The sequence below is a fragment of the Dendrobates tinctorius genome, unplaced genomic scaffold (assembly GCF_039654945.1).
Source record: "Dendrobates tinctorius isolate UK_male_01 unplaced genomic scaffold, ASM3965494v1 ptg000021l, whole genome shotgun sequence".
NCBI classification, from domain to species: Eukaryota; Metazoa; Chordata; class Amphibia; order Anura; family Dendrobatidae; genus Dendrobates; species Dendrobates tinctorius.
The window spans coordinates 33,927,921-34,000,009 of record NW_027361689.1 but is presented as its reverse complement, the minus strand read 5'-3'; positions in this window follow the sequence as shown (position 1 = coordinate 34,000,009).

Sequence of the window (72,089 nt, the reverse complement as noted above, 5' to 3'; positions counted from 1 at the left end):
CACCACATGATATATATAGCGCCCAGCACCACATGGTATATATAGCACCCAGCACCACCTGGCATATATAGCGCCCAGCACCACATGATATATATAGCACCCAGCACCACATGGTATATAGCGCTCAGCACAGGGTATATAGCCCCCCGCAGAGAATGGCCCCACAGTCCAGCACACACACAATATATTAATTAAAAAAACAAACATTATCCTCACCTCCTCCTCGTGCCTTTGCCTCTTCCGCGGGGAATGATGGGAGAGGGAGCGTCAGCTGACGCTCTCTCCTCCATCATTGCGACGGCAGTGGCAGGCGGCGCTGGGAGGGCAGGCGGAGGGGGGAGTCGGAGCTGGGGGCCGGCGGGCCCCCTAGACACCATTGGCCACAGCACCTGCCGGAGCGCCGCTGTACTTCATTGCACTACCGGGTAGCGCCGATCGGAGCCGGGGACCCGGGCCCCTATATGGGCCGGGCCCCAAAGCAACTGCTTCGGCTGCTACCCCGGTAGTTACGCCACTGAGCGTTACTATAACTCTCCATATATTTTGCAGAAGAGTGTAGTGATGCTGCAGTTTAATCTGTATTGTAATGGCCATTTGTGCTAAGTATTCAGCATGACACAAGGCCTGGGTATTTTACCTGACACAGTTGTATTATCTCCACCATCGCTGTTAATTGAACACACTGTAGAGATTATAAAGGTAATACAACTTGTGTGTGTATGTCACCTACTCAGGAGTATTAGTGAATTCATGATGCACAAAACACAGCATCGTAAATTTACTGCGACACCTGGCTACTTGCTAATGGTATTGGGAGTGTAAAATCATAGAATCATAGAATCGTAGAGTTGGAAGGGACCTCCTGGGCCATCTGGTCCAACCCCCTGCTAAAAGCAGGATTCGCTAAATCATCCAAGTCAGATGTCTGTCCAGCCTCGGTTGAAGACTTCAATTGAAGGAGAACTCACCACTTCTCGTGGCAGCTTGTTCCACTCATTGATCACTCTGTCAAAAAGTTTTTTCTAATATCTAATCTGTGTCTCCTCCCATTCAGTTTCATCCCATTGCTTCTAGTCTTTCCTTGTGCAAATGAGAATAAAGTTGATCCTTCTACAATGTGACAGCCCTTTAGATATTTGTAGACAGCTATTAAGTCTCCTCTCAGTATTCTCTTTTGCAAACTAAACAATCCCAAATTATGCAACCTTTTCTCATAAGACAGGATTTGCAGACCGGTCACCATTCTGGTTGCTCTTTTCTGAACTTGCTCCAGTTTGTTGATGTCTTTTTTAAAATGTGGCTCCCAAAACTGGACACAATATCCAGATGAGGTCTGACCAAAGAGGAGTAGAGGGAAATAATGACTTCACGTGATCTAGACTGTATGCTTCTGTTAATACATCCTAGAATTGCATTTGCCATTTTTGCTGCTGCATCACACTGTTGACTCATATTCAGTCTGTGATCTATTAGTATACCCAAGTCTTTTTCACATGTGCTGTTGCTTAGGTCTATTCCTCCCATTCTGTATATGCTTTTTTCATTTTTATTGCCCAGATGTAGTACTTTGCATTTTTCCCTGTTAAAAACCATTTTGTTAGTTGCTGCCCACTTCTCCAGTTTATTTATATCTTTTTGAATCCTCTCTCTCTCTTCTCTAGTATTAGCTATCCCACCTAGCTTTGTGTCATCAGCAAATTTAATCAGTTTACCCTCAATTCCTTCATCTAAATCGTTGATAAAAATGTTGAACAATACAGGGCCCAGGACAGAGCCCTGTGGTACCCCACTTGAGACATTCTTCCAACTGGATGTGCAGCCATTTACGACCACTCTTTGGGTCCGATCACTAAGCCAGTTATGAATCCACCTAACAGTTGCCTTGTCCATTCCATACTTAGTCATTTTTTCAATAAGGATTGTATGAGATACTTTGTCAAATGCTTTGCTGAAGTCAAGATATACTATATCTACAACATTTCCTTGATCCACCCAATCAGTGATTCCATCATAGAAAGAAATTAAGTTAGGCTGACATGACTTATTAGTTACAAACCCATGCTGACTCTGTTTAATCACTTCATTTTTATCCAGGTACTGACATACATGTTGTTTAATAATTTGTTCAAAGATCTTTCCTGGTATAGAAGTCAGACTCACCGGGCTATAGTTGCCTGGGTCCACCTTCTTCCCCTTTTTGAAGATAGGAACAATATTTGCTCTTCTCCAGTCTTCTGGGACTTCTCCTGTTCTCCAAGAATTTTCAAAGATTATGGAGAGGGGTTCAAAAATTTCTTCTGCTATCTCCTTCAGTACTCAGGGGTGTAATTCATCTGGACCTGGAGACTTGAATTCATTTAGGTTAGCTAAGTGTTTCCTCACTATCTTTCTGTTTATAGATATCCTGGATTCTTCTATTCCCTTAATAGAACAGTGAAGAACAGTTGATGTTACACTTCCTTTCTGAGAGAAAACAGATGCAAAATAGGAATTTAAAAGTTCGGCCTTCTCAACATCCTGTCTTACCATTTCATCATTTTCATCCTTGAAAAACCTCCAATAATGAGAACAGCAATAGAACAACAAGGTTTACCCGTATAGGCCTCCAAACAAATGCACTATCAGGGTGCAGTGGACCCATATAAAGATGGCAACACAGGTGCAAAAATACCAATCAAGCAACTGCTCCAGCCTACCAATACATGAAGGGGGCGATTGCCTGGTATGTTGATGCAAAAAAACAACTTGTATGCGGCGCTGTTCACACTGAGGCCATGCACAGCGTCCAGGCCAGCCTAGTACCAACACCCTTCTATTAGTTCAGGCGGGCTGCCCAGCGCTAACAAATGCATGCCGTGTGGAAAACAGACACCGCAGTTTACAAGACCAAATGGGCCCAACTGCACCCTGAATAAAAAGTGCAAAAAACACATTTTAAAAATATTTTTTTAAAAATGTGGAGTATTAGTTAATATTTTGGCCAAAATACGTGAGCCCGTAACCTTCGTCAAAGATCTCCACACTTAAAGGTACCTAACACTAAATAATAATACAGCACAGTACAGAAAGAGGACTTGAAAAACCTCCAATAATGAGAACAGCAATAGAACAACAAGGTTTACCCGTATAGGCCTCCAAACAAATGCACTATCATGGTGCAGTGGACCCATATAAAGATGGCAACACAGGTGCAAAAATACCAATCAAGCAACTGCTCCAGCCTACCAATACATGGAGGGGGCGATTGCCTGGTATGTTGATGCACAAAAACAACTTGTATGCGGCGCTGTTCACACTGAGGCCATTTTTAAAATGTGTTTTTTGCACTTTTTATTCAGGGTGCAGTTGGGCCCATTTGGTCTTGTAAACTGCGGTGTCTGTTTTCCACACGGCATGCATTTGTTAGCGCTGGGCAGCCCGCCTGAACTAATAGAAGGGTGTTGGTACTAGGCTGGCCTGGACGCTGTGCATGGCCTCAGTGTGAACAGCACCGCATACAAGTTGTTTTTGTACATCAACATACCAGGCAATCGCCCCCTCCATGTATTGGTAGGCTGGAGCAGTTGCTTGATTGGTATTTTTGCACCTGTGTTGCCATCTTTATATGGGTCCACTGCACCCTGATAGTGCATTTGTTTGGAGGCCTATACGGGTAAACCTTGTTGTTCTATTGCTGTTCTCATCATTTTCATCCTGTAAAAATCCTATAGCATCTTTGACTTTTCTTTTACTTTTGACATATCCCCAAAATCCTTTATTATTGCTTTTGACATCTCTTGCAAGCCTCAATTCATTGTCAGCTTTAGCTAATCTGGATTTGTGCCCTGCAGGTTCTGCAGACAGCATTATATTCTTCTTTAGATATGCCTCCCTCTTTCCATTTTATAAACTTTTTTTCTTCCTTTTTAGCATGTGCTTAAGTTCTGTGTTCATCCATCCTGGCTTCCTTAAATGCTTCCTATTCTTCCCTCTTTTTTGGAATTGTTAACAATTGTGCTTTGAGAATTTCATTTTTCAAGATTTCCCATCCTTCCTGGACAATTTTGTCTTTAAGGATATCCAGCCATTGGATCCCTCCAATTCTCTTTATGAATCCCTTAAAATCTGCCTTTCTGAAATCTAACCTTGCCGTCTGAGTCTTCACAGGTCTTCCTCCTCTAGTTATCCAAAATTCTAAAATAGCATGGTCACTACCTCCTAGGGTCCCAGCCACTTTTACCTCCTCAACTATTTCCTCCCTGTTTATAAGGATTAGATCCAAGGTAGCAGTTCCCCTTGTTTTCTCCCCTACCTTTTGGAAGATAAAGTTGTCAGCAAGAGAGGATAAGAATTTCCTTGACCTGTTAGTTTTGCCTGAGAGAGATTCCCAACAAATGTCTGGATAGTTGAAATCTCCCATGACAACTATGTCATGCACTCAGTACAGGTATCAAAACAGTTTTTTTTTATTAACATACCAACAACATGTATTAAAACCTTTTATTTTTTTTATACCATTTGCTCTTGCCATTCCACCCGTCCTACATCTGAGTTGAAGTAGGCCGCAAATTGGTCCCTCATTTGGCCAACTTTGACGGATGACCTGAGAGGGTGCTGTGTAAATTCAGACAATGGATAAGGAGCAACATCATCAAGATCAAAGTTTGAATGCTCTCGAGAAATTACAAAATTATGTAGAACAACTCAGGCCTTGACCACCTCATCCACGGTTTCCAGTTTCAGATTAATAACTGTGCCAAGAATGCACCATCTAGATACCAGTATACCAAATGCACACTCTACTGTTCTCCTGGCCCTGGTGAGCCTGTAATTAAAAAAATTATTTTGTTGAGGTCCAAATCACGGCTGAAGTAGGGTTTGAGCAGGTTTTGGCACATCTGGAATGCTTCATCACCAACCATTACAAATGGCTGTGGCGGACCTTAGGTGTTGGGAAGAGGCCGTGGCATAGGGAAATTGAAGTTGTTGCCATACAACCTCATGCCCATGTCTGAGTTCTTAAAAGCCTGGGAGTCACTCCCACGGCCAAATGCCCCAAAGTCCACTGCAATAAACATACAGTCTGCATCCGCAATGGCCATCAGTACAGTAGAAAAGTACTTTTTGTAGTTATAGAACTCAGAGCCTGTTCTTTTGGGCTTGATAATCCGGATGTATTTCCCATCCACCGCTCCCAAACAGTTAGGGAAATTGCATACAGTCCAGAATCTTTTGGCAATTTCCAACCACTTGTCTGCGCCTGGCATGGGCATGAATTCGGGACAAAGAACGTTCCAAAAAGCCCGGCAGGTGGCCGCTACAATTCCAGACAACGTGGAGATTCCAATCCGGTACTGGAAGTGCAGTGACGAGAGGGTCTCTCCAGTAGCCAGGAATATGTGACACAAAGAAAACAACAAAAATTAATATTTGTGTATACGTAATTTTTTATTACACGTTTAAATAAAAAACAAGCAAAAAAAATATATCTGCAGCCTTTGGTTCAATACATGCTATCAAAAAATTACCGCAGCCTTTAGTTAACTACATGGCAGAACTATAATTCTGCCAGATTTGGAAGAGTACATGTCACAACCAAGAAAAATCAGCAGGCATTGGTTTAGCAAAACTACGTACCTCAATGTGACCAGGAGCCATTCCTCAGGAGTAATCGCACACCGGAGCTGCGTGTCCTGTCTCTGGATGACTTCTTTTACCAGACCAAGCAAATAGTTAAAGGTTTCTTGGGTCATCCGGGTATAATCCGTAAATTTCTCCTGGTTTGCCTGGAGCTCACTGTAGAGGGTGTGGTACGCTCCACGGCTCTCCCGGACTTCAATGATGGGATGTATCCGCAAACGCCGCTGCTGCCATCTTCGCTGCCTCTCTCTCTCCCTCTGTTCATGGCAAGCAACGGCATAAGCCTGAGCCGTCCTCATGTCCAGATCCAAGTCAAAGTCAAAACTCTTCCAGCGCAGCTCCATGTTTCTCAAGTCAAATGCAAGCAAATGTGAAGAATTCAGCTGTAAACAGGGGCTATATAAAGAATTTCAATAAGACACGCCCACTGGTGTCCCATTGGTGGAGTGTTTTGCAAGAATTTTTCAAGGATTTTTTCTTCAGTTTATTGCACATAAAAAATGCAAACGCATGAAAAACGCTACAAACGCATAAAAACGCTGCGATTTTTTTGTCATTATGCGTTCAATAATGCTGCAAAAAAATGTAGCGTTTACAAGCATTTGCATGCGCCTTTGACATGCGTTTCATGTGCACTCCAAACGCAGCGCAAAAAAAACGCTAGTGTGAAACTAGCCAAAAAGGGCCATTATTAATCAGTGGGTCTCCTAAACTGTTATTGCCTATGCAGTGAGTGGATGGGCTGCCAAGAATTACAACGCACCACAATATCCCTTTCACGAGAGGTACAGGAGGGCTTCCTGAAAAAATGTTGCATTGAATGCAAGGCCTGGCCTGCCCCAAAGTTACATGCACCCCAATAAGTTTTTCAAGCCACGTACAGGATGTTCACTTCACATTATTCTTTTCGTAATCCCAGACTATTTTCTTATGCATTGTCTCCAAGGCCTGCCCTGCTACCAAGTCATATACACCCCAATAAGCCTTTGAACCCACATACTGGATGAGCACATTATTCATTTTGTACTCCCATTCTGTTTTTTTATTCATAGTCTGCAAGGCCTGCCCTGCTACCAAGTCATATGCACCCCGATATCCCCCAATCCCCCAATCATCCCACGACGATCTCCTGCAGTGCATCACTGAGAGGTTACTATAGTTCACTGGTCTCACTTTAAGGCAAAATCTGCGTGTGAACTTTCTCACACAGCAATGCCAAAAGTGAGACTAGGGACTATTTTTTTACAGTGGCGGAGGAATACAGTGCAGAAGGATACCTACCTTCCGTCATTGTATTCCTGGGGCCCCTAGAGAGCGGTGGCATCAGCTGATGCTGCTGTTTTCACGGGAGATCGTCGTGGGACACTCATGGATTTCTGCGGATCAGGGAGTATATCGGTTGTTTGTTATTTTAATATTTTTTACAGGTGACACTGCCTTCGGGGATCAAAGAGACAAGTGATGGTGAGTATGTACTCTATGTTATATGTACTGTATGTCTATATGTATGTATTGTATGAATGTATTGTATGTAGTATGTATGTAGTATGTATGTTGTGTGTCTGCAGCATATTTTCTGTATGTTGTATGTATGTAGTTTGTATGTAGTATGTAGTATGTATGTATGCTGTATGAATGCAGCATGTATGTATGATGTATGACTGTAGTATATATGTAGTACAGTTGTGGCCAAAAGTATTGACACCCTGCAATTTTGTCAGATAATACTCAGTTTCTTCCTGAAAATGATTGCAATCACAAATTCTTTGGTATTATTATCTTCATCTAATTTGTCTTAAAGAAAAAGCACAAAAGAGAATGAAGCAAAAAGCAAAAAATTGATCATTTCACACAAAACTCCAAAAATGGGCCAGACAAAAGTATTGGCACCCTCAGCCTAATACTTGGTTGCACAACCTTTAGCCAAAATAACTGCAACCAACCGCTTCCAGTAACCATCAATGAGTTTCTTACAATGCTCTGCTGGAATTTTAGACCATTCTTCTTTGGCAAACTGCTTCAGGTCCCTGATATTTGAAGGGTGCCTTCTCCAAACTGCCATTTTTAGATCTCTCCACAGGTGTTCTATAATATTCAGGTCTGGACTCATTGCTGACCACCTTAGAAGTCTCCAGTGCTTTCTCTCAAACCATTTTCTAGTGCTTTTTGAAGTGTGTTTTGGGTCATTGTCCTGCTGGAAGACCCATGACCTCTGAGGGAGACCCAGCTTTCTCACACTGGGCCCTACATTATGCTGCAAAATTTGATGGTAGTCTTCAGACTTCATAATGCCATGCACACGGTCAAGCAGTCCAGTGCTAGAGGCAACAAAGCAACCCCAAAACATCAGGGAACCTCCGCCATGTTTGACTGCAGGGACCGTGTTTTTTTCTTTGAATGCCTCTTTTTTTCTCCTGTAAACTCTATGTTGATGCCTTTGCCCAAAAAACTCTACTTTTATCTCATCTGACCAGAGAACATTCTTCCAAAATGTTTTAGGTTTTTTCAGGTAAGTTTTGGCAAACTCCAGCCTGGCTTTTTTATGTCTCGGGATAAGAAGTGGGGTCTTCCTGGGTCTCCTACCATACAGTCCCTTTTCATTCAGACGCCGACGGATAGTATGGGTTGACACTGTTGTACCCTCGGACTGCAGGGCAGCTTGAACTTGTTTGGATGTTAGTCGAGGTTCTTTATCCAACATCCGCACAATCTTGCGTTGAAATCTCTTGTCAATTTTTCTTTTCTGTCCACATCTAGGGAGGTTAGCCACAGTGCCATGGGCTTCAAACTTCTTGATGACACTGCGCACGGTAGACACAGGAACATTCAGGTCTTTGGAGATGGACTTGTAGCCTTGAGATTGCTCATGCTTCCTCACAATTTGGTTTCTCAAGTCCTCAGACAGTTCTTTGGTCTTCTTTCTTTTCTCCATGCTCAATGTGGTACACACAAGGACACAGGACAGAGGTTGAGTCAACTTTAATCCATGTCAACTGGCTGCAAGTATGATTTAGTTATTGCCAACACCTGTTAGGTGCCACAGGTAAGTTACAGGTGCTGTTAATTACACAAATTAGAGAAGCATCACATGATTTTTCGAACAGTGCCAACACTTTTGTCCACCCTCTTTTTATGTTTGGTGTGGAATTATATCCAATTTGGCTTTAGGACAATTCTTTGTGTTTTTTCACTTAAGACAAATTAAATGAAGATAGTAATACCAAAGAATTTGTGTTTGCAATCTTTTCAGGAAGAAACAGAGTATTATCTGACAAAATTGCAGTGGTGTCAATACTTTTGACCACAACTGTATGTATTTAGTATGTATGTATGTTGTATAAATGTAGTATATATGTAGTATGTATGTAGTATGGATGTATGTTGTATGAATGTAGTATGTATGTATGTACGTATGTTGTATGAATGTAGTATATATGTATTATGTATGTAGTATGTATGTATGTTGCATGAATGTAGCATATATGTAGTATGTATGTATTATGTAGTATGTATGTATGTTGTATGAATGTAGTATATAAGTATTGTGTATGTAGTATGTATGTATGTTGTATATATGTAGTATGTATGTATGTTGTATGAATGTAGTATATATGTAGTATGTATGTATGTAGTATGTATGCAGTATGTATGTTGTATGTATGTAGCATATATGTAGTATGTATGTTGTATGAATGTAGTATCTATGTATTGTGTAGTATGCATGTATGTTGTATGAATGTAGTATATATGTAGTATGCATGTAGTATGTATGTATGTTGTATGAATGTAGTATATATGTAGTATGTATGTAGTATGTATGTATGTTGTATGAATGTAGTATATATGAAGTATGTATGTTGTATGAATGTTGCATATATGTAGCATGTATGTAGTATGTATGTTTTTTTTTTTTACATTGAACACATTAGCCGGATGATGGGACTGCTACTGTCCCATAATTGGCTAATGTGTCAATTAATGTTATTGTAGCAGGCATAGCCCGATGGGACTTGTAGTCCCATCGGACGATGCCTGCACACATACACACAACCCCCGGCTGCCCGCACAGACAACCGGCAGCCCGCACAGACCTCCGGCAGGCCCACACAGACCCCCGGCAGGCCCACACAGACCCCCAGCAGGCCCACACAGACCCCCGGCAGGCCCGTACAGACCCCCGGCAGCCTGCACAGACCCCCGGCAGGCCCGCACAGACCCCCGGCTGCCCGCACAGACCCCCGGCAGGCCTGCACAGACCCCTGGCAGCCTGCACAGACCCCCGGCAGGCCCGCACAGACCCCCGGCAGGCCCGCACAGACCCCCGGCAGGCCCGCACAGACCCCTGGCAGGCCCGCACAGATCCAAGAGAGGCCCGTACAGACCCTGCCCACACACACACGCTCAGTCTCCTGTTGTGAGTTCATTCTCTGGTTCACCAGTTGTGAGTTCTCCTTCCAGACACCCTCTGGTGGTAACGGGAGGTAGTGAGGCTGATTTGATCGGTGGAGATCTGCCACCTGAGAATGAGGATGACGATTGGATCTCAGGAGTCTCAGATTGGATTTAAGACAGCTGACGCCCTATTCAGTTGCTGGTGATTCCTTCTGCTTGTCAGGTCTTGGTTCTCAGCTCTGTTCCAGTCAGCTTAAGCTAAGTTTCTCTGTTAATGTTCACACTTGATTTTGTTGTTCTATTCAGGTTTTTGTGTGGTCAGCCAGCCCCAGCTTGGGCTGTGCTGAATTTCCACTCTTATTTATCTGTGTTTGCCTATTTGCTTTTTGTCCCTTATTAGATTGGCCTCTTTTTGCTCTGCCTCAGAATATTTCAGAGTGCTGATATAGTGGGAGAAGTCTAGTGACTTCAGGGTTAATTTTGTTATCAGAAGTGTTAGACATTATTTTGTAGGGTTTTGGGCAGATTGCAGACAGTGTCTGTCCTTTCCTCTCCTTTCTAGTTAGTTTGGGCCCCATCGTTTGCTCAGCCTATTTTCCTACCTGTGTTTGTGTTTTCATCTTGTTTCATCGTCAATACATGTGTGGGGGCTGTCTATTCCTTTGGGGTCTGCTCTGGGGCAGTTAGTTTTCCCTTTTCTTGCTTTAGGCTTAACTAGTCCTCCGGCCGTGACGAGGCGTCTAGGTTCATCGTAGGCACGCTCCACGGCTGCTGCTAGTTGTGTGGTAAGATCAGGGATCTGCAATCTGCATAGTTACCAACCTCTCTGGTTTTTCTGGGCTTAGCATGTTTAGGGTTTTTCCTCCTTGGTGACCCATTCATAACAGTCTCCGCCCACACTCTTCCCCCCTCCCGAACTGGATGTGCAAGTAAAGAAAGGTTTTATTTTCATTCCGATATTTGTGCCCCATTGACTTGCATGGGTTTCCGGTATCGGAATCGGCGATACCTGATATTTTTGGGGTATCGGTCCGACCCGATTCGATATTTCCCGATATCGGAAGGTATCGCTCAACACTACTAACAGGATGTGCCCACACTTCTGAGGATTCCTCATTGGCTGAATCAAATCAAACTGGCTCATAGCATTATGGGAACTTCCGATTCCGGTATTCGATATGCAAAAAGTATCGGAACTCAGTATCGGAATTCCGATACCGTGAATATCGGCCGATACCCGAAATTTGCGGTATCGGAATGCTCAACACTACTGGTGAAATGAACTGTCTGTTGCTGTGATGGTTTATGCTGCATAATAAACCGCATGGACTGCTATGTTTTGTTGGAAAACCTGTGCCGGATGTGATCTGTTCGCTGCCTAGCGAGAATCAGCTAACTAAATGACAGCGCTACCTCACATAATATATATATATGGTAATGGTTATCTTGGAGGTTATGCATTGGGGGAAGGGGCCAGATGTTATACACTGGGACGAGGGGCCAGATGTTATACACTGGGGTAGAGGGCCTGGAGGTAATACACCAGGGGAGGGGGCTGGAGGTTATACATCAGGGGTGAAGGGCCAGATATTATACACTGGGGGAGAGGGGCTGGAGGTTATATACCAGGGAAGGGGGTGAGAGGTTATACACTGGGACGAGGGGCCAGATGTTATACACTGGAGAGAGGGGCCACATGTTATACATCGCGGAAGAGAGGCCAGAGCTTATACAGACAGTGCCAGACGTTATTCACCGGGGCAATAGGACTTCATGAAAACACAAAGTAACTACCCCTGTTGTGAACATTCTGTCGATGTTTACAGTTGAAGCAGGTAATGAGCTTCAGGGATGGATTTACAGCTGACGTATATGGCCTTCAAGATCAGAAGAACTTTTGGATGAAGGACACTGAGTGGTTCTTTCATACACACTTCTAGATTTCAACGCTTCTTGTTTTTCTTTTAATCAAGTCCTTGCATTTGACATGTTGAGTAATGGACTCTCATATAATGGTGCTGCAATTCACGCAGGTCCATAAAGTCAAGTTTATTTAGGGCTGTACTCAATGTGGGTACGAACCACTCTTCCATTACCAATGAGAATTACTCAGGATACTGGATAATAGCCCAGTAATGGTTGCTGTTGTATAGAGCCTTATTTTAATTTTCAACAATTTCGAGGGACTGGTTAAGTGTCTTTCCCACAATGTAAGTGTGCGGTGAGTGTCGTGTTTACGCTAATGTTAGATTAATGACCTGCTAAGTTACAGCATCCATCGAATCACAGTGAACATTCTTGTCTCACATTTCTTAAGTCTCCGTACCGAGAAACTTTAGGCCATTTGTAGAGTTTCTTAACTGGCTGGTGGCAGATGCTGAAAAAACATCCTGATATATCGAACTTAATGAGTTTTTATATCTTAAATCAATCTATGCCTATTGACGTCCCATGTACAGATGCATTCAACGACAAAAAAGACTAACAATAGTGATTCATGGCTACACGCGAGACGCAAAGAGACTTCAAAGTATTCAACTAATGTCAGACTTATTTGCTGTATGTTGGCCTAATGTCATTCTATGGCCTGTAAACCCCAGAGAATCACTTTAGAGATAAAGTCTTAGATACATTGAGATAAATATGCAGAATTCATTAAGATAGAGCTGTGTAACAAATGAGAGGCATTCATGTTTAATGGCATCAATTAGTTATCGTTGATGGGTAACATTATCGGAGGCAATTTGTCTATAGGCCTTGCTTAATCTGAGGCACGCAACCACATTTCCTGATGCAAAGATGGTAGGTTTATGTATAGTATGTGGAACAGCAAAAATTAAATTATGAGAAAATATTCTGTGTATACCGGTTGAACGCAATGCTTTTACACACAAAATTTTATGTTAATTATATATACGGTAATTTTTTTATGTGTTGTCTTTTGGCTTTTGATGTGTAAACTGGAAGCAGGATCAAACATCATTTTGTAATGGAGCACAAAATCTAGAAATATATGCTTAAATCAAAGGTTAAAGGGGTATTCCCATCTCAAAGATCCTATCCCAATATGTACCATATTTTTTGGACTATAAGATGTACTTTTTTTGCCAAAAATTTTTTGGGAAAAGATGGGTGAGTCTTATAGTCCGGATGTACAGTACTTACCAGGAGTGTGGGTGATTCTGCCGGAGCTGGGAAGAGGGGGTGTTTGGTGGTCTGACGCTGCAAGGCTGACTCCCATCCCAGGCTGGTGTGGCAGGTTTGGCGGTGCGAGGGCTCAGCCGACATTTTGTGAAAGCTCGGAGCCCCCCACACTTCCATTGCTGTAATGTGATGGCCTCCGGGAAAATGGCTTCGGAGGCGGCGCATGTGCAGGTTGGGATCTCGGCAATACTAGCAAATATCTCTAATTTGAAATGTAGTATAGTTCTAATTCGCTTACCCCGTGGATGCTTTTCTTGTCCTGATGAAGAAACTTGTAATACTTCGAAACGCGTTGATTTAATAAAGAAAAAAACGCATGTATTTTCCATCTGGATTTGGATTTATTATATAAGATACCAAAAGCACAGATAATCTGCAAATCCGTTTTATCTGCATTTCCCGGTCTGATGACCTACTGGACCTGTATCAACTGGATTTATAAGTGATTGAAATGTTGTGTATACACAACTAAATCAGGTTAGTGTCATTGTTAAACTACAGCACCGAACAGGAGTGTGGATGTGAATTAAGCTCTAGAGTGAGGTAAAAAAGTGGATGACAAGTTCAGAAGGCAGGGGGGAAGAAGCGAAGAAGTGTCTCATAAGTGGGTAAGGAAGCAAATTTCTCTGATACAGTGTATATATATATATATATATACTGTGTGTGTGTGTATATATATATATATAGTAGGATTGATTTATGCAAGGTTAGTTGATAGTACTGTTCACATTTAACCCACCGATGACCCAGGATTTTTTGTCTATGCTCCCTCTTTTTTTCTTCTGTTCTTTCAAAAGCTATAGTTTTGTTATCTTTCCATCGACGTAGCCATATGAGGACTTGTGTTTGCAAGACAAATTGTAGTTTTGAATGACACCATTCATTATACCTTTATAATGAACAAAAAAACAGGAAAAAAGTGCTGTGAAGTTGTGACTCTCCCCCTCTGTTCTGCCATTTTTGTGGGAGTTGGAGGGTGAGGGGCAAAATGATTATTCATATTAGTTCGATTACCATGGCACCAAACTTTCCCGATTTTTTTTTTTTTTTTTTTTTTTTTTTTGCAATTTTAGTGGGGGGGAAAAAATCTGATATTTCTGAGAATAATTGTTTCTGCCACCATATTTTGAGACCCATACAAGCTAAACATTCCTAGATCCTGTATCAGTTTATTGTAGGACATACTTTGCAGTCTGCTCACCATCCTGTTTTCTTAAAAATGCTGTGCCCAGAACTGGAAAGTTTAACCTATAACCTAACGTGTTGATTCAGAAAAAGACAAAGGGATTGCCCTATATCAGGGGGAAAAGTCCTTCCCACTCCATATATTGCAAATCAGTCTAGCTGCCTTTATCCACCCCCATCACAGAATCTAGTGCCCATAAGCTTAGTTCTTTTTATCATGGCAGGGAGTGATTGGGGGAGTAAAGTTTGATTATATGGAAAATAGTGGATGGTTGGGTGTGAGAGTTTGAAAGATTCTGTACCTCCCAAGTGGACTCAATTAACTTGTGGTGGGAAGGGAACTCCAGCATTGAGGGTTGAGGGGCAAAGAAGCACACGGTAAAGGGGAATATGGTAGTGGCTTAATAACTAAATACCAGTTTGGTTAACCCATGCTTCTGAGTATTGGTGGCGCAAAATGGCTAGATGCAATACGACCTGATATTTCACGTTAGAGGTGAGGGTATTTGAAGACAGTGTCCTTTCATTTCAAAGTGTATTCTTCTGGTACAGTTGTGGCCAAAAGTATTGACAACCCTGCAATTCTGTCAGATAATATTCAGTTTCTTACTGAAAATGATTGCAAACACAAATTCTTTGTTATTATTATCTTCATTTAATTTGTCTTAAATGAAAAAACACAAAAAGAATTGTCCTAAAGCCAAATTGGATATAATTCCACACCAAACATAAAAAAGAGGGTGGACAAAAGAATTGGCACTGTTCGAAAAATCATGTGATGCTTCTCTAATTTGTGTAATTAACAGCACGTGTAACTTACCTGTGGCACCTAACAGGTGTTGGCAATAACTAAATCACACTTGCAGCCAGTTGACATGGATTAAAGTTGACTCAACCTCTGTCCTTGTGTGTACCACATTGAGCATGGAGAAAAGAAAGAAGACCAAAGAACTGTCTGAGGACTTGAGAAACCAAATTGTGAGGAAGCATGAGCAATCTCAAGGCTACAAGTCCATCTCCAAAGACCTGAATGTTCCTGTGTCTACCGTGCGCAGTGTCATCAAGAAGTTTAAAGCCCATGGCACTGTGGCTAACCTCCCTAGTTGTGGACGGAAAAGAAAAATTGACAAGAGATTTCAAAGCAAGATTGTGCGGATGTTGGATAAAGAACCTTGACTAACATCCAAACAAGTTCAAGCTGCCCTGCAGTCCCAGGGTACAACAGTGTCAAACCATACTATCCGTCGGCGTCTGAATGAAAAGGGACTGTATGGTAGGAGACCCAGGAAGACCCCACTTCTTACCCCAAGACATAAAAAAGCCAGGATGGAGTTTGCCAAAATTTACCTGAAAAAGCCTAAAACGTTTTGGAAGAATGTTCTCTGGTCAGATGAGACAAAAGTAGAGCTTTTTGGGCAAAGGCATCAACATAGAGTTTACAGGAGAAAAAAAGAGACATTCAAAGAAAAGAACACGGTCCCTACAGTCAAACATGGCGGAGGTTCCCTGATGTTTTGGGGTTGCTTTGCTGCCTCTGGCACTGGACTGCTTGACCATGTGCATGGCATTATGAAGTCTGAAGACTACCAACAAATTTTTCAGCATAATGTAGGGCCCAGTGTGAGAAAGCTGGGTCTCCCTCAGAGGTCATGGGTCTTCCAGCAGGACAATGACCCAAAACACACTTCAAAAAGCACTAGAAAATGGTTTGAGAGAAAGCACTGGAGACTTCTAAGGTGGCCAGCAATGAGTCCAGACCTGAATCCCATAGAACACCTGTGGAGAGATCTAAAAATGGCAGTTTGGAGAAGGCACCCTTCAAATATCAGGGACCTGGAGCAGTTTGCCAAAGAAGAATAGTCTAAGATTCCAGCAGAGCATTGTAAGAAACTCATTGATGGTTACCGGAAGCGGTTGGTTGCAGTTATTTTGGCTAAAGGTTGTGTAACCAAGTATTAGGCTGAGGGTGCTAATACTTTTGTCTGGCCCATTTTTGGAGTTTTGTGTGAAATGATCAATGTTTTGCTTTTTGCTTCATTCTCTTTTGTGTTTTTTTTCATTTAAGACAAATTAAATGAAGATAATGATACCAAATAATTTGCGATTGCAATCATTTTCAGGAAGAAACTGAGTATTATATGACAGAATTGCAGGGGTGTCAATACTTTTGGCCAAAACTGTATTTATTTGATCATTTAGATATGGGGTTATTTGTATATTATCATTGTCTATGTTGTATATTTAACAAAAAAGCTGGTGCAAATTTAATCCATCTTAGTGTTTGGTCTCTTTATTTTAGGATGGATCACAGGAGGGAACATGTAGTGAATTGTTAATACCATTTGTCATGGGACCTGTCTCAAATAGTAAACCTTGGCGCTCTGGTGTAGTTTGATGCTTAAAATTGTACTGGTCACTTACAGGTCTAGACAGTACAGGACCAGTTATACCTTTGCCTCCAGCAGAAGTATTCACTTGGGTTAATCACTTGTGTGAAAACAGAGACTACTATGAAGCTTTCTACTTTGAGTCTCACTAGCACGACTCCTTCCTATCCAGACTAATGGGTGTTAGAAAACAATAAAAGAAGCACATGAGAAATAACCAATGAACAATGTTATGGGGACTATGTACTTCCAGACTAGGACATTTTATCTGAAATACCATGAGGGTTCCCAAAGGACATGACGTAGACACCATGATTATGAATTTCTACCGATAGTTGCAGGGCTTTCCTTTTACAAACTTACCAATGAAGCTCAATAGTAGCTTTAAATGGGTTGTTCACTACCGACAATGCGTTCTAGATCATCTAAATGTTTGGCGACAATAAAAAAAAAAAAGCTTATACTCACCTCCCATGCTGGTGTCGTTCCAGTGGTGTCGGCATTTGCGGTCCTGGGGCTCTCGTGTGATTGCTTTGATACGTAAGCCTGGCGCCCAATCAATGCCGGCATAACTGTCTCCGCCTTCAAACAAATCGAACATAATAAGGATGTGAGAGAGCAGCCACAACCCTGACTTACTCTTGAGATTTGATTTGTCCGAAGGCGGGGCAAGTGATGTCAGTGTTGATTGGGCTCAGGGCTCACGTGTAATAAAAACCACACAAGACCTCCAGGAACACGAGTGTGGACACCACTGGAATGACCCTGGCACGAGAGGTGATTATAAGCTTTTTTGTTTTATCAGGGCCAATCTTGGGGTATGAGAAGGGGTTTTCCTAGTAGGGGACAAATTCTTTAAGTTATACTTATGGGATCCTGACAAGTTGTAGAATAAGAACCAACATTAGTTCCATGGAACAGTTTGAGCTACGAAGTCAATAAAAGAAAAAAAAAAGAAAATAAAAAGAGAGAGGCTGAGGTGTGATATGTAAAGATAGCATCCACTTTATAAAACACACAAGTCTACCCATGTTGAACAGTTTTCAATCTGGGCTTAGGTTAGCTACTTCTCACTCGCATTGATGGCTGTCATGTTTTTCCAAGGGTGTATGTGCAAATATGTAAAACAACTATTGTAGTCACATGCAGTATGACCTGGAAAAAGTGAGTGCTGAAAATTGCTCCAGAGTTTCCAAGTTTTGATGTGGACTTGAATGAAACATGATTCATATAGTTTATGATAGGCGCTGCAGCTGCAGAAATAAAACGACGGCTTGATTCATGCGAGATAAATATTTATGTGACAGATCCTTCCTCGTGAATAATACTGTTATTTGGACTGGGCCTTGCTGTAACAATAACACAGCTCCGTACTATTGTGCGAGAGGGGGAAATATAATAGATGTTCAATGGTGGGGCATTTACTATGGTGGGGTCTGCGGGAAGAAGTAATTCAACTATTTATCAACTGTGTCCTTGACTGGGTAAAATATAGAATTACATAGAATAAGAAGCGTCCAACTACTATTCTGGATTGCCTTGAAATCTACAATTGTTTAAGCCAACAAATAAAGCAGGTATCAGCTGAACAAGTTCACATTGTATTACAAGACCTGAAATCCGTGGTCAATATTGGATTAGTTAAGAACAATCGGTTAACTGTGCGTTAAAATTACAGGTCACCATGACGCTCATTGATGGGAATTTAAAGATGTTGATCAATATCAGGATCCAGTACAATGCTAAAGAGTAGCCAGGAGGATAGACATATGCAGGCATCTAATGTTGTTTTAGCATGTTTTTTGCTCTGGTCTGGGGTGTCTGCATTGATGTAACTAGAGTTCGATGGGCCCCTGCAAGATGTGACCCTCCCCATCCTGCTATATATGGTAGTAAATTGAGAAAAAAAGTTGCAATTCAATGTCATTGTTTTGGGGAGTTTTATTTTTAAGGTGTTCATGATGTAATTAAAGGGAACTTGTCATGTCAAAATATGCTATTTACCTGCATATATGTGGTTAATCTGCAGGCTTAGGGTAGGTTCAGAGTGCAGTATAAAATAACGTTCAGAGTTTCATCCTGTAAAGTTAGATGATTTTGCTTCTCACTTGTCATCCATATATTATACAGTTTACTATACTATATTATATAGTATATACAGTTTTATAAAAATCAGCTTCTCTACATGTCTGACAGCCATTCCAGTATCTGTTGAATTCCAACCAGAATACACCTCATTCTACTTAATGTGCTTCTGCTTAGGTGATCACCTCCTTCTTATTTAACGAAGGAAAGTATAAAAAACCCTGCTGTGGTGGTCACAATCCTCTTGCAATAAGACAAGCTGGATGGCAAAACAAGTGCTAGTAATATCCCAAAAGTAATAGGAATGAAAAAATAACTTTTAACCATGCCAAAAGGAGTTGAAAAGAAAAGTCTTGAGTGAGGAAAGGAAGGGCTCAATTCTGGCTTTACTAGCAGAGGGATACAGTGAGTGACGTGTTGCCTCTGTCCTTATAATTTCTAAGACGGCAGTCCATTACAGCAATGTCAAGCAGCAGACATTGGGGACAACAAAGCTACAGACCGACAGAGGGCGAAAACGATTCTCCACTGACCGGGAAGACCGTCATCTTATTCGAATGTCACTCAGCAACGGCAAGATAACATTAAGTGATGTACAAAAGGAATGGCAAATGGCAGCTGGGGTGAAGTTCATGGCAAGAACAGTTTTTAATAGGCTCCTTGAGGCAGAGCTCAAGTGAGGTAAAGCTAGAAAAAAACCTTTCATCAATGAGAAGCAAAGGAGAGCCAGGCTGAAGTTTGCCAAAGGCCATAAGGATTGGACCATAGAGGACTGGAGTAAGGTAATCTTCTCTGATGAGACTAATTTTCAGCTTTGCCCAACACCTGGTCATCCAATGGTTAGGTGGAGATCTGGAGAGGCATACCAGCCACAGTGTCTTGCACCCATTGTTAGGCACCAGGATGGATTCCAAGCCTTATCTTCTCCTGCGGTCTCCCATTTAGTCTTGACCGCAGTAGATGCTGCTCAGCAAAGATGTCGGTCTCAGCATCTTGCTCAGACTTGGGCTGTGCACTTTGTTACTGGTGCCTCTCTAGGTCCAGCCATGGTATCTTGCAATAGACAGTGGTGAGCAGTCATTCCTGAGGCTAAGTCCAGGATTCGCTCTACTGAGCCTGCTCGTGAGGTGGTGACTGGCGACCTCTCATTGGTGGTCGGTCGTCAGCTGCTCAGGTCCTGTGTCAGCTTCGGATTGGTCCACGAGCAAGGTCCTGTCTGATTGGCACAGTCTATAAAAGGATCTTTGGCGTGCCCGTCGGTGCACTAATATCATTCATATTTGCTGTGTGTGTGTGTGTTGGTGTTGGTAGGTCAGTTACCACCCTGTATGCACGTGTGTCACTAATAGCACTTCGAGTGTGTTTTCTAGACAGGCAGTGTAGGGTGAGAACTCCCACTTGAACTTAGCGTCTGCACTGGGCGTCCTCAGGTGCTGGCTCAAAAGCCACCGTGTGTCAGAGCAGGATCAATCACCAGCGTAGTGGGGGGGTGAGTTATAGGGACCCCACTAGTGTCATTTCCACTATGCTCCTGTGATGTCTACCAGGGCATAGCTTAGAGTGCTCTCAGTTCTCATACTGCTCTGTGGAGTAACAGAGTCAGGCGCTTTTGACGTTTAACTCTGTTTACGGTGCTTACTCGCGGCTACACTCCACCATTGTTCTCTAGCTGCGGTTTCTCCATCACCACACGGTGGACCCCAGGTTGCGATCGCACCTTCTTATAATTTACATTTGGTGTGATCTGCAAACCCTAACACCCACTCTGAAATTTAGTGGAGGATCAGTGATGATCTGGGGATGCTTCAGCAAGGCTGGAATTGGGCAGGTTAATATTTGCGAAGGATGCATGAATGAAGCCGCATGCAAGGTTATCCTGGAAAGCCAGTTGATTCCTTCTGCTCAGGGAATGTTCCCCGACTCTGAGGACTGGTTTTTCCAGTGGGACAATGCGCCATGCCACACAGCTAGGTCAATCAATGTGTGGATGAAGGACCACCACATCAAATCCCTGTCATGGCTAGCCCAATCTCCAGACCTGAACCCCATTGAAAACCTCTGGAATGTAATCAAGACGAGCATGGATAGTCACAAGCCATCAAACAAAGAAGATCTGCTTAAATTTTTGCACCAGGAGTGGCATAAGGTCAGTCAAAAGCAGTGTGAAAGGCTGTTGGAAAGTAGCCAAGACACATGAAAGCTGTGATTAAAAATCATGGTTATTTCACAAAATATTGATTTCTGAACTCTTCCTGAGTTAAAACATTAGTATTGTTGTTTCTAAATGATTATGAACTTGTTTTCTTAGCATTAATTGAGGTCTGCAAGCACTGCATTTTTTTGGTTCTTGTGACCATTTCTCATTTTCTGAAAATAAATGCAAAATTTAGTGCATGGAAAAATTCGGAGACATGTCAGTAGTTTATAGAATAAAAGAGCAACTTACATTTTACTCAAAAATATACCTATAAAGAGAAAAATCAGACAAACTGAAAATTTTGCAGTGGTCACTTAATTTTTACCAGAGCAGTATATCCATATATTTTTTTCATAGAGAAGAAAGTGGATAGCCACTGTAAGTCATATACAAGACCACTTACAGTTTCTTATGTTACAGAATTACAATGTATATCTAAAAATTGGAACCTATTCGGTGTCTTTGTATAGTAATCTCATCCGATTTTTCGGAGGAAAATGGTGCATGCTGCCATTTTTTTAACACGCCTATTGAATCAGTGAAAAACATTGTTCATTTGCACTGCCCCATGAAATAACATTAGTCCCTTTTATATCCATTTTGTTTAATGAAGATCACTCGGACAGAATATGCTATTGTGTAACCCAAGCCTCATGGTGTTACAAAGCTGTGTGGCTGTCGCACTGAAAGCTCGGTAGTGCCTCAGTGCTGAGCCAGCTGTCAGTCAGTGCTGGGGCGTATTTACAGCCACTGCTCACTCTGTACTGACCAGTGACTGAAGCTGCACTGGCCGCGCCTCTATGATTGATAGCTGGAGGCTGCTGAGAAGAATTTAGTTCATTTTCTCCCAGAAGCCAGACTTTCCATAAATATTGGATGCTTCACTGTGCCTCCCTATTTTCGGAGTGAAATCTTAGCATGTTGCGATTTTTTTCACAGACAGATTCTACCAGTGAAAAAAAAGAATCAGTCATCATCAGCACTGCCCCATAGAATTACATCTTTCCAAGTGCAATCCGATAAACTCAGACAGCACTCATCCGATTTATACGGTGGTGTGAGCGAGCCCTTAAAGTTTCTTCAGATCAGTGCAATTATGGTGATACCGATTTTCTAAGATTTTTTTATTTTAATGGTCTGAGACCTGTAATATTCTCTATTTTTCCAGCAATTGAATAGTGTGAGGGCTTGTATTTTGCAAGGCAGGCTGACATTTTAACCCCTTCATCACCTTGGGTTTTTCCACTTTTTGCTCCCCTTCTTCCCAGAGACATAACTTTTTACATTTGGCCATGTGAAACCTTGTTTTTTGCAGGATGAATTGGACTTTTGAATGACACCATTGGTTTTGCCATATAGTGAACTGGAAAACGAGAAAAAAATTCAAAATTCAAAAAAGGTCAATTCTACAATTGTTTTTTTTTTCTCTTTTACCATGTTCACTAAATGCTAAGCCTGACCTGCCATTATGATTCTACAGGTCCTTACGAGTTTGCAGATACAAAACATGTATAGGTTCATTTTTATTTAAGTTGTAAAAACCCATAAGTTTGTAAAAAAAAAAATAAAAAGTCGCCATTTTCCGAGACTTGTAGCGTCTCAGTTTTTCGTGATCTGGGGCTGGGTGAGGACTGATGTTTTGTGTTCTGAGCTGTCATTTTTATTAATACCATTTTGGTGCAGATACGATCTTTGGATCGTCTGTTATTGCATTTTAATTCTGGTGTTTTGATATTATTTCTCGTTACGCCGTTCACTAATTGGATTGATTCTTTTTATATTTTGATAGATCGGGCAACTGTGAATATGAAATATGTGTATTTTTTTAAATTGCTTTATTATGAATGGGGCAAAAAGGGGGTTACTTAAACTTTTACATTTTTTTATTTTTGTAATATTTTTTAAAACATTTTTTGTACTTCTCACTTGCTTCAATAGTCTCCATGGGAGACTGCAAGCTGTGATCATATGACTGCCTGTGCTACATAGAACAGGGCTGCAGCCTACGGTGTGTAGCTAAAATGATCACCTGTATGAGCGCCTACCCCTGGGCGGCGCTCATAGCATTCTGACAATAACAACAACAGGGGTCTCCTGCAGACCTCGGGTTGTCATGCCAACCCATCGGCGACCCGCGGTCATGTGACATGGGTGCTGATGGACGGGGTTTGTGATGCGCTTCTCGCGCGATCATGTTAAATGCTGCTTTCAGAGATTGACAGCGGCATTTAACATGTTAACAGCCATAGGTGGATTGCGATTCCACTAGTGGCTGTTAGGGGCCCATGTCAGCTGTTCAAATAATAATAATAATAATAATAATAATAATAAATTTTATTTTTATAGCGCCGACATATTCCGCAGCACTTTACATTTCAGAGGGGATTTGTACAGACAATAGACATTACAGCATAACAATAATCACATAGATTATAACAAATACCAAGAGGAATGAGGGCCCTGCTCGCAAGCTTACAGTCTATGAGGAAAGAGGTAGACACGAAAGGTGGGTGGTAACAGTTGCCCTGATTGTATGGACCAGCCATAATGTTAGGTGTGTGACAGTACGGACACAGAGGGCTAATGGAGGCATAAAGCATGTGGGAGAATGATGCGGGGAACCTGGTTATGGTAAAACTTTTGGCTGTGCCACACAGGGATAGATTAGGTTAATGTGTTGAGGTGGTAGGCCAGTCTGAATAAATGCGTTTTCAGGACACGCTTAAAATTGTGGGGATTGGGGACTAATCGTATTGACCTGGGAAGTGCATTCCAAAGAATTGGCGCGGCACGTGTTAAGTCTTGGAGACGGGAGTGGGAGGTTCTGACTATTGAGGATGCTAACCTCAGATCATCAGCAGAACGGAGGGCGTGGGTAGGGTGGTATACTGAAACAAGGGAGGAGATGTAGGGTGGTGCTGAGCCATGGAGGGTTTTGTGAGTGAGGGTAATAAGTTTATACTGAATTCTGGAGTGGACGGGTAGCCAGTGTAATGACTGGCACAAGGTAGAGGCATCGGTGTAACGACTGGTGAGGAATATGATCCTGGCTGCAGCATTCAAGACAGATTGGAGAGGGGAGAGTTTGGTAAGAGGGAGACCGATTAGAAGAGAGTTACAATAGTCGAGACGAGAATGAATAAGAGAAACAGTAAGAGTTTTTGCAGAGTCAAAGGTAAGAAAAGGTCGAATTCTAGAAATGTTTTTGAGGTGCAGATGACAAGAGCGAGCCAGTGATCGAATGTGGGGGGCAAAGGAAAGCTCGGAATCAAGTATGACCCCAAGACAGCGGGCCTGTTGCTGGGGAGTAATAGTGGAAACACACACAGAAATGGCAATGTCGGGTATAGGTACATTAGTAGCGGGAGGAAAACCAGGAGTTCAGTCTTTGACAGGTTCAGTTTCAGATATAGTAAGGACATGATATTAGACACAGCGTTTAGACAATCGCCGGTGTTTTCTAGAAAGGCTGGCGTGATGTCAGGAGAAGAAGCGTATAATTGGGTGTCATCAGCATAGAGATGGTACTGGAAACCAAATCTACTGATTGTTTGACCAATAGGGGCAGTGTACAAGGAGAAGAGGAGGGGGCCTAGAACCGATCCTTGGGGGACCCCAACAGTAAGGGGAAGATGAGAGGAGGAGGAACTGGCAAAAGATAATAATAATAATAATAATCTTTATATAGCGCCAACATATTCCGCAGCGCTTTACAGTTGAACAGTTTCAAACACAACAGTCATAAGTAACAACGTTAACAATACAATAATTAAAGCGAAATAAGACGACCCTGCTTGTGGAGCTTACAATCTACAATGAGGTGGGGGGGATACAAAGCACAGGTTTGTATTTACAATGATGTATTTACAATGACGGTCCAGCCATCTTCAGGGGGTGGGGGTTAGATGGAGATAGTGAATGGGCTACACACACACAAACATAACATGACTTTGATTACTGAATGTGATAGGCCGCTCTGAACAAATGCGTTTTGAGCGAGCGCCTAAAACTATGCAAATTGTGGATGATCCTAATATCTTGGGGTAGAGCATTCCAGAGGATTGGCGCAGCACGGGAGAAGTCTTGGAGTCGGGAGTGGGAGGTACGGATTAGGGCAGAGGTTAGTCGAAAGTCATTTGCAGAGCGCAGCGGTCGGTTAGGCCGATAGACAGAAATGAGGGAGGAGATGTAAGGGGGTGCCGCACTGTGGAGAGCTTTGTGGGTGAGAACAAGTACTTTGAATTGTACCCTGTAATGAATTGGCAGCCAGTGTAACGACTGGCGAAGAGCGGACGCGTCTGAGTAACGATTAGCCAGATGGACAACCCTGGCTGCTGCATTAAGGATAGACTGGAGAGGAGAGAGTCGAGTGAGAGGGAGGCCAATTAATAGAGCATTACAGTAGTCCAGGCGGGAGTGGATCAGGGCGACAGTGAGAGTTTTTGTTGTTTCCATGGTGAGAAAAGGGCGGATTCTAGAGATGTTCTTTAGGTGTAAGCGGCATGAGCGGGCAAGAGATTGTATATGGGAGGTGAAGGAGAGATCGGAGTCGAACATAACACCCAGACAGCGTGCCTGCTGTCGGGGTGTTATTATGGTGCCACCCACAGAGAGGGAAATGTCAGATTTAGGGAGGTTAGTAGATGGTGGGAGCAGAAGAAGTTCAGTTTTGGAGAGATTGAGTTTCAGATAGAGAGCAGACATGATGTTGGAGACTGCAGACAGTCAGTGGCGTTCTGTAGTACAGCGGAGGTAAGGTCAGGGGATGATGTGTACAGTTGTGTGTCATCAGCATAAAGATGGTACTGAAAGCCAAATCTGCTGATGGTCTGTCCAATTGGGGCCGTATAGAGAGAGAAGAGAAGGGGGCCAAGGACTGAGCCCTGAGGTACCCCAACAGTGAGAGGAAGAGGAGATGAAGTGGAGCCAGAAAACAGAACACTGAAGGAGCGGTTGGAAAGATAGGAGGAGAACCAGGAAAGAGCAGTGTCCTTAATGCCTAGTGACTGGAGCCTAGAGAGTAGGAGAGGATGGTCAACAGTGTCGAAAGCTGCAGAAAGGTCGAGAAGAATGAGCAGAGAGTGGTCACCATTACGTTTTGCTGTCAGAAGGTCATTGGTCACTTTGATGAGTGTAGTTTCTGTTGAATGTAGGGGGCGGAAACCGGACTGTGAAGGGTCTAGGAGGGAGTGAGTGGAGAGGTAACGGGTAAGGCGTGAGTATATCAGGCGCTCCAAGAGTTTAGAGATGAAGGGGAGATTGGAGACTGGTCTGTAGTTGTTTGTGCAGGATGGGTCGAGGGTGGGTTTCTTTAGTAATGGAGTAATGATAGAGTGTTTGAAGGAGGAGGGGAAAATGCCAGAGGAGAGGGAGAGATTAAAGATTGTAGTTAGGTGAGTTGTGACGACTGGGGAGAGAGACTGGAGGAGATGTGAGGGAATGGGGTCGGTTGTGCATGTAGTCGGACGAGAAGAGGAGAGGAGCCTGGAGACTTCTTCTTCTGTGATGGGATCGAATGTGGAGAGTGAGCCAGGGGGAATGCGGGGAGGGATGGGAGTCACTGAATTTGGTGATTGGGAGCGGATTTCCTGACGGATATTGTCTATTTTCTCTATAAAGTGGGAGGCAAGGTCATCAGCGCAAATGTCTGTGATAGGGGCTTGTGCTTTTGGCCTGAGGAGGGAGTGAAAGGTGTCAAAAAGTTTCTTGGGGTTGTTGGATAGTGAGGAGATCAGGGTGGTGAAGTAGGTCTGTTTGGCGAGGTGAAGGGCAGAGTTATACTGTATGTCCTTAACATAAATTTGAAGTGTATGAAGTCTTCTGGTGTGCGTGTTTTCCTCCATAAGCGTTCAGCACACCTAGAGCATCGCTGGAGAAATCGGGTTTGCGATGTGAGCCAGGGCTGTTTCACTCTGTGTTTGGAGGTTCTGAGGGTGAGGGGAGCTACTTGGTCAAGGGTGCTTCTAAGAGTGTCATTGAAGTGATGTACAGCCAGATCAGGACAGGACAAAGAAGAGATTGGGGACAGTGATGAGTGTAGGGAGTCTGAAAGTGTATGAGGGTTAATGGCTTGTAAATTTCTGACTGAATGGTAGGTAGGAGGGTGCTGGGGTGAGCGAGGATTTGTGAGTGTAAAGGAGAGAATGTTGTGGTCAGAGAGGGGAAGCGGTGAGTTATCTATGTAGGAGATTGAGCAGAGCTGGGCGAAAACCAGGTCCAGGGTGTTACCGTCTTTGTGTGTTTCAGAGGTTGAGAGCTGAGAGAGGTCTAGAGAAGTGGTTAGTGATAGAAGCTGGGATGCAGATGTGGAAGTGGGGCTGTTAATGGGGATGTTGAAGTCTCCCAGGATAAGGGTTGGTAGTTCTGAGGACATGAAGTGCGGCAGCCAGGCAGAGAAATGGTCCAGGAAGTGGGTGGGTGAGCCTGGGGGCCGGTATATGACCGCTACTCTGAGGGAGAGGGGACGAAAGAGCCTGATGGTGTGGACTTCAAAAGAAGGGAATGAGAGTGATGGAACTGGGGGGATGACCTGGAAAGTGCATTGTGGGGACAGGAGTATGGCGACTCCACCACCAGGTCTGTTTGTCGGTCTCGGGGAATGGGAGAATTGTAAGCCACCATGGGAAATGGCAGCAGGAGAGACAGTGTCAGAATCCTGAATCCAGGTTTCCATGAGGGCCAACAGATTCAGAGAGTTTTTCAGAAAGTAATTGTGTAGGAAAGGAAGCTTGTTGCATACAGACCGTGGATTCCAAAGGGCACAATTGAAAGAAGGAGATGAAGGAGTGCAAATAATATTAGTAAGATTATTAAGGTTTCGATGTGAGGTAGGGTAGGGGTTGAGGTTGGGGGATGGTGGACCGGGGTTGGGGGAGATGTCCCCTGAAATCAGTAGGAGCAGGAAGATAAAGAGCAAGTAGTTTTTGGAATTGTATGAAGATTTTTTGTGCAGTGTGTTTGGGCAAGATGGGCTGAGGTTTTTTAAGAAGGTGAGAAGTGCATGGGAGCTGTACATGGGAGAAGGAAAGAGAGAGGAGCTGATGTATATGAGTTGTGATGGAGGGGGGATTGGTCGGTGAAAGTGGATTGCAAGAGAACATAGGAGGTTAGGAATAAAGCACATGGTTAAAAGGGACAGCAGAGTGAGGGTTACCTGACTCCTGCCCTGACTAACTGCCATGTAATAACTGCTGTATCCCGACGCTTATCTTCGTGACGCTTTGCTTCTGTGATGCGTGCACCCCCACATGCGTGCACCCCTAAGAATGGTTCACATTTATAGTCCAGACTGCTGGGTCAGAAGAGATGGATTGTGGGAACTGGTTGAGGATAATTTGGCAGCTGGGCTCAGCACACCAGGGTTGTTGTTTTGTTTTTTTGGGATGATCAAAGACATTCAGCCAGGCAACATCTATTTTAACACCTCCACCAGATAAGATCTACACTGATCCCAGTCATGGAAATGCAACAGTGAGTTTTAAGTACAATGCACCAAATGATTTATAACAATGAATTAGCAGACACATTAAAATATGTTTCTAGATGGTAAAGCAGCAGATGACAGCAGACAGCAAGCAGAGGGAATTTTTACCATTAGAGTCTATTGCAGCAGATGAGACTGCAATCAGAGGTGGGAAGTTGTACCATTTGAATATGTTGTAGAAGACAGCAAGCAGAGGGAATTTTTACCATTAGAGTCTCAGCTGACATATGCGGGAAAAGTTGCGGGCTTATCGCCGATGCCCACAGCAATCATGGGGAGGTGACCTTCAATGTACTTATGCATCTAAGGTTGGAAACAGGTTAATTACATAAATTTTGCTAAGCTTTAATTGCATTTTATTGTGAAGGTGTGACTTTTGAAAAAAGGCAATGTTAGCGTTTTGCATTGCAATGTTTAGCACCTAGGTTAAATAAATTTATATTGTGATAAATTGTACTTTAACAGATGCAGTGATACTAAATGTGTTTACTTTTTTAATGGGAAGAAAGGGAGTGTACTTCATTTTTTTTCATTTTACATTTTTTATTTTTTTTATTTTTTCTTTAGTCTGAAACTGCAATACAGACCATGCTCAGACCTGAGTAAGGCAAAACGCTGGGTTTCCTGTAGTGATTCACTGTGGTTTTTCCGACATGTTGGACTTTTAACCCCTTTACCCCTAAAGGTGGTTTGCACCAGGCCAGGCCAATTTTTACAATTCTGACCACTGTCCCTTTATGATGTCATAACTCTGGAACGCTTCCATGGATCTTATTTTACCAAGGGTTACAGGAGAAATTGGACTGCAAATGTTATTGTACAATTTGTCCTGAGTACGCTGATACCTGATATGTGGGGGGGGGACCACTGTTTCGGTGCATGGCAGAGCTCAGAAGGGAAGGAGTGCCGTTTGACTTTTTCAATGCAAAATTGGCTGGAATTGAGATTGGATGCCATGTCACATTTGGAGAGCACCAGATGGCCTAAACAGTGGAAACCCCCACAAGTGACCCCATTTTGGAAAGTAGACCCCCCCAAGGAACTTTATAACGTACAGCCATACAATTAAAAAATCATAATTTTTGCACAAAAATGATCTTTTCACCCCCAATTTTTATTTTCCCAAGGGTAACAGGACCCCAAAAGTTATTGTGCAATTTGTCCTGAGTACGCTGATACCCCATATGTGGGGGTAAACGACTATTTGGGCGCATGGCAGAGCTCGGAAGGGAAGCAGCCCATTTGACTTTTTTGGCTGGAATTGGGATCGGACGCCATGTCGCGTTTGGAAAGCCCCTGATGTGCCAAAACAGTGGTAACCCCCACAAATGACACCATTTTGGAAACTAGATCCCCAAAGGAACTAATCTAGATGTGTGGTGAGAACTTTGAACCCCCAAGGACTTCACAGAAGTTTATAACGTACAGGTGTAAAATTAGAAAATCATATTTTTTCCACAAACATAGTCTTTTCACCCCCAATTTTTACTTTCTCAAGAGTAACAGGACCCCAAAAGTTATTGTGCAATTTGTCTTGCATATGCTGATACCCCACATGTGGGGGTAAACCACTATTTGGGCACATGGCAGAGCTCGGAAGGGAAGCAGCGCCACTTGACTTTTTTGGCTGGAATTGAGATCAGACGCCATGCTGCGTTTGGAAAGCCCTTGATGTGCCTAAAGAGTGGAAACCCCCCACAAATGACACCATTTTGGAAACTAGACCCCCAAAAGAACTAATCTAGATGTGTGGTGAGCATTTTGAACCCTCGAGGGCTTCACAGAAGTTTATAACGCCCAGGCGTGAAAATAAAAAAATCATATTTTTTCCACAAACATGATCTTTTAGTCCACAATTTTTTTATTTTCCCAAGGGTAACAGCAGAAATTGGACCCCAAAAATTGTTATCCTATTTGTCCTGAGTACAATGATATCCCATATGTGGGAGAAAACTACTGTATGGGCACACGTCGGGGCTCACAAGGGAAGTAGTGACGTTTTGGAATGCAGACTTTGATGGAATGGTCTGCAGGTGTCATGTTGCCTTTGTAGAGCCCCTGAGGTGCCTAAACTGTGGAAACCCACCACTAGTGACCCTATTTTGGAAACTAGATCCCACAAGGAATTTATCAAGATGTGTGGTGAGCAGTTTGATCCCCCAAGTACTTCACAGAAGTTTATAACACCCGGGCGTGAAAATTAAAAAATCATATTTTTTCCACAAACATGGTCTTTTAGTCCCCAATTGTTTTATTTTCCCAAGGGTAACAGGAGAAATTAGACCCCAAAAGTTGTTGTCCAATTTGTCCTGAGTACGCTGATATCCCATATGTGGGAGAAAACTACTGTATCGGCACATGTCGGGGCTTGGAAGGGAAGTAGTGATGTTTTGGAATGCAGACTTTGATGAAATGGTCTGCAGGTGTCATGTTGCCTTTGGAGAGCCCCTGACTTGCCTAAACTGTGGAAACCCCCACAAGTGACCCCATTTTGGAAACTAAACCCCCCAAGGAACTTATCTAGATATGTGGGAGCACTTTGAACTCCCAAGTGCATCACATAAGTTTATAACGTAGAGCCATAAAAAATCATATTTTTCCACAAAAAGGATATTTTTGCCCCCAATTTTTTATTTTTCCAAGTCTAACAGGAGAAATTAGACCCCAAAAGTTGTTGTGCAATTTCTCCTGAGTTGGATGACACCCCATATGTGGGGGTAAACCACTGTTTGGGCGCATGGCAGAGCTTGGAAGGGAAGGAGCACCATTTGACTTTTTCAATGCAGAATTGGCTGGAATTGAGATCAGACGCCATGTTGCATTTGGAGAGCCCCTGATATGCCCAAACAGTGGAAACCCCCAATTCTAACTCCAACCCTAACCCCAACACACCCCTAACCCAAATCTCAGCCCTAACCCTAGCCCTAACCATAACCCTAATGGGAAAAGGGAAATAAATACATTTTTTAAATTTTATTATATTTCCCTTACTAAGGGGGTGATAACGGGGGGTTTGATTTGCTATTTTTAGTGGGTTTTTATGTTTGGCAGCTGTCATACGCTAAAAGACGCTTTTTATTGTAAAAATAGTTTTTGCATCACCACATTTTGAGAGCTATAATTTTTCCATATTTTGACAAAGCGAGTCATGTGAGTTCTTATTTTTTGTGGGACAATTTGATGTTTTTATTGGTACTATTTTTGGGCATGTGACATTTTTTGATCACTTTTTATTCTGATTTTTGGGAAGCAGAATGAACAAAAAACATCATTTCATGAATTTCTTTTGGGGGGTGCGTGTGGTAAAATTGATAAAGTGGTTTTATTCTTCGGGTCAGTATGATTACAGCGATACCTCATTTATGTCTTTTTTATGTTTGGCGCTTTTATGCAATGAAAACATTTTTATATAAAAAATAATTATTTTGCATCGCTTTATTCTGCGAGCTATAATTTTCTTAATTTTTTCACTGATGATGCTGTATGGTGGCTCATTTTTTGTGGGACAAGATGACGTTTTCAGCGGTACCATGTTTATTTATATACGTCTTTTTGACCGCGTGTTATTGCACTTTTTCTTTGGCGGTATGATGATAAAGCGTTGTTTTTTGCTTTGTTTTTTTACTTTTATTTTTGTAAGGGGTTCACTAAAGGGGTTAAGTAGTGGGACATTTTTATAGGGCGGGTCGTTACGGACGCGGCAATACTAAATATGTGTACTTTTATTGGTTTTTTTTATTTCCAAAAAATGAATTTATTACGGAATATATATATATTTTTTTAATTAATTTAGGGATTTTTTATAAATTATTTTTATACTTCTTTTGTTTTACTTTATTTTATTGTCCCAGGGGGGACATCACTGACATCACTTTGCAAAGCGCTGTGTCAGGGGAAGGAGACCCTCGGAGCAGCGCAGCACATCGTGCTGCTCCGGAGGTTTCAGGGAACACGCAGGGAGCGTGATACCCGGCCGCGATCAGCGGCACTCCCCCCCCGGGGGCACCATTGATCGCCATGACGTACTATCCCGTCCATGGGGATTAAGTCCCAGGTCATATGGATGGGATAGTACGTCAGATGGCAGAAAGGGGTTAAATGTTATAATAAATGTGAAGTTTTATGAGTCGCCCCTCACACCCAGGGCAGTGGGATACTCGGTACCAGGCCGGTGTCAGGGGGAATGGGTGTCACAGCAGCGGTGACCCGGTCCGTGGCCCTGGGCGCCCAATATCAATGGCGGTGATGTTAATGGTGTAATAGTTTATTTGGATAGTTCGTGACGCCACCCGTGGTGTTTGGCAAGTGAGATGTTGAGTGAACGCTGCGTGCAGATCCACTGGGACTGATGGTGTGGTGCAGCAAAGATGGTGTAGCTCCCCACAGGTGGAGCTGTAATCCCAGGGCAGTGTAGGTGCAATGGACGAGGAGAGGCGCAGAATGGTATACACTGCGTTCCAAATTATTATGCCAATTGGATTTAAGTGTCATAAAGATGTAATTTTTTGTTTTTCAAATAAACTCATAGATGGTATTGTGTATCAGGGCTCTTTGGATCACTGAAATCAATCTCAAATTCCTGTGATAATTAGTTTACCAGGTGAGCCCAATTAAAGGAAAACTACTTAAGAATGATGTTCCACATTATTAAGCAGGGCACAGGTTTCAAGGAATTTAGGAAAGAAAAAGGACCTCTCTGCTGCTGAAAAGCATCAAATAGTGCAATGCCTTGGTCAAGAGTTGTAAACATTAGATATTTCCCAAAAATTTAAAAGTGACCATCGTACTGTTAAGAGATTTGTGGTTGATTCTGAGCACAGACATGTTTGTGCTGATAAAGGCAGAATGAGGAAGGTTTCTGCCAGGCAAGTTCATCGGATTAAGAGAGCAGCTGCTAAAAAGCCATTACAAACCAGCACACAGATATTTAAAGCTGCTGGTGCCTCTGGAGTCCCTCGAACCTCATGGTGTAGGATCCTTCAAAGGCTTGCTGTGGTGCATAAACCTACTATTCGGCCACCCCTAAAAAGTGTTCACAAGCAGAAATTGTAGCAGTGGGTCCAGACATACATGAAAACTATTTTTCATACAGTCTTGTTTACTGATGAGTGTCGAGCAACCCTGGATGGTCCAGATGGATGGTTGGTGGATGGCCACTATGTCCCAACAAGGCTGCGACTTCAGCAAGGAGGAGGAGGAGTCATGTTTTGGGCCGGAATCATGGGGAAATAGCTGGTAGGGCTCTTTAAGGTTCCTGAAGGTGTGAAAATGACCTCTGCAAAGTACTGTATATAGAGTTTCTGACTGACAGCTGTCTTCCATGGTATAAAAAGCAGAAATGTGCCTTCAGGAGCAAAATCCTCTTCATGCATGACAATGCACCATCTCATGCTGCAAAGAATACCTCTGAGTCATTGACTGCTATAGGCATAAAAGGAGATAAACTCATGGTGTGGCCACCATCTTCCCCTGACCTCAACCTTGTAGAGAACCTTTGGAGTATCATCAAACAAAAGATCTATGAGGGAGGCAGTTCACATCAAAACAGCAACTCTGGGAGGCTATTCCTACTTCATGCAAAGAAATCCAAGCAGAAACTCTCCAAAAACTCCCAAGTTCAATGGATGCAAGAATTGTGAAGGTGATGTCACAGAAGGGTTCCTATGATAGCATGTAACTTGGCCTGTTAGGATGTTTTGGAGTTAAATAGCTTTTTTGTTCAGTGAATGTGACCTCCTAATGCTGCAAATTCCACAAATAAACATTTTCAGTTCTTTAAAACAGATCAAATGTTTAGAAATTCTACTGTGCCTAATAATTTGGAACAGTGCAATTTGAGTTTTTATTCATTTTGGAGATTATACTGTTATCATTGGGAGGTTTCTTTAATAAAATTTGATGTATACTCTAACGGGTGATGACTTTTATTAGACTGACTGTCATTTGTGCTGACTATTTAGGAAAATCATAGAAAAATATCATTTGCATAATAATTTGGAACACAGTGTAGATGTTGCTACCCAGATGTAGCGGTGCTGGAATAACTGGAGGACACCAGAGTATGCGGTTCCAAAGCTTTACTCACTGTTTGCAGTTCACACAACTGCCTGCCTCCACACTGTGTTCTTCAGGTCAGGGCCCCAGCCAACCTCCAGGCAGGATAGGATTCTCCCCTCCACACTCCGCCAATATGTACCTTACTGAACGACTCCTCCAATGCGCCTTCAGGTGCGAAGCACTCCAGTACTTAGTTACCCTGGAATGCCTCTCTCTAGGTGTTCCTAGTCTCTACTTGTATGATAGACAGCTGTAGCCTGCTTCGGGGACTCCTCTCTGCGTCCCGGCTCTCTATTCAGTTGCTGTTGTGTCCCAAGTCTATGATGGGAGTAAGGCGTTAGTGGCTCACTACTCCTCCGGTGTCTGTTGCCGGACATAAAGATCCAATCAACCTCGGGGACCGGGCCCCGGCCTTTGCGCTCTGGACAGGAAGGGTTCTCTCTCTTTCTCAACCTGCTTCTCACCGTCCTTCTATTCTCCTTCGTTCCGATCTGTTCTATCTCTCTTATGGAATCTGTAGTCTCCAGTCTACATCTCTTTCTGTTCCTTTCCCGTGCCAGCTGGCTCAGGTCACTGAGGCAGCTGCAGCACTCCTTCCTCCATCCCTCTTCCAGGGATCCTCACTCCTGTCTGAGTGACCTCCTTCTCTGGGACTCACCCCAGACTGACCCCAGACTGATCTGAAATCCTACACCTTCACTCTCTTTTATAGCTAACTCCACCCGCCTCCCCAGCACCTCTCGTGTTACGAAGCCAGGTACCACAAAAGGCTCCCTATGACCTTTCCAGCATAAAGCATGGATGGGTCCCTGCTGAACTATCCTGTGTGTGGGGTGCAGGTGTTGGAATGCGGAAGGGAGTTCCCAGTCTACCTGGATGGTGGGGTACCACACCTTAGGAGAAGATGCAGTACCTCTGTGGCGACTGAAGCCTCAGGGGCGCCACATTTACACTTAGGCCGGGGTCACACTAACCGACGCAAAATACGGTCTGCAGTTTACTTGCGTAATACGGATGAATGACCCCTAAATTGTGCTCCATATGTCATCCGTAAACAAGGTGTGGTCGCGTATTTTGCACATGTCAGCATCCGTATGTAATCCGTATGTAATCCGTATTGCGAGATTTTCTCGCAGGCTTGCAAAATGGACATTTAACGGTTTTGAGGCCTGCTAACTATTTAAATCATTAGCCTGCACCCTATTTATTGGCTCAGGAACAGGTGGCAGCCTCCATTCTGTCCATTTGTGACCTTGCCTTCACTAGGTGTGTTGCTGTTGTATGTGCAACATGGCAGGCAGACTGAGTTTCAACACAACTGAGCAGGTTCTCTTCAACTGGCTTTTGTCACGCCGCTTTGGTCAAACATAGTGATAGTGGATTTGCGGACGAGGAGACGCATGTGGATACTTCCACTTTTGAGGCAACGACTCACAAGAGGTCATTTTCACCGCCTCTATTCTTCTCTACGGGAGCATCCTGCAAAATTCTACCAATACTGTCGCATGAGCCTTGCAACATTTGATCGACTCTTGGAGACAGTGCGCCCTGGGATAACCTTTCAGGACACAAGGATGCGCAAAGTTATATCTGCAGAGGAGCGACTTCTACTCACATTGCGGTATGTACTACACAACCACATTCTCTATGTTCAAGATGTGTTGCCAAAAGTACAGTGGGGAAAAAAAGTATTTAGTCAGTCAGCAATAGTGCAAGTTCCACCACTTAAAAAGATGAGAGGCGTCTGTAATTTACATCATAGGTAGACCTCAACTATGGGAGACAAACTGAGAAAAAAAAATCCAGAAAATCACATTGTCTGTTTTTTTTTTCATTTTATTTGCATATTATGGTGGAAAATAAGTATTTGGTCAGAAACAAGCAATCAAGATTTCTGGCTCTCACAGACCTGTAACTTCTTCTTTAAGAGTCTCCTCTTTCCTCCACTCATTACCTGTAGTAATGGCACCTGTTTAAACTTGTTATCAGTCTAAAAAGACACCTGTGCACACCCTCAAACAGTCTGACTCCAAACTCCACTATGGTGAAGACCAAAGAGCTGTCGAAGGACACCAGAAACAAAATTGTAGCCCTGCACCAGGCTGGGAAGACTGAATCTGCAATAGCCAACCAGCTTGGAGTGAAGAAATCAACTGTGGGAGCAATAATTAGAAAATGGAAGACATACAAGACCACTGATAATCTCCCTCGATCTGGTGCTCTACGCAAAATCCCACCCCGTGGGGTCAGAATGATCACAACAACGGTGAACAAAAATCCCAGAACCACCCGGGGGGACCTAGTGAATGAACTGCAGAGAGCTGGGACCAATGTAACAAGGCCTACCATAAGTAACACACTACACCACCATGGACTCAGATCCTGCAGTGCCAGACGTGTCCCACTGCTTAAGCCTGTACATGTCCGGGCCCGTCTGAAGTTTGCTAGAGAGCATTTGGATGATCCAGAGGAGTTTTGGGAGAATGTCCTATGGTCTGATGAAACCAAACTGGAACTGTTTGGTAGAAACACAACTTGTCGTGTTTGGAGGAAAAAGAATACTGAGTTGCATCAATCAAACACCATACCTACTGTAAAGCATGGTGGTGGAAACATCATGCTTTGGGGCTGTTTCACTGCAAAGGGGCCAGGACGACTGATCCGGGTACATGAAAGAATGAATGGGGCCATGTATCGTGAGATTTTGAGTGCAAACCTCCTTCCATCAGCAAGGGCATTGAAGATGAAACGTGGCTGGGTCTTTCAACATGACAATGATCCAAAGCACACCGCCAGGGCAACAAAGGAGTGGCTTCGTAAGAAGCATTTCAAGGTCCTGGAGTGGCCTAGCCAGTCTCCAGATCTCAACCCTATAGAAAACCTTTGGAGGGAGTTGAAAGTCCGTGTTGCCAAGCGAAAAGCCAAAAACATCACTGCTCTAGAGGAGATCTGCATGGAGGAATGGGCCAACATACCAACAACAGTGTGTGGCAACCTTGTGAAGACTTACAGAAAACGTTTGACCTCTGTCATTGCCAACAAAGGATATATCACAAAGTATTGAGATGAAATTTTGTTTCTGACCAAATACTTATTTTCCACCATAATATGCAAATAAAATAAAAAAAAAACAGACAATGTGATTTTCTGGATTTTTTTTTCTCAGTTTGTCTCCCATAGTTGAGGTCTACCTATGATGTAAATTACAGACGCCTCTCATCTTTTTAAGTGGTGGAACTTGCACTATTGCTGACTGACTAAATACTTTTTTTCCCCACTGTATGTATTTATTGCTTCATGGACTAATTTTAATGCCCTAATCTTATTCCAGATATGTTGAAACTTACAGACCAGAATGTTATGTGTAACATGTACTGATACTGAATATCACTTAGTCATTGTGCGATCAAATATGTGTGTGTTAGTAGATCTGAAATCCTAACAAGTTTGGTATGTATGTACCTGTTTTTTGTTTAATTTGTGCATTCTAAAATGTCCCTTTTCTGTTGTTCTTCAGCTTCCTGTCCACTGGCCTGTCTTATGCCGCCCTCCACCATGAGTTTCTGATTGGAAGATCTACCATTTCTTGCATAGTCAGGTCGACATGTAGTGAAATAAGGTCAAGACTACATCAACTCGTCATGCCCGAGCCCAGGATGGAAGACTGGTTGAGGATATCAAGGGACTTTGAGGAGGAATGCCAGTTTCCTAATTGTATTGGGGCCCTTGATGGCAAACATATCCGGGTGCGTAAGCCGCCGAACTCTGGCTTCCAATTCTTCAATTATAAGCAATACTTTTCTGTTATATTGTTGGCTCTGATCGACCCTCAATATAAGTTTATAATTGTTGACATTGGGGCCTATGGAAGGACGGGAGACTCTCGAGTCTTCAATACTTCCATTATGGCTCGGCGGCTACGCACCAACCAGTTGGATCTACCACCACCACGCCAGTTACCAGGCTCCACTCAAGATTCTGTCCCTTATGTCCTTGTGGCAGATGAGGCGTTTCAGTTAACGCGCAATGTCATGAGGCCATATCCCCGGCGCAACCTTGACCACCTGCGCAGAATTTTTAACTTGCGCCTATCACGTGCTTGGCGACTGGTGGAGTGTTCCTTTGGCATTCTTTGTGCCAAATGGCGGGTACTCCAGTCTGCCATTCAGCTGAGTGAACAAAATGTTAATGAAGTAGTTAAAGCCTGTGTGGTTCTTCATAACTTCACCAGGATACATGATTGTTCCTCCTCTACTGGTGTTGTGCGTGGGTTGGACAATGTGCGTAGGGCGAGACCACCTATCAACCCTCAACGTAGACTGCTCTCTGGGCTCAAAGTGCGTGATATTTTCACAAATTACTTTATGTCACCTGAGGGTGAAACTTCTTGGCAAGAGCATGCTGTGTCTATGCTATAATTTTTTGGTTTGCGTGTGTCTAAATATATATATTTCTACCCCTTATGATTCTTTGAGTGTTTTATTGCATTGGTAAGCGTATGTTAGTATGCTGACACTGTTTTTTATAATTGACACAGAGACATTAAATGTAGTAGGCAAATGTTTACTTTTGCCTTTTTTTTTTTTTTTTTTTTTTTTTTAAGCAAAACATATTATTGAAATATGAGAACTGTGGCAATGGGCCATATTGGCCTTTTTGCAGATGTCAACATTTGTTCAAAATAACATTTTCACACATAGAGACAAAAAAAAGATAAACATTATGCAATACCAAAATGGCTACATTATAAATTGTGGAAAGTTGGGGAAGGAGAAGGCGGAAGACCAGCCTGTGGTTGCTGCTGGCTACTTTGACCAACATCGCCCTGTGTCGGGGCATACTATTGCCCATGATGTGGGTAATGAACTGCCTCCTGGGATTGTTGTGGGTACTGGCCAGAGTGAAACTGAAGAGGGGCATCTTGTTGGGTCTGGTAGGCCCGTGTCTCATACCCACCAATATATCCATGTCGTCCCCAACCAGGTTGGGACCAGCCTCCAACACTGGGTGGGAACAAGTGGCCATATTGGTGAGGTTGGCTAGAGCCAGACATATGTGGCTGCTGTTGGGAAGGTTGGGTAGGGGAGGAAGGGGGTGAGGTGTAGGCCCACGTATTTGAGGATCCTCAGAGCCTGCTTGAGCAAGCATGTGTGTGGGGTGTCTAAGGCGCATTAGATTTCTGGGTGAAAGCTGCCACCTCTCCAGATATTCAAATAATTCATATGGGGTATTGGGGTGTGTGCAAGCATCAAGCAGGATCTGAAAACATCCTCGAATACAGAGCCTCACCTCATGGGAAAGTGCACAAAGGTAAAGGGCCAGGCTGCGCAGGTATGCCTCCTCGCCATCATCAGTATTGACTCTAGCCAAATAGTTGAGGACCCCAGTGTCCACATTTGTACGTGTATTCTGGGCTGGGATGTGGCGCCTTCTTCTTCCTCGCCGGGATGGTCCAGCAGGCTGTGGTGAGGACCGGATCTGGGCAGTTGGGCTGCTGCTCATGTTGCCCTGCTCCTCCACTATGGCTGATGGTGCAGCAGCAGACGGTCCTGGTTGTGGATGTGGTCCTGGTGGTGGGGTTTGTGGCACAGACACTGGGTTTTCCTGCAAGGATTCTTCACCCATGCTTCTTGTAGGGGGAGAAGATGGGCTAGCCACCTCATCCCCTACAGGATCAATGATGGGCTCTGTATCTGAGCCAGTTCCTCTCTCCGTAAGGTTGGACTGAGTTCTGTTATGAAATCGAACAGAGCCAAAAATAAATCAATATTTTTGGCCCTGTAAAGTATCTGTATAACGTGGTGTGAGGTATCTACTTACGGTCTCAGATCCAGAATAGGGGTGAGGAAGGAGAGGCGGTCATAATAAATGTATTTCCTATTTAGGTGGCCCGCATCACCACTCCTGGACCGCTGCTGACGTTCCCGCCTGTATTGGTCGCGGATGCTGCGCCACCGTCTCATCACATCTTCCACTGCAATGTGACAGGAAATATTCTCAATTTCACATATTTGATATGTCACATTTGCTAACAGTAGCCTAGGCATGTGGCCTTCTGGGGTGTGCTTTCTACCCAGGGTGGCATATATAATTGGGGCATCCAGGCCAGATACACAGGGTCACAGTAGTTCATGTATGAAGTAACTACACTTACTAACTTGGTAGGCTAGGAGGATGAGGAGCTTGTGGCCTGGGCCAAATTATGGCAGTGTAAAACCATGGGTCACATCAAAATCTACCCGCCTCATGAGTAAAAAAAAGTAGAAGCACAGGAAGGGAGGGGGCTGATTCTATATGCATTTTTTGATGTGAGGTAATTTTACACAGTTTTTGGGTTGTACTTACTCAGTTGCTGCTGCTCCTCACGTGGAACATCTGGCGACATATGCGCCTCCATGACGCCTCCTTTCTTGCCCGGTTGGCATAATGGGCATCACGTTGGTCCCATATTTCTGGCCGCTCCTGCACTAAGACAATAAGCATCTCCACATTGAGGAAATATGGCACCATGACGCTGATGTACTCCATGGAGGCGTACTTCCTGGATGTCTGGAGGGCTTTTTGAGTTCATTTGCATGTCTAAGCTTCCTGATGATGGATTGGCCCATTTCCTGTCACCTGCCAAAAGACCTGCGTATTTCTCGCAAGTCACACTTGTGGTCCGTGTGTAATCCGTATTTTTTGCGCACCCATAGACTTGCATTGGCGTACTACGGGCAAAGTACGCTGACAATCGCAGCATGCTGCCATAGGTATGGACCGTAGAATACGGATGAGGAATATACGGCTGTTGGGAGCTACCCCATAGAGAATCATTTGTCCGTGTATAATGCGTGCTTTTAACGCCTCTCACTCGTCCGTATTCCTCTCTAGTGTGACCCCGGCCTTACCTTCATTTCCATCATCACTAGAAAACACCACTACTTTTTCTACATTGATACGTTTGCCTGGACTGGGGCGGCTCCATGCGATGAATCCTGCAGATAAGGTGCTTCTGATTGCGGTGATCCCCCCACATTTCCTCTCCCTTGTTATAGCAATTTGATTAAATTAGGTGGTCTGGTCTGAGGTCTGAATTAATGTAAGGCTTTGGTCTGGAGTCATAATACATATTTACACTTGTCTGAGGTTAGAATAAATTTATACAGTCTGATTTGGGATCAGAATAATTTAGGTCAAAACAATAAGTACTAGTAAATTATTGATATAGCTCATATTTATTTAAAATATTAATATTATTATTAATAGAGCATAAAGAATATACAGTATAATTATCTGCTGTGCTGTATAAACACTAAATTAACCTACTGAAACAGAACAGCAAATATATGGATACCCATGAATTAAATAGACAAAATTAAATATAATCAATGTTTATCAAGGCATAATAACAAAAGATGACAAAAACATCAGTTGAACATAACAGGTTAAAATCAATTAAAAACAACTGGATCGATAGTTACAGCCAGAGTGTATGATGTGATATAAAAATAAATAAATGAGCAGTGGGTAATAATATAGAAACAAACAAAATAATAGAGTGCAAAAAAAGATACATCAAAGGGAGGACAAGTCACTCACCACTACAACCCCGATACCCCTTGAGAAAGCTAACAGCGAAACGCGCATCGGTGAGAAGACGACCAGGACACGGTATATATAGGTAAAGGGAGGAACTCATAATAACGACAGACAAATCAGAGCTGCAGACACACATATGTATTTGACCTATAATTAGAGGCAGTATATACTTTGATATATGATGAGGACACCGTCCATTATCAGGTGCATGCTGGCCCACCACACCACCTCAAAGTTCATGATATCTTAAATTGACCAAGTATGCCAGTGAGGCACCATTGCTCACGTCACAGGAGCCCCACAGTCCAGTCAGCGCATGTGCGCTTCACCAGCAGTCATAGTAAGTAAGGGTAACTATATTGTGCATATGATAAATTATAAAGACTGTACTAATACTGTGACCATGCAAAACATTACAATGATAATGGCAGAAAAAATATATAAATATAAAGATAATAAATTAAAGGCAAATTATTGTGTATATAAAATGTATAAATGAAGAGTGAAAAACAAGAAAAAATAAAGCAAAAGAGAAAATAAAAAGCAACCAGTATTGCTAAAATAAGTTTGGAAAAGTGTCTGAATGAGATTAATATGTGACAATGGACATGAATAATGAATAGCTGAATGTGAATAATAAAATTAATGATATAGTATGATATATGATATAGAATTGTGGAATAAAAGTGACAAATGAACAAGTGAATGTATTTATGTGTGAGTGAATCCAAAGTGGGATCCCAACTAATGCAGAACTTTTATTTTATAATTAATTTATTACTATTGAGCAAGCCCTAATAATGAAGGAGATTGATCTAAAGCAATCATTCCCAATCTGGCCAAAGATTTCATCCATTATAAATTTATGCTTAACACATACAACTCTGCCTTTCACCTTGCCAAACAAACCTATTTCAGTACCCTCATTACTTCACTATCCAACAATTCAAAACATCTCTTTGACTCTTTTCATTCTCAATCCAAGAGTACAGGCCCTGAGCACTGACCTCAGCACTGACAATCTGGCCAATTATTTCAAAGAAAAAATTGACCATATCAGACAGGAAATTTTCTCCCAATCCCTTAATACCATGAACTGTCATTCCTCCAACTGCACCTAGCTCACTCTCTGTCTTTGAACCAGTCATGAAAGAAGTGATCAGGCTCTTTGCATCTTCTTGCCCTACTACTTGCACTAGTGACCCTATTCCCTCACATCTCCTTCAGGTCATTTCCTAGGCTGTCACCACTCACATAATTAAAATATTCAATATTCATCTGGTATCTTTCCCTCCTCGTTTAAACAAGCCAGCATACATCCACTACTTAAAAAACCATCCGTCGACCAAAACTGTGCTGCTAAGTACGCGTATAGACCTGTCTCTAATCTTCCCTTCATATGTAAACTCCTGGAATGCTTGGTCCTTTTCCACTATATTTTAGATAACTCTCTTTTTGACCCTCTACAATAAGGTTTCTGCTCTTTACACTCTACTGAAATTGCCCTCACTAAAGTCTTTAATGATCTAACAGTTAAATCTAATGGTCACTACTCCCTGCTGATTCTCCTGGATCTCTCTGCAGCATTTGACACTGTGGATCACCAACTCCTCCTCACTATGCTCCGCTCCATTGGCCTCAAGGACACTGTTCTCTCCTGATTCTCCTCCTATCTCTCTGACAGCTCCTTCACAGCATCTTTTTCTGACTCTTCTTTTCCTCTTACTGTGGGGGTTCCTCAGGGATCAGCCCTCTTCTCTTTGTATACTGCCCCTATTGGACAAATAATCAATAGATTTGGTTTTCATTACCATATCTATGCTGATGACACCCAATTATACACCTCTACTCCTGACATCACACCTGCATTGTTACAAAACACCAGTGATTGTCTTACCTCTGTCTCTAACATTATGTCCTCCCTCTGTCTGAAACTGAACCTGTCAAAAACTGAACTCCTTGTTTTCCTCCTTCTACTAACCTACCTATGCCGGATATTGCCATCTCTGTGTGTGGTTCTACCATTACTCCCCAGCAATATGCCTGCTGCCTTGGTGTCATATTTGATTCAGATTTTTCAATCATCCCCTACACCCGATCACTCGCCCGATCATGTCACCTAGACCTCAAAAACATTTCTAGAATTCAACCTTTTCTTACCTTTGACTCTGCAAAAACTCTTACTGTTGCTCTTATTCATTCTCCTTTGGACTATTTCAACTCTCTAGTAATTGGTCTCCCTCTTATTAAACTCTCAACTCTCCATTCCGTCCTGAAAGCAGGAGCCAGGATCATATTCCTCACCAACCTCTACACTGATATATCTACCCTGTGCCAGTCATTGCACTGATTACTCAGAACACAGGAAATACAAATCACTTCACAGGATTCAGGTTAGAGAATTTAGTACTAGCTGAACAAACTGGCATCTAGAGACTCTCTGCTCATGTTCATATAGAAGGGAGCCCGCCCATGGCTCCCAGCAGAGAGATAATTCCCTTCCAGCTCACTGCAGCAAAACACAAGAGTATAGGAAAGAGAGAACTAATAAAATCCTAAACACGCTAAACGGTCTTTCAGGGGTCTGTTTTAAGGTATCTGCTCTGAAGTCTGAATTTATTTAGGGACCTGGTCTGTGATCTGAATTTGTTTTTCTATACAGGATAGGGCTGGGTTACAGGAATGAAGAGCCAAGATGTCTGGGTAGAAAATTCGACCTGGAATAAGATGACCTGGAGGACACGGCACTGAAGCGGGCACCTCTCTATGCCATAAATGTGAGTAAAGCTTTGGAACTGCATTCAGCTGTGTCTCTGCCTTCTTCCTGCACCACCTTCTCAGCACTGCTACATCTCTGTGCCTGAACACTACACCATCTACCTCAACATCTATTTTCATCTGCTCTGGGACTACAGCTCTGCCTGTGGAGAGCTATTACATCTTTGCTGCATCATACCATCTGTCCCAGAGGATCTGCACGGCAGCGCTGGTCTCCTTCTGACCAGATACCACAGGTGGCATCACGAACTTATCCATACATAAACTTTATTCAATCCATCTATTTTACATGGACACCCAGGGCCACGGACCGGGTCACTGCCACCGCGACACATCCCCTAAAAGACACCGGCCCGGTACCGAGTAAAGTGAGGAGCCCCACTAGCCCTGGGGGTGATCCATATCTATCTATCTATCTATCTATCTATCTATCTATCTATCCATCTACAAATAAGAAATCCCAAATTAGCAATCTGAGCAGTCAAACAGGTTTTTTAAGTTTTTGTGTGTTGAGCTTATTGAAGGAATATTATTTTTCATAGACATTCCAGGCAGAAACCTGCAAACACAAACAAATCTGTGAAAAATTTCACAGCAGATCTCCCGTACCAACTGCTTTCATGAACAAGTACAGTTATTTCCAAAGTGTCAGTGTCTTACATGAACTATCACAATATGCGGTTTCAGAAAAGTAGCCATATTATCCTTCAATATGGGCACCAAAAGAACTTGGGAAAAAGCACAAAAACTGACTTCAATGCACAAGACAACTCCAGCCAAATCTAAATTGCTCATTTAGTGATTGTCTGCCAAATTGCTTGGGGCAAAAATAAGGAAGTGTAGTAAAGCGCTGAACAGGCTGCCCTAACATGCATCAAATGCTTCACCGACATCTGCTGGAAAATAGATACTGACTACATTTAAAGTCATTTTCCACTTCTAAGCAGCGATATTCTATATCTTACTTACATAGGTATTCCATTTTCAGATTATTTACCTTATAATAAAAAATGACACAAGCTTTTAATAGACCGTGGCACTGATTCAGGAAGGTGTTTATGGTAATAGAAATGAACAAACATTCGAGTAGAATTGGATTTTACTTCAACATTACAAAAATGTGCATTTGTCAAAATACTGATTATTTGTAATTTACTTTCACTGTTTATCTGAACTGTAAAAGACCATAAAAAGGTAAAAAATATAAAAAAATACTTATCCTGTCCCTCTGCTCCTCATTATCACCTGTCTGATCCTTGTTGCATCTGCTGATCACCGCCATGAGTGCTAACATCCCCGAACATGTCATGCTCGACCAGAACTTCTGGCTCTTACGTGGCTTTGAAAGTTCTGAGTATGCGCGAGCAAGGTCGCAACACAGGTTGTGTCATGACTTCCGCGATGACAAGAAGATGCAGCGAGTACCGGGTGGATGACAGTGGAGAGTGGAAGGGCCAAACACTAGGACCACATAATTATTACTGAATGGAGCAATGATCAGCGCTCAGATAATTTCTTCAGGCCTATACATAATGAAAGAGACAACGGTGTGGATGCATGATTGATTATCATTCTATTCAATGATGAGACTCCAGAGCCCTATTCAGTGGAAGTGTCAGTGGCAAGAAGAGGCAATATTGGTTAAGGGCATACTTGCCAACCATCCAGGAATGTCCATAAAGGCTCAACCAGATGAGCGTATAAATTGGAAATGTGCTCTCCGAATATTGACCGGACTGCACACTGACATATGTTATTCGAAAGGGCTGTTAAGAGAAAATAATCACAGAATACACTGCTTTCTTGTGCTTATCAGATGATTCTCACCCATTCACATCCATGGGTGCGTAATAAAAATTGGATCTCATGCAGAATATCAGAGTGGTATTCAATTTTTTTCCATACATTTCTTTTATAAATCCAGGAAACTGTGTTTGACCACGTACATGTTTTATGGTAGACGTAAGAAAATGGATCGCACACGGACGTCACAAGGACATCACACGTATGTCACCCAGACGTAAAAAACTGACAAATGTTTGTCACACTGATTTGAAACTTGGATGAAAATTATTAGAAAATCATCCAGGTTTTCTGGGTTATACACAGACCGTTGTTCATACGCTCATCTGACGCCGGTCTTAGGCTCACAGGAAAAGGAGAGACCTCCTAGACTCCTGGCAGTAGAGATGGACTGATCCATTTGTGGAGGATTAAGTTTGAGTCGAATTTCCTGAATTTCACAGTTCCACGCAAATTCAACAATTTGTGATTTGATTCATGATTCCAACAAAAATGCGCAACACCATTTCCTACACTGGAAAAGCATCAAACAGAGCGTTAATGTTGCTTTGCAGACTTCTCTATAGTTCCCAGCATCTTTCCCAGCTTATCAAAGTTTTTTCATACCATAAAGATTAGTGGTCAATACCACTGGCAGACACAGACAGAAGAGGACCCCTGTGCAAGAACAATATATGGGCTCTTTGCAGTCCAAAAGCTCATCATAATATACTGTTCCACCTGTTTTGGAGATGGTAGTGTCCCCTACTACCTCTTGGACCCCTTTTCACCAATGGTATGTCCGCCCCTGGTCAGTACACTACTGCTTCATCAGAGATCAGCAGTTTCCATTGGAGAGTTGGATTCCATATCCGAATTGAAATGAATTAGACAGATATTAAAACAAAAATGTATCTCTCATTCTGAGATCTGTGTGAATTTACCAATTTTTGAAAAAAATTCTCCGAAACTGGTTATTTCAATTTTTAAAAGATTAGCTTATTTCTAGTTGCCAAGTCTCCCTTGCATTGTAAACCCTTCTGGAAAATGGTACTTCTCACTTTTTTTCACACCAGGGGCAAGAATAAGGCATGCATGAGTTGTGGATCACAAAGGGGTGATTGGACGGAAAAAGTAGACATGTTTAGTACCATTCTCCATGACTAGTTATAAAAGTTGGTATGAATGATTAAAGGAGCTTTCCAGGACTTCCAGTTGATTGCCTATCCTTTGGGAACAGTCAGATGACCATATAACTTGGAAGGGAATTGCAACTCAATGCTCTGACTGGCCGGCGGCTCTCCTGATCTGACTGTGAAAGCTGCATAGAAATACATAAATACATCTCCTTGATAAAGCGGCGGTCTAGTGCTGCGAAACGCGCGTCGGGGGTCACTGCCAGACATTCCCCCTCTCCTCCCCATCCTCTGGTAAGATCCTTAACTGATAATTACTTCTGTTTTTTAGTGGTGTTTGCCTTTATTTGTACTTAGACTCCCTGCATTAAAAGGATGGTAATTACTTCTCCCAAAGATTCTGAGCTCTGCTCAGAATGGTTTTGGAATAACCTGAGCCACATGGCCATTATCTCTTTGCAGGGTGGCATCACATTTGGCGCTTCCACTTTTTAAGCAATATATTCAGAATATATATATGAGGACATTGTTTCCATCTTGGATGGAGAGGGGTTGGTCGGGTGTGTATTCATCTGCGTCATATTGACACTTCAACATGATTTTGTGCACTTTTTGTATGCTATTTAAAGGGGTTGTCTGGACTTTTCACATAATCTCAGTACATACCTGGGCTGCAGAATTATGACAATAAGTAATTTACTTTCTGTCACTAGTTTGCACGGTTTTCTAGATATTCTGAACAGAACGTCCAAGGGGGGTGTGTGTTATGGCATTGAAATGAGAGCTAGTCATATCCTCCTACTCTACTCCAAACATGCCCTCTATAGCAACAACCCCACCCTCCATAGCTACAGGCCCTCCCCGTCCACATGAAGCAGCCCTCATCACACAGTAACAAATTCTTCCCCTCCAGCAGCCTCAGTGCAGAGAGCAGCTGCTCCTCCCCCAGACATACACTGAACAGTTATCTATGGAAAGTGAAACCAGTGAGGCAGGGAAAATCGTCCTGTATTCTAATCTGCACAGGGTATGGCAGTCACTGATGTAATCTGTTGTGTGACAAAGCCTCTGCTGTGTGAATGAGACAGCTCTGTGTCACTGATGTTTTCACACAGCAGCAGATTTGGTGCAGTGTATGTGCGAAGCTCCACCAAACTCCCAGCAAGCTCCAGTGACCAGCACCACCCACTGCCCACTCATTGGCTGGCAGTGAACTGCACCAGCACTCATCTTTATCATTATTCCAGCATTAGAAAGAACACCGCAGTGATCCTGTATTTGTGAAAGCAGCACAATACATACATATACCCCCCAACACTTCACACTGTTACAGCTGCTGATTGGACAGGCTGCTCCCATCAGTATTTGTGTCATTAGAGACACAGTGCTCACACATACACTGCACCAAATCTGCTGCTGTGTGAAGACATCAGTGACACAGAGCTGTCTCATTCACACAGCAGAGGCTCAGCATAGATAACTGTTCAGTGTGTGTCTGGCGGAGGAGCAGCTCTCTGCTCTCTGCACTGAGGCTGCTGGAGGGGAAGAATTTGTTACTGTGTGATGAGGGCTGCTTCATGTGGACGGGGAGGGCCTGTAGCTATGGAGGGTGGGGTTGTTGCTATAGAGGGCATGTTTGGAGTAGAGTAGGAGGTTACGACTAGTTCTCATTTCAATGCCATAACACCCCCCCCCCTTGGACGTTCTGTTCAGAATATCTAGAAAACCGTGCAAACTAGTGACAGAAAGTAAATCACTTATTGTCATAATTCTGCAGCCCAGATATGTGCTGACTTTATGTGAAAAGCCCGGACAACCCCTTTAATAATAAAAATTATTGATATTTTTGCAAATCATCGCTTTCTCCCTTTCTTCTCTGGTTTTCAATAGAAATACATGTTGTCAGACTTTTGTCAGAAGAGTCGTCTGCCAGTCTGAGCGTTGCGTTGTGATCCCCATTCAAGATATACTGTCCTCTGACTCTTCTTGTTTGTTGCTCGTTGCCTAGGCTTATATGCAGCATTTACAATCTCTTTCTAATAAAGGTTGTAGGTGCTGCTCTGAAGCTGTCAAGAATACTGGATGTGGCTAGCTTTAATGCTCCTGCGCGCCTACATCGCTGCATAAGCAATACTGTCTATGCTTGCAGCATCACAGAGAGCACCGTTCGGTCAGGATTACCAATTTGACTTTTTATTTTTACTGGACAGTTTATCAAAAAATTGGCTAACACGGTACAAAGCTATATATCTTTCCTGTATCAAAAATCACAGACAGTCAATATTTTTCACGGGACACATTGGAAAACAATAATAAATCATTCTGATTATAAGTGATCCATGTCTTCAGTCCATAATTCTGATATGAGACATCATCAGCATTCACTGTAAATTTTGCAATGATGACATAGTTATGTCATAACAATTTGTATGAGTTTTTTCAGCTTCAAAAAAGTCATGGACGCCTCAATTTTTATTTACGGACAGAGCAAAAAAGTGCCCTATTTTTTATGACATGTCCTAGAATTTCTGGACCATTGGCAACCCTGAGTTTGAGTCAGCAAATAATTATGTCGCAGGACTGGAAAGTTAATCAATTACGGTGGATACCACCCTGGCAAACAAGAATTCTGAGGAGCTGTGGATTCCTGAAGAATGAAGATGAGAAAACCCCACTAATAAATTCCCTTAAAACATTAAACAATTGTGCTATTCTTATTACGGCAGTGTTCATACTCCTACCAGCTGATAAAAAAGAGCCACAAAGACCCATTAATCAAGTCATCATTGACACTATTCTAACACCAAGAGAAGAAAAGCAAAAACATATATAATATTATTAGAAACATGTCACTATTGGCAAAAAAAAAGATGTGGAAGACATACCCCGTGTTCACTCTCTATAATACTAGCAGTCACAGAGTCACTAGTAGTATACAATACAGACTCCAGGATCAGACCATCTACAAAATCTGGAATAAATCTGGGCCAAACCAATTTAAATCAGAGCCTTCTGGCTCAATGCACAACTCAACACGTTTTTATTACATTATATTCTAAGTACATTATGGATTCCTGCTGCCTCACACTTCCAGGTGATTATTTCTTCAAATGCAAAGCGAGAATACAATAGCCCTGCATACTTCAGAGTCCAGTGATTATACAGGTTTCATCCGTGATCGATTGATTTCTATCTAGTTCTGAATCGTGAGTTCCAACCCAACTCACACCAGTGTTCTAAAGAGGTTCTCCTGGACTTTAGTGTTGATGTCAAGCAATGTTTGATCGGTGAAAGTCAACGTTGTGAGAACTGGAGGGGGCGGTAGTGCTCTTGTAAACATCTAACCCCCTTCACATGATTAAATTGTTTTTTTGGTTCCATCCATAGCTGCGTATACCGTATGAACTGTGCTAATGAAAAGAATGGAGGAGATGTAAGTGACGCGCCCCAGAGGCCGTGGGATACTCGATACTGGGCCGGTCGTCTTAAAGGGATGTGTCACAGTGGCAGTGACCCAGGCGGTCATGTAAAATGGCAGTATTGATTAGGGATAAAGTTTATGTAAAGATTCGTGATGCCAGTTGGAGTGTTCGACTGTAGGATAGCCAGCACTGCAGATGATCCCTGGGGGGTAGATGGTGATGGCAGTGTTTAACCCCCTCCAACCAGGGCTGACCCCCAGAGATTGTGATGGAAGTAGATGGCACGGAGTAAAAAGGCAGGAGACAAGGAAAGTCACTTTATCATTTACTGTAGTTCAGATGCAGTTCAGAGAAGATATTACAACTCTCACCAGGTTTACAGGCTGCTCTGCAAGATGGGAGTTATCCTTCTCTCTGCTGAGACTCGGTGTGAACTTCCTGCTATTCTAATCCGTTCCGGGACCGAAGGCTTCCCGGAGTTTGAAACTTCCAGTACAGCCACTACTCACTGTGTTTTCTTCCCTTGGCAACTTGCAGCTTGGATCCTGTGTGAAGCACAAGTTTCTTCTTGCACAATCCTTCACTGATCCTTGGTTGCTGTAGTCTTCCTGAGAGAAGACACTCTACTGCTGGTTGTATAAACCCACACAGTCTCTCAGCTTACCACCATGCTCTAAAAGCATGGATGGCCTAGGGGCTGATTCCCTGATTCTTCTTAGCTTTACTCCTGGAGGGAGCACATGTTATGGCTTCCAGTAGCGTTCTCCATTTTCCTCCACCATCTTCTTCACAGAAAACAACAAGTCGACTCCTCTCCCTTCCAGTTAGGGTTTGTCTGCAAAGCTCTAATCTTCAGACAAGTAAGGGAGTGAGGTAAAATTGTGTTTGTTTGTGAAAGCATAACTCCCATTGCTTACAAAACACATACAAAACAGTACATATTTAACCATTTTGTGTCGGCAAAGACACAGGGCGCCACATAAGATCAGATCCCCACTGCTCTTGTATCTCCTAAAGATACTTCCTAAGATTCCACCTAAAGACCATGTTCAGATTTTATCTCTGATTGCAATGAGGTTTTATTTTTTAGCCGAAGTGACCAGATATTACAATGTATGTGGTGATAATAACTTCCAGTACTGGAAGTACTCCCTGACGTTGATTTCATTGAGATCAATAGTGAAAATCACAGCCAGGGAAAGTCATGTTATTTCACTTTCTGTAATAATTGAGATCCATCTTTGTATCAGCCCATCTCACATTTCTATAATCAGTATCTAGGCATCAAGTGTCTTAGTTCTTAGATTTCTGCTATCCAGTGGTATGTGGCTATAATACCTGGCCAACAATTGCAAATGCAATTGTCTTAAAGGAATTGTTCCTTCTTAATTAAGTTTCTAACCTGGCTATAGCTTGCTTTATAAACCAGCAAACAGCACCCTACTCACCTTCCCCGGGCTCACCGACGAGTCTCTGCCTCTGCTCTCAGTGTCTTGCATTGACTACGGCGCTGATGTCATGTTGACAGCACAGCAGCCAATCGGTGAGCTCAGTAGTTCTGAGCAGGGTGTTGCAACAAAGTGGAAGAGCCGCTGAGCTCAATGGTTGGCTCAATGCCAGAAAGGGAGCAGTGGCAGAGACTCCACCAGGTCAGGTGAGTAGAGTGTTTATTTTTTTCTAACAAACTGCAGCCGGATTAGAAAACTAATTGTTAGGAAATATCCCTTTTATAGATTGACATGTTCTTATGCAGGTGAAGCTGTTAGCACAACTACTGTAGTGGTGCCCAAGTAGGATCCCAAACCGTATAGAGTTACAGTGGGGCAAAAAAGTATTTAGTCAGTCAGCAATAGTGCAAGTTCCACCACTTAAAAAGATGAGAGGCGTCTGTAATTTACATCATAGGTAGACCTCAACTATGGGAGACAAACTGAGAAAAAGAAATCCAGAAAATCACATTGTCTGTTTTTTTTTCATTTTATTTGCATATTATGGTGGAAAATAAGTATTTGGTCAGAAACAAAATTTCATCTCAATACTTTGTGATATATCCTTTGTTGGCAATGACAGAGGTCAAACGTTTTCTGTAAGTCTTCACAAGGTTGCCACACACTGTTGTTGGTATGTTGGCCCATTCCTCCATGCAGATCTCCTCTAGAGCAGTGATGTTTTTGGCTTTTCGCTTGGCAACACGGACTTTCAACTCCCTCCAAAGGTTTTCTATAGGGTTGAGATCTGGAGACTGGCTAGGCCACTCCAGGACCTTGAAATGCTTCTTACGAAGCCACTCCTTCGTTGCCCTGGCGGTGTGCTTTGGATCATTGTCATGTTGAAAGACCCAGCCACGTTTCATCATCAATGCCCTTGCTGATGGAAGGAGGTTTGCACTCAAAATCTCACGATACATGGCCCCATTCATTCTTTCATGTACCCGGATCAGTCGTCCTGGCCCCTTTGCAGAGAAACAGCCCCAAAGCATGATGTTTCCACCACCATGCTTGACTGTAGGTATGGTGTTTGATGGATGCAACTCAGTATTCTTTTTCCTCCAAACACGACAAGTTGTGTTTCTACCAAACAGTTCCAGTTTGGTTTCATCAGACCATAGGACATTCTCCCAAAACTCCTCTGGATCATCCAAATGCTCTCTAGCAAACTTCAGACGGGCCCGAACATGTACAGGCTTAAGCAGTGGGACATGTCTGGCACTGCAGGATCTGAGTCCATGGTGGCGTAGTGTGTTACTTATGGTAGGCCTTGTTACATTGGTCCCAGCTCTCTGCAGTTCATTCACTAGGTCCCCCCGCGTGGTTCTGGGATTTTTGCTCACCGTTCTTGTGATCATTCTGACCCCACGGGGTGGGATTTTGCGTGGAGCACCAGATCGAGGGAGATTATCAGTGGTCTTGTATGTCTTCCATTTTCTAATTATTGCTCCCACAGTTGATTTCTTCACTCCAAGCTGGTTGGCTATTGCAGATTCAGTCTTTCCAGCCTGGTACAGGGCTACAATTTTGTTTCTGGTGTCCTTTGACAGCTCTTTGGTCCTCACCATAGTGGAGTTTGGAGTCAGACTGTTTGAGGGTATGCACAGGTGTCTTTTTATACTGATAACAAGTTTAAACAGGTGCCATTACTACAGGTAATGAGTGGAGGAAAGAGGAGACTCTTAAAGAAGAAGTTACAGGTCTGTGAGAGCCAGAAATCTTGATTGCTTGTTTCTGTCCAAATACTTATTTTCCACCATAATATGCAAATAAAATGAAAAAAAAACAGACAATGTGATTTTCTGGATTTTTTTTTCTCAGTTTGTCTCCCATAGTTGAGGTCTACCTATGATGTAAATTACAGACGCCTCTCATCTTTTTAAGTGGTGGAACTTGCACTATTGCTGACTGACTAAATACTTTTTTGCCCCACTGTATATGAAAACTTGGCACACACAACGTGGATGCAGTGAGAGATTTAACAAAGTACAGTACATACAGTAGACATTTCGGCCTTCATCAATGTACCAGAGTAATGTACTGTGGGGTATAAGGGTCACCTTAATGAAGTAGAAAAGGAGATGAATCCAGCGAGCCAAGTTTGAAGTACATAAAAGAACTTTTTCTTTATTTCAAACGTAGATTAAAAATATTTATCCATAGCAACATATTATAAATATAGGCAGAGATAGGAAAAATTACTGCTGTAAAGCACACGGCAAGACGCGTTTCGGCTAAACCTTTATCATTGCCATTGGCAGTAATGTATAATGCTGTAGATAAGCCCCCAATTCGACCTGAAAGATAAGAAAAATAACTTTTATTATACTCACCCGCGGGAGGTCCGGTCCGATGGATGTCGCAGGTCCTCGTCCGGCGCCTCCCATCTTCTTGTGATGCTGCCCTCCTGCCTGCTTCATAGGCTCCCTGGCATCGTGCTCCTGTGCAGGCATACTTATCTGCCCTGTTGAGGGCAAAGTACTGCAGTGCGCAGGTGCTGCGTCTCTCTGACCTTTCCTTAATTCAAAGAGCCATGAAGAAGGCAGGAGGGCGGCCAACATAAGATGGGAGGGTCTGGACCTGGACCTGCGACACCCATCGGATCGGACCGCCCCACAGGTGAGTATAATAAAAGTTATTTTTCTTATCTTTCAGTTTGGATCGAGGCTTATCTATAGCATTATAGAATGCTGTAGATAAGCCCTGAAATGCAGTGGCCGTAAATTATATCGGCCAAACCTGGTGACAGGTTCGCTTTTAGTGGGTCCTTGAGTAAAAGGGTCACAATGACCACTGTGTCTATCTTAGCAGTGTCTACCTCATTCCAGATCTCCTTGAACCTTCAAGTACACGGGGCCCTGACATTTGCCTAAATTAATATCATGCTTCTGCTGGACCAATCACAGGTGGCTCTTATTTGGGATACCTGTCAGGCTGACCCTGCTGAAAATAAGAAAAAAAAATACACGAGATTGCATAAAGTATATTTGCATGAGCTGGATACAAAATAGGCAAATCGTATCTGATAGTATCAATTTACATATTGAAAAAAGATTGCATCATCCAGAGAAGAGAAGAATTACATTACCTTGAGCATGGCCAGTTAGACTTCCCAATAAGCCCTTGCAGCTATTATTACATCACATCATATCATAGTCTATCATTAGGAACTATCGTAGCCTGTATAAAAGCCAAGACAGGGAATGCAGTAGCCGTTTTGTGGTGACACTGGCTAGTGAGATGATGTCATGTCACAGCTCACAGCTTCATCATAGAGATAGGGAGAGAGAGACATAAAATACTGATAAACTATATAGATAGTGTATTACAGCAGTGAAGAAGATTAATGTGTGAGATTAATCCATAGGGAATGAGAAGTACAGTCAGAATTTCATGTGTCTATTTTCAGTACAATTGTAAGCTTTACAGTATTTTTCATCCACTGAAAAACAAATTAAGCAAATCTGGTGAAATCAAGTTTTAGTACATTCGCTCAGCACTACTGGGTGCTTCTTATACCTGGTTAATGGCTATTCGAGTAGCAAAAAGGACTCGTGAGGTTGAAAAGTGGACACAGTACTGTTATAGAGAAGTCCTGCTTTCCACATATTCTTTCCCATGGTATTGGTTCTAAATATGTAACTTTAGTTAGTTAAAATTAGTGCATGCAGAGAAGAAAAGATGCACATCAGCATGTGATAGCAATACACCAAAGCTAACTCTTCTGCAGTTCAATGATTTATGCCCACCTTAAGTCATTTAAGGAGCTTTTACATCTCCCTTTGTCTCCAGACATGCTGAAGTTCTCAAAAAAAATGTCAAAATGTTTTCGTCCTCAGCCAACTTTTTACGTCCATACACTCTGCAGAGCTTTTCCTCTTTTTGTGCTCCTTAAACCCTTCAGGAATCTTGACAGAAGCAGAGCCGTGCTATATATTTTATTTTAAGGTTCCCTCTTGGTTTATAACATCTCAAATGTTCCATTTTTATCTCTCATTAATGTTCTCAAATCCTTCTCACACCTTCCCAAATCCTAAATAGTCTTGAATCCTGTGGAGGGTAGGTATCCGAAGATAAAATAGAGATTGTAGTAAAAGGAAGGGAAGGGAGAAAAATCCTTGAGTCCTCGGTTAGACCATCTTTTCATCGTAAAAACATTTCTCTGGGGAATTCTTTCCCTGTAAATCCTCGCCTCGATTCAAGGTGGATTTAGGCTATTCAATACATTCAACAGTAATTTACAACTGAACTTGTGTGTAACATTCCCTAAATGTATCCGTTCAATGGCTATCTTCATCCTATCTCTCTTGTACTCAGCCTCACGTGTAGAACATCTGGTAGATGGATTTCGACTTAAAACCAAGAGGATTGCTCTCATTGCCGGTGATAAATTCCATATCAATAATAGCAAGTGTGGTGGGCGAGTTACTGGAAATAAACCCAATTTTTTTTTTCACTTTTTTTTTGGTAATTCTTTTGTCCATATTTGAATTAGGTTTTTGTATTACAGAGTAGTGTTAGTGAAGTATTATAGAGTAAAGTGGGGGACAATATTGTTATATGAGGCCTGTATGAGGCCAAAATGGGGGACGTTATTGTTCCACTGTACAGGGGGCCACAGTGGTGGAAATTATCATAATATGGGGGCTAGAATGGGGGACATTTTTATTATATGAAGGCCAGCCAGAATGGGGGACATTATTAATTTATTGTGGCCACAACAGGTAGCTTTATTGTAGTATGAGGGCCACAATATGGGGTATTATACTGGGTCTGACACGAGATGAATCATGATGCACATGATTCATGATTCACAATCCGGTTGAAGACCGGACTGTGGGTACCTGTACTAAACTGGGTCCAGAACTGTCAAGGCTGCGTCCCATGTTGTCCAGGGGAAGACAAAAAGACCCGGACCGCTGCCCTGACCCAGAAGCCGGGGGCACAGTTAAAAGTGAAAGCACGTGGAGTGTCAGCCAATTTCCCGCCAGCAGTGACAATGGCAAGGTGCATGTGCAACTTGTGCACAGCCTGGTCGTAACGCAACACAGCCGACCCGACCCCAGGACACTGTCAGAGCCCACCGCAGTAACAGGGAGAGAGCAGAGAGCCCTGTACAGCTGAATGCCGCACATAAGCCTGAGGGCCAGGGCAGGGTGCAGGACTGTGTGCCGTTGCTCTCTTTGCCGGACATTGCCATGCCACTCGAATGGGACCCTGACAGTACTGTGGCCTTGTTTGCGCTGGCCGTATCCAATTATGGACTAGGGGCTCAGCGGAAGGTACTGGAGACCGACCTCTGCCCCCAGACGACGGACTACAGTTGCCTACAGGACCTCATTGGACAAGCACCGCGCCAGCCATTGTTGGCGCTGCTGACTCCCAAGCATCATCTGCAGCCGGAGGAACATCTGACCCGATAAGTGTTTGAAAGAACTGCTGTTACTTTCATTAACCCTGCATATCCGTTACAATTTAACTGTTTATTTCCTCATTTAACTCTCTGCCTCCCTGCATGGAGTATCCCATTGTTGAATTAAATTAATAACCCTGGAGGTGCCATTTATCCATATCTGTAACCTATTAATTTGTTGATCAATATGGATATTACTGATGGAGAAAGTAGCTAGCTTCTCCTTCTGCTTGAGATTCAACATGCCTCATCCCATTCTATTATGTAATGGATTCACACTATTCAAATATCCTTTTAACAGCATTAGCTGTCCTGGATCTCTTACCCAAATTCCAGGTTCAGTAAATATCAAGGTAAAGGGATTATCCATGACTAAATTCCTTTTTTTATTATGACTCAAAAAACTAACAGACAGGTAGTTGCTAACTACCTGCCTGTTCTATCTGACACCTGCTCAGAACGATCACTGACCACTCCTGCTTGTGATTCAGCTGCTCCACGTCAACAGAGAAGCTGTTCTTCCAGATTGCTCTGTCAACAGTGGCTTGATTGCCGACGTCAAGCTGATTGACAGCTGGCTACCCGCAGTTATGCAGCGGGGAAGTGGCAGTCAATCAGCGTGATGTCGGCAGTCACGCCACGTCAACATGGCAAAGCGGAAAAGAAGCTGCTAATTTCACATCAGTATACAAAGTGCTCTCAGTGAGGTTTATATTTTTTTCTACTAGCTAACACGGTACCAAACCACTTTTTTCGTTTCACATCAGTGGAAGCCAGAGAATTGTGGTCAGGACCACTCTGAACCTGTGCCGGATAGAACAGGCTGGTAGTTGACAACTACCTGCCTGTTAGTTCTAAGTCCCACAGTAAAAAATAAATATATCCCTGGATAACCCCTTTAAAAACAACAAGAGCATGTGGTTGCACTATTATGGAGACATACATATAAAAGGTATCAAGAAAACGCAATGGCAACCATAAATTAGATTTTGCGGCCTTCTTCTGCATCAACCCATAAGAGGAGCCCTATCCTATTTACGGTTGCTGAGACCCAAAGTACATTAACGGGGTGTGAAAGAGGCGTAGAGGAGGAGGCCTCAAAAGGCATGGCAGAGGTATGACCATAAGGAAAAGTTTTCGATAGATCCTTTCATCAAAAGTTGGCAAGTATATCCTAAACTACCAAGGACAAAATCCCATGTACGTCCAACACATGTACTGTATGTCCATGTCTCCATTGGTATCAAAGCAAAAGTGATGTCACATAGTGCTGTCACCAAATTTCAGAAGACTGGTAAATTGCATTTAGCTAGAAATATGCAACTATTGGTTTTACATAATTTCCACACCTAATTGGATCTTATCATGAAGAAACATTGGTAGGAAAGGAGATGGTCCTATATAAACCAAGCCCACCTGTATATTTCATCTGTTTTGCTTGATAACCACCTTGCATATGGACAGCATAGAAACCTCGCAATTTCGCCGAAGTCCTACAATAAATCATGCAAATATTTTGCATTCTACTTTGCAGTCGAAAACCGCAGAATTTCATCAAGGAAACATGTAAATCCCGTGTTTTATCCAGTGAGCACTGAACCCAAATCCAGCAAACATTGAATTTAATTCCCTTTTTGTCCTATGATCAAAAATAACTTTACAAGGTGAGTTTACAATGATAATTTTGTATCTTGAAGTCGTCTTCTCTTAAAATGAACAGGATGAAAAAAAAAATTCTTTCTGACGGTTCTGGCTGGAAAATAGCAAAAAAAAATGATAATTTTACTTTAGTTCATGGCTCCCACTAAGTATTCAGGGAGTTTGGGAATATAACTTGACAAGGAACCTGGAGAACATTCTCTGTTTTGTTCCAGGATCAAAACCCCTGGGACTAAAGTGTGTGCCAACATCATAATAGACAAGACAGCACAAGAAGACGGCCAAGAATGAATGAACTTAGAAGAAGGGGAATCTTTAGCTGAAACACATAAATTCATGAAACACCCACAGTTTCTGTTTTGGTTCTACCTTCATCTGACGGTGACCTGAGAAGTTATAACACACATTTGCTTATCAGGCAATCAAAGGATCTGAGTTAAAGGGATATTAAATTTCCAATAAATATGGAAATCTAAAAATATGTAGATGCAATAGTTTTTGAGACAGAGATATCATTGGATAAAGCTACACGTGTCCTTATTTACCTTGCTTTTCATTCAGCATATCCTGAGATGAGTGGTAGAAGGTGGTCAGATCTGAAAAAAATAATGACTTCATGATATCATTTCAGGAAATGTGTATGCTATATGTATTTTTGTGGTCACCAGTTGTGGTTTACAGCCTTTCGAGGTCTATGCTGTCATTATTGTATTGAATGTGTATCAGAAGAAGTTATTGGGAGTCCTTGGGTAAATTATCGGGAAGGTAAGAGTTGACATATCTGTACATATGCGTCATGTTCAATAAGTCATCTTATTATCAGTGTTGGATATCTTAGCTTTTCTGATCATGTAGAGACATTTCTGGACATGAGAAGACACAGTAGAAGTTCAGTCTGTTGAATGCTCTGGAAGTAACAGGATGGCAAGTACAGTACAGTGCAGCTCTACAAAGAAAGTGAGGAATTGGAGCTTTCTTCTATGATCAAATTCCTTACAAAGGAAGACAAAGGCCTACATGAATCCATGAAAGGATGACTGCTGTATATGGTGATGCAGTTTAAGTGGAGTAGGGAACTAATGGACGATGACCACCATTCAGGGTGGCCTGTCAAAGCATCTTTATAGGAAATGTGCCGTACAATGGAGGCCATGATTTTGGAAGTTTGTCTGGTCAAAGTCGGTGTGATAGCTCACAAATTAGGCATTTCAGTTGGCACAGTTTTCAGTATCATTCATGATATTTTGATGTTGTCAAAGGTCAGCTGCCACGAATGTTGACCCTGAGCAATATCATATCTCCAGCAATTTAGCCAAGAGAATATAGACATGCTTAGAGAAAACCCAGAAGACATCTATTCTTGAATTATTATGAGGGATGAAACCTAGGTCCACCACCATGATTCTGAGACCAAGCAAGAGTCCATGCTAGGTACAGTAAGCACGAGGGGTCATCAGCTCCAAAGAAATTTTGTGCCCAGCAGTCAGCTGGAAATCTCAGGGCAACCAACAGTTTTTGGGGCTATAGAAGACATTTTATTGGTAGAATTCTATGTCGGCTGCATCACAGAAGCAATTTTTGGATGATTCTAGTGCCCTATGCTGCTATAAATGCTAGATGATTACAGCAGTATAGTGTATTTCCAGCTCCACATGCTATCTCCAGCTACCTGCTCACAACTTTACTCCATTCCCTATAACTGCTTAGTGAAAATAGTGTTTCTTCCACTCATATGAAATGTAAACATCGTAGCTGATCTGTTTCCTCTGATTGACTGCAGTGCTCATATTTGCCCCTGCCCTACATTGTTATCAAAAGGTCGGGGAGGGAACAGCACTGATTACAGAGGAGCTGCACTGTTACCAGAGGTGAGTATCTTTTTTTTTTCTTCACCTCCCCATGCCTGACAATAAGTAGTTATCCAATAGTGAATAAACCCTTTCATTATTCTCCTTATTGATGCAAATAATTCTACTACAGCATAAAGAAAACTATCTCATATTAGCGACAGCATAAATACAAAGGAAAATGTAATATTAGTCTGACATTCACATGGTTAATTTTGTGCAAGGGATAACAAAATCTGTAAACTTTTATTGCAGCTAGAGCCGGACTTTTCAAAACATGTTTTGACAGTTTTCTGCCATAAAATCGTTGATGAATCGTCCCCAAACTCTTTATTGACAAATCAACACCTTTAACTAGTTAAGGATGCACCTATTCGGTGTCTTTGGATGGAAAAAACTCATTTTTTAAACAAACAAACAAACAAACTAAATCACTATTTCTTACTAGGAAAGCTGTGATTTTTGTGAGAGAATTAATTTTTTTCTTTAAACATTTAAAAACATTTTTTATATTTTTTTCACAATATTTATTATTCCCTCAAAGGAACATGACCATGTGATCCTAAGATCACATAGGTAATATGGAATAACCTGCAGGTACGGAGGATGTCACCACGGATCCGAGACAGACCAAGAGTTAAAGGTTTATTTATATGGACTTTTCACTCCATGTAGGGAGGAGCAGTATGGGGATAAATGAGACAGAGTAAAACAGTAAACAGAACAATGGAGGTGAAGGAAGCAATAAAATGGTAATGGAGCGTTTAAATGGTTAAACTCAGATAATTATAACTTATCAGTACGGGGGAAGATTCATTGAAGAGTCTACTTCTCCCACGTCGGCACCGGCAACAGCGGCACGTGCAGTCTCTAAAGTCTCTGCTCAGGATGAAGTTGGGACCTCCAGGGGTTAAAGCAGGGAGCTGGAAGCTAAAGCAGAACCTGGGTCTCCCTGCTCTGAGTCTCTGTTTAATACCCCGCCCATCTCACCACAGGAGCGATGCTGCGCGCACTGTCACGTCTCTTTACCACACTCAGGGGCTCTGGCTCATCACTGCAGTCCCCAGGACTGCACACTCATGTGAGTGTCTCTGTACTGTCGGGGGGAAGTCTCCTCTGGTCATGGAGGCTACCGGGTCCACGTACTCACATATGGCACTCGCAACGCTTTGTCCTTCAGTCTCAGTCCTCAGACGGAGGACTCTCTCTCCTCGGGAACGCGGTGCAGCAGCCTGCTCTCTGTCCAGCACGCTCTGCTTTCCCACCCTGAAGTCGCACCATTTTCTTTCTTTCCACAGCCCCCTCTTTCCGGTCACCGCCCCCCACGGTCACATGGTCGGGTCGGTCCAGGTCAGAAAGTCTTCCCCCCGGCAACCCTGCTGTCTGGCTAGGTGGTTCCGGACACCGAGCAGGAGAGTAACCCCTTTTGAGCTCTTCTTCCTCTTCACCCCCTTACAAATACACTGCACTACTGCTTGGGCTCATCTGTTGGGGTGCATTTTCTAATGGAAACTTCAAGCAAACAGCAAGTGAGGACAACACTGACTAAATGTTCAAACACACAGGGGTGCCCAAGTGGGTCTTAAAAGGCCTTGGTTTATGATGTCAGAGAGGTACTCCAGACAAGTAATGAAACTCAATGTTGTGTACAGAAAAGGAGGACAGTCTTAATGGAAGGAAGCGGAGCATGACCCTGGATCCAAGATACATGCGTAACAACAAAATATGTAGGGCATTGCATTACATCTTCCTGTCAGTATTACACTGACTGATGACTTATTAGATTCCCCACGAGCGGAATCTGAGTGGTATTTGTGTATGGCTGACCCGAGGCCTTTGTTCAACCACCATCTGCCATATTAACCCAACTACAACCCGCAATCATGCTGTGGGGTGCCGATGAACTCAAAGAGGAATTGTTCTTCCTCTGCCAAACTCCTCATGTGCTCATTATGGACAACAGATTGGGTTAAACACCAAGAACACCGATACTAGTTGTAACAGCAGGAGCCCAGCTGTGTATATCAGACGGGCTCCTGCAGCTAATCGCATGGTACCATGCAATCAGCATGACGGATTTATCCATCATGGAGCACAAAATGACCTTTGCTCATGACAAATATGTACAATGGGGAAAAAAAGTATTTAGTCAGTCAGCAATAGTGCAAGTTCCACCACTTAAAAAGATGAGAGGCGTCTGTAATTTACATCATAGGTAGACCTCAACTATGGGAGACAAACTGAGAAAAAAAAATCCAGAAAATCACATTGTCTGTTTTTTTTTCATTTTATTTGCATATTATGGTGGAAAATAAGTATTTGGTCAGAAACAAGCAATCAAGATTTCTGGCTCTCACAGACCTGTAACTTCTTCTTTAAGAGTCTCCTCTTTCCTCCACTCATTACCTGTAGTAATGGCACCTGTTTAAACTTGTTATCAGTATAAAAAGACACCTGTGCACACCCTCAAACAGTCTGACTCCAAACTCCACTATGGTGAAGACCAAAGAGCTGTCAAAGGACACCAGAAACAAAATTGTAGCCCTGCACCAGGCTGGGAAGACTGAATCTGCAATAGCCAGCCAGCTTGGAGTGAAGAAATCAACTGTGGGAGCAATAATTAGAAAATGGAAGACATACAAGACCACTGATAATCTCCCTCGATCTGGTGCTCCACGCAAAATCCCACCCCGTGGGGTCAGAATGATCACAAGAACGGTGAGCAAAAATCCCAGAACCATGCGGGGGGACCTAGTGAATGAACTGCAGAGAGCTGGGACCAATGTAACAAGGCCTACCATAAGTAACACACTACGCCACCATGGACTCAGATCCTGCAGTGCCAGACGTGTCCCACTGCTTAAGCCTGTACATGTCCGGGCCCGTCTGAAGTTTGCTAGAGAGCATTTGGATGATCCAGAGGAGTTTTGGGAGAATGTCCTATGGTCTGATGAAACCAAACTGGAACTGTTTGGTAGAAACACAACTTGTCGTGTTTGGAGGAAAAAGAATACTGAGTTGCATCCATCAAACACCATACCTACTGTAAAGCATGGTGGTGGAAACATCATGCTTTGGGGCTGTTTCTCTGCAAAGGGGCCAGGACGACTGATCCGGGTACATGAAAGAATGAATGGGGCCATGTATCGTGAGATTTTGAGTGCAAACCTCCTTCCATCAGCAAGGGCATTGAAGATGAAACGTGGCTGGGTCTTTCAACATGACAATGATCCAAAGCACACCGCCAGGGCAATGAAGGAGTGGCTTCGTAAGAAGCATTTCAAGGTCCTGGAGTGGCCTAGCCAGTCTCCAGATCTCAACCCTATAGAAAACCTTTGGAGGGAGTTGAAAGTCCGTGTTGCCAAGCGAAAAGCCAAAAACATCACTGCTCTAGAGGAGATCTGCATGGAGGAATGGGCCAACATACCAACAACAGTGTGTGGCAACCTTGTGAAGACTTACAGAAAACGTTTGACCTCTGTCATTGCCAACAAAGGATATATCACAAAGTATTGAGATGAAATTTTGTTTCTGACCAAATACTTATTTTCCACCATAATATGCAAATAAAATGAAAAAAAACAGACAATGTGATTTTCTGGATTTTTTTTTCTCAGTTTGTCTCCCATAGTTGAGGTCTACCTATGATGTAAATTACAGACGCCTCTCATCTTTTTAAGTGGTGGAACTTGCACTATTGCTGACTGACTAAATACTTTTTTTCCCCATTGTATATACTTTTTCATGATGTACGGAAAAAATAGACCTTTATCAGATCTGGTCTTTTTCCGTCCATGTGTCACCCTTTTTTCTCTCGTAAGCAAGAAAAACTGATGGAGGGTCCTTAGTCTTCTCCTAACAACTAATTAGTGAAATTGGACAGCACACATGCGCTTCAGATGGCATCCTTGTGATGCCCATTTTTTAGCAGACCCATACACTTGAGTGGTCATATTTGGTCTGGGAGTGGCACAAACCTCAGTTTTTTATGCGGGACATCAGTTGCCATAAAATCTGTGACAATAGCCAAATATTGAAATACAACTTATTTGTCTTTTAGCCCTTTATCAAAAATATTAAAATGTTTTATGGCATCATGTTAGTTCCCATGCCCATAACTTTTTGAAAAAATTGTGACAACTAAGGGCCAACTTCATCGATGACATAAAAAAACCCTACAAAGTGGATATTTTGCTCGTAAGCTCTAAAAACAAGACAACAAAGTTTTCACAATCTTTCTAAGACCTTTTCACTTAGCCATGACTCAGAGAGCCTTAAAGAATGGTTGCCAAAAATCCGATCGGCAACCTTGAGGAATCAAACCTGTGATGTGATGAAAATGGAATCTCACCACCCTTTTTGTTCATTTTAATGAGTTATGGGGTCATATATTATTCTTAGATGTTCACCTGCTAGTTTGGTGTTGCCAGTGTACACACATGGAGCTGGTTTTTCCTATCAGGATTTATACTGGATGAAACTGCTTTTCATGTAAAATTCAACACATCAACTATTTGAAATAATAATATTTAAGAGTGGTAACTGGCCAAAAAGAAAATGTTTCATAGTTTAAACTACCCACAGTTCCCTGGGGTGCACGCCACCATGCTAGAAACTGAATTTAGTAGTTTAATCAGACTTTCAGAGTTTCCTCGAACCTTTAAAGGGCACCACTTAAATATGGATGGATGTCAGCTGCTGCTAGAGACTTGAAATATTAAAGAACCAGACATACAATACCCAAGACAGGTCCCATTTATGATTTTTTCAGATGTCGAAAACACAAAACTCAAAAGATAACTTTACATCCACAAAGTCATTGAGGATAACAAAAAACATCAGCGAGATTTGGACATTTTTCACTCCTGTTACTTTTCTTCTTTTTTTTTTTTGGAACAGGATGATGGATCGAGCAAAGTGGGTAAGCGATATTCGGCGGTAACTTAATATTTCAATTGCAGGATGGTATGCATGGCAGGCCAAGAGGTAAGAGGCTTGTGGCTTTATAGCTGTTATGAAACGGCAAACCCGGCAGGTCAGCCTGTAACTTGTTGTTCTCAATGGACCAGATGTTGTTTAAAGGGGTACTTTCTCTTTTACGATGGAAGATCTTACCGGTGTCATAATAGGGCTGAAGTAGCGGATACCATTCAGGGATGATAGTAGACCTCTAGACGACCAAGGAGGAGTTTCTAATAATACCCTTGGTCCCTAATGTTTACCATGATAACTGTTGAAAGGACCATTGCTCCGGTGTTCAGTCCATTTTTTAAGGAAATTTAAAGGCAATTGTGCTTTTTTCCTTATGGCACCCTAGGTGTCCAATTGCTTCTTCTTCCACCTTTTATCTCTGCACAGTCCCCAATATACAGTCCAATGAATTAACAGTCTACAGGCTGGACAAAAGTTGTTGTTTATATCTCTGGTCCATTTAGGAGATTACAAAGAGGTGACTTTGTTTGAACCCAACTCATAAGAGTCATGAAAAACTCAAAGGACAAGGACCACATTTTACGATTCTACAGTTGACCCTATGGATTGACTTATTAAAAGGGTGGAATTATACCCACTAGCTTAGTTTGATCGATTATACAGGTAGTAAGACATAAAGGGAAAAATTATACTTCAAATCAATGTATTCGCTAAAGACTCTAGCAAGAGAATATGGAAAGATGATAGATGATCATCACCACCAGTGACTTATGTCGAGCGCTTCAGTTGGCCATTAAAAGGTATCAACCACTGAGGACTCTCAATTCTAAATTTTTTTTATGTTGAGCACTTATCCATAATTTGCCCACTACTATCCATGGCTTAATTATATTGGCCAATTAAGGTAACAAATCCTTGATTTCCAAATTGTCATAAATGTTAGGTTAAAAAAAGTGAGGTGGATTTACTAAGCCTGAGGCTTGGATGGGCACATGGACACCAGGCATTGATGTAGTAGGCAGGAAGGCAAATCTGGAGCGAGGACTTAGCACACTGGAGACCACAGAAGGACAGGTGCAAAGAGGAAAGCCCAAAGCAAAAACGTTGATGGTGGATTATTGCCAACAAACAGGACTCAGGTCTACAAGTCTTAAAGGGGGTTGTTCAGTTCAAATCAATAAGTCTGCAGTCACTCTGTGAGACTGCAAACTTATGAATACCCCCAGTGTATGCACTGTGTACTGCGAGGAGTCGTGGGTTTCCGACCCAGGTCCATATGGTATGTATGAGTTATACATACTCCTGGCTAGTGAGAGTGGCCTCACTCTACATACACTTATATGGAGCGAGGCCTCGCCCTCTATTTGGATATGACCACTGACTGGACTCATTACTACATGGGTGGTGGCCATGGCTCAATACCACGTGTGCGTCTTATAGGGCATTAAACAAGCCTAGGCAGATGTTCTCATGTAGGCAAGAAGGGCCACTAGTAAAACCCGGTATGGATCACAGCAAAAGGCAGCAGCTATGGCCTCTTTCACACATCAGTTTTTCGCCGTCAGGCGAGATCCGGCTTTTTTTTGTAAAACCGGATCCGGCGAAATGCAATGCCGGATCCAGTTTTTCCCCATTGACTTGCATTAGCGCCGGATCGCGCCGGATGGCATTGCGTTTCATGCGTTTTTTGCCGGATCCGGCTACTTGTCTCATTCCGGCGTCTGGAAAAAACGGCTACTGTAACGTTTTTTGTCTCCGGCGAAAAAGCCGGAAGCGCCGGATCCGACGCTTCTGGCTTTTTGCAACAATGAAAGTTTATGGGCGCCGGATCCAGAAAAAGACGGATCCAGCCACCGGATCCGTTTTTTTAAGTCTGCGCATGCTCAGATCCAATTGGCCAGCCCCCAAGAAACAGATATAACCTGCTAGACGGATCCGGCAGAAAAACGGATCCGTTTCTACAGTTCTCCAAAATTTATGCCGGATCCGTTTTTTCTAAAAATAGCCGGATCCTGCCTGACGGCAAAAAACTGATGTGTGAAAGTAGCCATAGGGGAAGGTGGTAAAGCACTGCCGAGCCAAAGCAGGTGCGTAACAATGAGAGTAATTGGTCAGTGTGTATGATGACGGAAATCAAGTTCTCTCACTAGTGGCAGGAAAGACCAGATCCTGGGGAGAAAAAACCTTTTTAACCACTGATTATTTTTCAAGTTATTCCAAGTAAATCCTTCTTAATACTATGCCACACAGAATGTGAGGATCCACCTGCACCACCTAAGGAAAATCATTGGCTCCATAAAGAGGGAAATTGTTTTTAAAAGGAATTACTATCACAATTTTAGAACATTTTCGTATGAATGAAAACATCTGCAATAAACTTCTAGAACAGAACAGGAAGACAGACACTATCAACTGTAGGAATAGATGGTCACGAGAGACTGGTCACTAATTACCCGGGTCCATCTACAGTCCATACAACGGAATCTCATGAGAAATTTGCATCACTATTCTTGTGGGTGGAGTACAGACTGCACATAGCATGAAAGATCTGCATGGAAATAATAATAATAATGCTGCGGGTTATCAAATATGCAACATACTGCTTCAGTTGCAGAAAGGCTTCGATTTTCACTATTTAAAGGAAACCTGTCATGTTGGATAATGCTGTTGACCTCCAGATGTGAGGCCAATCGACAGGTTGTTAGCGCTGGAAAAGTGTCCAGTAACCATACTGAAAGCATGGCTACAGGAAATAAATTAACTTTATTCATAGTGGGAGCCGCCGGCTTTCAGTCATAGAGGTGTACTGGCGCATTTACAGTCACCACTCAGTACACACTGAGCTGCGGTTGTAAGCATACCTAAGCACTTGGACTAACAGCCAGCTCTTCACTAGTAATCTGTCGAGAAAGCTGTCAGTCAAAGTGTCGGAGTACTTTACAGTGTTGTGAATGGTGACTGTCGCAGGTCCATGCATGCCTATATGACTGAAAGCTGGAGGCCCTTGGGAGAAATAAAGTCCATTTAGCTTGCAGCATGGTGGAAAAGCACCTTTCTAACGCTATTAATGGGCAGATTAAAGGGAATCTATAAGTAGGATTTTGCTATGGAATCTGAAAGCAGCATGATGTACGGGCAGAGACCCTGATTCCATTCCAGCGATGTATCACATACTGAGCTGCTTGGTGCAGTTTTTAGAAAACCCACATTTTCTCTGCTGTTGATGAAGCAGAGCTATCAATGCTAAGCTCTGTATAACCCTGCCCACATCACTTATTAGCAGATTACTGTGTACGTAGTCAACAAGCTGCCAAACAGTGGTCTGGGCGTGGTTACACAGATTAGCTGGACTACATGATATGCAACACCTAGTCTTGCAGTGATAATCTCCTGCCGATAAAACACTGATTATACTGAAACTACAGCACACAGCCTAGTAAGTGATCCATCACTGGAATCACTGGAATCAGGCTCTCGGCCCCTGCATTATGATGCTCTCAGATGAAATAGCATAAACCTGCTGACAGATTCCCATTAACCCTATATCTGCAGGTCAATAGGGTTATTTGACGTGATAGGTTCCCATTAATATTTTGCAAGCGCTGTTTGCGTTTTAAAACAACAAGTGCGGATCAGTTATGGTTAATTTAAAATGCAAACAGGGTTAGGGTTAGGGTTAGCTACTAATGCAGCTGACAAGGGATGTGGAAAGCAGAGCTGTATGTTGGGTTTTTACAACCAGGAAGTTTGAATCCAACTTTTGATAGAGGGTTCTTTAGGGTATGTGAACACGTAGCGGATTCTCCCACGGATTTTACACACAAAAACTGCCGCTCTTGGCAGGTGCGTTTTGATGCATTTTTACCGTGATTTTGATGCGTTTTTTGCCGTGGTATTTCAGTGCGGTTTTGCCTGCGGATTTGTATGCGTTTTTGTAAGCTAAATAAAGTTATGTTATTTAACAAACAAAAAAAAATTTGTGATGTCATTTCTGTCCAACCTCCTCTTTTATATTTGTCCGACCCACACTCCATTACACACACAGATATATAGATATGGGATAGATAGATAGATAGATATAGATATATGGATAGATATATCTATGCATTTATCTATCTATCCCATATCTATCTATAGATATTTTCATAGATTTATCTATAGATATATCCATAGATATATTTATAGACATATCCATAGATATATCCATAGACATATCTATAGATACAGTATATAGCCATATATACCGCATATACTCGAGTATAAGCCGATCCGCGTATAAGCCGACCCCCCTAATTTTGCCACAAAAACCTGGGAAAACTTATTGACTCGAGTATAAGCCTAGGGTGGGAATTGCCAAAGATACTGGTAAATTTCAAAAATAAAAATAGATAAGAATAAAAGTAAAATTAAGTGAGACATCAGTAGGTTAAATGTTTTTGAATATTTATTTAAAAGAAAAACATTAAACAAGCCCTGTAAGTGCAAAAGAGGGTCAACAAAACTAATAGGGCAACAACAATGACTTTAAAAGTACAAAAACCTCAGCTCAATTTAAAACACAAGAGTTAAAATCCTTCAAAGTCACTGGATTCCTCATCATCTGTATGTCCAAACAGAGCTTCAGCTTGAGCTGGTAAGAGGTTATCAGCATAGACATTGTCGTCATCATCACTGAGTTGGTCATCACCGTCACTGCTGTCGTCTTCGTACAAAGCGCTGTCTTCACTGCCATCCATAGCATTACTAATGCCACATTTCTTGAAGGCGCGTTGCACCTTGTCCTCTGGAATCTCTTCCCATGCATCACGAACCCACTTTGCAATTAATTCTATGTCCAGCTTCATCAGATTTCCAAGTTTTGTCAGTCGGGCTTGACCAGATGACATCCATTCATGCCACATCCTCCGCACACGGTCTTTGAAAGGTTTATTTAAACACCATCTAGGGGCTGCAATACAGATGTAAATCCACCTGGAATAACCGCCAAAGTAATTTGAGAAGACTTTGCCAATTTTTTGATGTCATCACTAGTGTTGAGCATTCCGATACCGCAAGTATCGGGTATCGGCCGATACTTGCTGTATCGGAATTCCGATACCGACTTCCGATATTTTTTCAATATCGGAATTCGGCATCGGAATCGGAAGTTCAGTTGATTGACGGCCTGACGTCATCATGATGCGCGGTGTGTGCGCATCATGATGCGCCGTCATTTCGGGCCTTCCGGGGGTCTCTGCCGGCCTGCCGGGGGGCTGTGCCGGCCTGCCGGGGGGCTGTGTGGACTGCCCGGGGTCTCTGCCGGCCTGCCGGGGGGCTGTGCCGGCCTGCCGGTGGTCTGTGCACCCTGTGGGGGTCTGTACCGGCCTGCCGGGGGGCTGTGCCGGCCTGCCGGGGGGCTGTGCTGATGTCCGGGGGTCTGTGCAAGCATCGTCCGATGGGACTA